General features: G+C 42.5%; 1 protein-coding gene across 1 annotated transcript; it reads left to right on the top strand.

Moving 5' to 3' along the window:
* Positions 1-38686: 38686 nt before the first annotated feature.
* LOC142185178 (uncharacterized) lies at positions 38687-52965 on the top strand. The gene is made up of 10 exons (XM_075260456.1): positions 38687-38869; positions 41342-42781; positions 44229-44321; positions 45821-45925; positions 46798-46907; positions 47726-47920; positions 49809-49971; positions 50306-50471; positions 52352-52446; positions 52842-52965. Exons 1-10 carry the CDS (start codon positions 38722-38724, stop codon positions 52934-52936), a joined length of 2610 nt encoding a protein of 869 aa, XP_075116557.1. The 5' UTR covers positions 38687-38721; the 3' UTR covers positions 52937-52965.
* The last annotated feature ends 19124 nt before the right edge of the window (positions 52966-72089 follow it).

Genomic DNA, 72089 nt, shown 5'->3' with positions numbered 1-72089 from the left:
TGGCAATATGACTGCTCTGCTGCAGTCAGCACCAAACGCCTCTGCAGTCAACATGTCACAGTGCTAGTCTACCACCCAGACGCCACCAACTGCAGGTCACCTAAAAATCACCAAGCAGCTATGAACAACACGTCAGTTGCATCACACTCTTTACTAAAGTACATGGCAATTGTACAAAGTTTGCAGTTCTTCAGAGGTAGAAGGTTCACAGATGACATGTTGACAGTAACAGGTCCAGTGTGCAAGATCTCATGTAACAGAGCCAAACTACATCCTTCTGCTGTTGCGGGGGATGCACTGCCCATCAGCAGAGAGCCTGTACTCTTCCCCATAAGTGTCAATACAACCAAAATGTGTTCTTGTGGTAAGGAGGATGCTTCACTTGTGATAAGCTCCCCCAAATTGGTCACACTCCAACCTATCCTTCACTCCAACAAGCATCCCTCCTTACAAACTATCTTCCGAGCTGATCCAATTTCTCCCATGATGCAACATACAGACTCAACTATGTTCCAATTCTAAGAAGTCACAACGTGATACATCTTCCAGAATGTTCTAGAACACCGACACTGACTAGAACACTGTGTTGACCTGCACAAATTAAGGTAACATGAGCATGTATACAAAATAACATACAACGTAGTGCAAGTACATCATAACATACTGTATGATATAATATAACACAACAAATGAAAGATACTTTGCCAAGTTGCGGCACACTTAACTTTACTGAAACGGAACTCTGTTCTCTGTGCAACTTGCTGCTTAAGGTGATGCATCCACATTACTGTACATCTCTCCGTTAAAGATTGTCCTCCCCTACATCAAGGTACAGGAGACAAGAGTCTCACAAACCTCTGCTCCTGCTATGACTGGTCACAGAAATTCCTCAACTAGCCTCTTTTTTAACCTTAAATAAATTCTTATGACAATATGGTGAAAGGATTTTGTGAACAGGTTTCCCATTGTCCTCTCTATTTGTGGGTCTGGAAGTCCACCAGAGATGGGCGGACCTCTCAAGATTTGTTATGTGTTTGGATCTAGAAGATTAGGACCCTGATTTGTTTTGGGTCAAGCAAGTTCGGTACGTCAATGGCTCAAGGTTCACCTCTAAGGCCTGTGATCAGGCTACCAGTAGTTACATGGCCACACCGAGTGTCATGATGACCCAGGCCTCAGCAGTGATTCTGACCAGGGGCATAACTTGAGGGGTTGCAGTGGGTGCAGCCACATTGGGGCCCAGGAGTCTTAGGGGTCCCATAAGCACTTGCATCAGTATTGAGATTGCAGCGTCCACCTGGCCCATAAACCAAGGAGACCCACAGATTACCCTAACCACACTAAGGTGGATTAAACTCCTTAGCACCCGTAACCATCACTACCAAGAACTCACTGTAGGGACTAGGAAGGGGACGGCAGACAAAAGATTGCACCGGGGCCCACAAGACTTTAGTTATGCCACTGAGTCTGATGTTATAGAAGAGCGTTGGGCATCACCAGGAGAGTGCTGGATGCCGAGAGGAGAGCCAAAAGAGGTAACAGAGTGTGAATTTTTTTATATTTTTTCACCTCTGAAGAGACCCCAGAATATTACGCAGTGACCATTTTAGCTTGCCCGTGAAAAATCTTCATTTGTTCAGTTTTGTAAAAACCTGAACAATTTGCAATATTCAGGTCAAACCTAGCACGGTACAAACCAATTCATGCATCTCTAGTTTCTGCATTGAATACTGCAATAAAAAATGTCTTTGTAAGCCAAAGAACTAATGGAAGTCAGGCAGCAGGAAAATCTGTATCAAACTAATGACTGTAACATGTATAAATTTTTCTACACTTTCCAAAGATGCCTTTCTTATTCTGCACTGTGGCTCCATTTTCATGAAAATCAATATTTTATTCTAATGCAAATTAGAATAAATTGGTTTCTTCTCCTACTAGGGTTTCATACTCAGTTCGATATTACATAATATACTGCAAAGTTAATTCAGTTGGGTAAAGACACAAGTTTATCCAGTTAAGACAAAAAATTATCAAGCTCAACCCAAAGTATTTTTCTACTCTGTTGTTGTGGTAAGTCACATATTTTATAGTATATACTCGAGTATAAGCCAAATTTTTCAGCCCAGTTTTGTGCTGAAGAAGCCCCCCTCGGCTTATACTCGAGTCAGCAAAAAAAAAAAAAAAAATTATTAATAGGAGCACTGCAGATACCCGATATTCAGCCAGGCTGAATTCCAAGTGGGGGGAAAAAATCCCAGTCCTCAAGCTCAGGGAAGGGGCAGACAGACAACCAAAACACCCCCTCCCCTTCCCCAGCACCCAGCATCTACTGCACCCAAAAACTCCATCCATTTTAATTTTTGAAATTTTCCAGTAGCTGCTGCATTTCCCTCACCCCTAGGCTCATGCTCGAGTCAATAAGTTTTCCCAGTTTTTTTGTGGTAAAATTAGGGGCCTCGGCTTATATTCGGGTCGGCTTATACTCGAGTATATACGGTAAGTGCTTTCGCTTACATGTTTTCTTAGAAGTCTTTCTTTTATCTGCATATGCTTCTATTTATCTGTAATATGTGTATTTTGTAGACATTTTGTTTCCATATTCCAGATTCCCTCATATTTCTGTCTACATTGTTGTTATGATCGCATTTATAGCTTTAATTGTGCAATAAAAGAAAAATCTGGCCTCTTTATTTGTATAAACTGTGTCACTCAGTTATCACATTTATTGGATGAAATGCGTTTGCAGAGCGCAATATACTGGGCCATAAAAAAAACTGCTTCCTTGAACAAACACAGACAATATTATCTAAACAGGATAACACTTATTTAAAAGAATTTCCCATGATCATGTTGCATCATAATGGGTTCATATCAGTAAGACACTGACGTTATAATCTTCATACATTGAAACAGTAGGCTCGTAACAGACTGGATTGCTATTGAGAAATGGCTTGAGGTGGAATGCTGCTGTCTTCCTCTGTTGATCAGGCCCAGATGAATGGTCCTAATTAGCAGAGACCCCTGAGCTGCGGATCTAGTGGCAAGATCGCACAGAACATGATTTTTTTGTGTCTTGCAGAAATATCTTCCTCCCATTGAAAACAACAGTTGGAAAGTTCGCAATAGGTAAAAAAGCCTCCCATTGACTTCAATGGGTAGTGAGCGTATGCCGGCACCCATAGAAGTGAATGGGATCTATTTTTACGCTGCTCACTCTGAACAAGTTTAAGTTCAGAATGAGCGGAGCGTAAACTCCTTGTGAAGGCTCCCTAAAGGTGTAAAGCAAAACGCTCTGGGCTGGCCAGCATAGTACCTTTCCTAGTAAACCTAGCAGCCCGGTTAGGGGGCATTCACACTTGCGCCTGCTGTCTGTCCGCCGTGAATCCATTGAAATTGCAGAAAAACAGATTAGAGATGGCTTGCATGCGGTCCGCTTAAAAACCTATTCATTTCAATGGGTTTTGAAAACAATCCACATGTATCCGTTTGCAGCCTCTCTACCATAAAATGTTTTTTTTTAAGATGGATATATAGTGTGCTTGTGGTTTACCTCTATTATGCTCACCTGAAAGCCTTCTTCTGCCCATGCTCTCCTCCAGTTTGTAGGCCTGAGTTGTGTTCTAGTTTCTGTTTGTGTTCCTGTGTGTTGTGAGCTCCTGTTTTTATGTTGTTTCTCCTGTATTACTGTTTGGATGCATGTTCTTCTTCCTTATTTAAAGGGGTTGTCCCATCTCAAAAATGCTCTCTATACTGGTAAATTGAAGACTTTTCCTAAACATATTGCTTTAGAAATTCTGCTTTGTTTGCCTGCTTTGTGACTTTATTCCTCCCACTGGGAGATAGGACAAGTGATGTCACTTACTCAGTACCAGCAGGACAATCATTTAACTAATTGTAGTTTGCTGATAAAGCCAAGTCTCTTATCTCTTTATGTAAACACACAGATAACATTGAGTCCCTTCTGTACAAGCATCTGCATATTATCTGATCTGCAGAAGTGCTGTGAGACTTCTCTGGCTTGTTTAGCAAGAGGGAGGGGGAGAAAGGAGAAATACAGGAAGTGAGATGAAAAGACTTTAACCAGACTGCTGATACACTGAGATGGGAAAACCCCTTTAATATGTAACTCTGCTACTTGTCCTGGCTCTTGGCTGTCTGCTACCTGTCTTGACTTTCAGGCCTTCTGTAATGGAGTTTGGTTTTAGTTGGCACATCTGCTGCCTGGCTTGGAATTGAGCCTTCTGCAATGAAATTTTTTTACTTATCTCTGTACTGATGTCCTGCTTTGGATTCATGTTCAACTTTTGACTTCTGCTATTGTCTGTATGTCCTGGTATGTTCCTAATTTTGTACCTCTGTTACCAGCATCTCTGTGTATGTATGCTGTCTGCTGTGCCAAACTCTGCATTTGCCTGATTCTGACCTGACTGGTCAGCTGTCACCAAGATCAGAACCATACCTGATGGTCTCCGTGCAGTCCTGTTCCATGGAAGGGCAATAAAAGGTGAATGCCAGGGGATCCACTTACACAACACCCTTATAAGTGACTCTAAGCCAAGCTGGTTTGTTGAACAACCAATAATGTTTTTTGAAGCTGATTTTTCCTATCCATACAGTGTGTTAGAGTAAAAAAAAAAAACACATAAAAAAGCATCAAAAATGTCATTGTGTAAAAAAACAAACAAAAAGCCCAAAAACATCAAAAACCATTTCCTAATTCCTGAAGCTGATTTTTTTAGCCTGCAAAAAGTTAAACAAACCCTTATAGTTAAATTCAACCCATAACATAACCTTATCTTGCCCTTCAATAAATTTTACTTGCATTATAATATTTGTTTTATGTGCCTGAATATGGAGCGCTCTATAATTATACAGAACACAATAATACATTTAATATATGCAGTAATAATATGTAAAGCTGTAATTAGTAATTCTGTACTTACACGGGATAATTACAGCCGGTTAGAGTTCAATTTCCTTAAACTGTTTGATTACATACAGTATTTTGGAGGAACATCATGCTAACCACTTCAGTACCACCTATGTTTGTGAAATACAGTGGCCTGCAAAAGTATTCATACCCCTTGAACTTTTTCACATCTTGTCACCTTACAACCACAAACTTAAATGTCTTTTATTGAGATTTTAAGTGATAGACGTACACAAGGTGGCAGATAATTGTGAAGTGCAACAAAAATGATACATGGTTTCCAAAATTTTAATCAATTAAAAATCTGAAAAGTGGGATGTGCAAATATTCCCTGTCCCCTGTACTCTGATACTCCTAAATAAAATCCAATGCACACAATTGCCTTCAGAAGTCACTTAATTAGTTAATAGAGTCCAGCTATGTGTAACTTAGTCTCAGTCAGTGGCGTAACTAGGAATAGTTGGGCCCCAAGTCGAACTTTTGACATGGCCTCCCCCCCCCCCGACCGACACCGATACCCGAAGACCTCGACCGACCCCCTCCTACGCATTCCTGTGCGCTCTATTATGCCCCATAGTAGCCCCTGCACGCAGTATTATGTCCCTTAGTTGCCCCTGCACACAGTATTATCCCCCATAGTGGCCTCTGCACACAGTATTATCCCCCATAGTGGCCTCTCCACACAGTATTATCCCCCATAGTGGCCCCTGCACACAGTATTATCCCTAATAGTGGCCCCTGCACACAGTATTATGTCTCACTGTGGACACCCATAAACAATTATTATAATCTGGGATCTTTTCAGACCCCAGAGTATAATAATCGTAGACCCAGGGGGAGAAAAACATAAAAAAACCTCTGTTGCTGACCTATCTCCCGATTCCTACGCTGTCGGCCTCCGAAGTAGTCCATCTTCAATGACGTCAGACGTCACATGACCCGGGACGCAGACCTGGGTCATGAGACATCAGACTACTAGGCCGAAGCCTGCCCGGATCGTGGAGAGGTAATTAACAGTGTTTTTTATGTTTCTTACCTCTCCCGGGCCGCCGATCATTATACTCGGGGGTCCGAAAAGACCCCCGAGTAAAATGTTAGCAGCGGTAGTGGCTGACACCGGGCCCCTAATGTCCCAGGCCCTGTGGCAGCTGCCTCTGCTGCTACGGTGGTAGTTACGCCACTGGTCTCAGTATAAATGCACCTATTCTGTGAAGGCCTCGGTGGAGAACACTAGTGAACAAACAGCATCATGAAGACCAAAGAACTCACCAGACAGGTCAGAGATAAAGTTATGGAGAAGTTTAGGCAGGGTTAGGGTATAAAAATATATCCCAAGCCTTAAGCATCGCAAGGAACTCAATCCATATTCCAAAAATGGAAAAAGTATTCTACAACTGCGAATCTACCAAAACATAGAGATCTATCTAAACTAACAGATCTAATAAGGCGAGCACTGGCCAGAGAAATAGCCAAGAGGCTCATCATGGTCACTCTGGAGGAGCTGCAGAAATCCACAGCTCAGGTGGGAGAAGATTTCCATTGGAAAACTATAAGGCATGCATTCCCCAAATCTGGTCTCAATCGAAGAGTGGAAAGAAGAAAACCATTGTTGAAGGAAAGACATAAGAAGTGCTGTTTGCAGTTTACCACCAGCTATACAGGGGACACAGCAATCGTGGAAGAAGGTGCTCTGGTCAGATGAGACTAAGTTTGAACATTTTGGCCTAAATGAAAAGCACTATGTGTAGTGAAAAAGTAACACTGTTCATCCCCCTGAAGACTCCATCTGTAGTGTTGTAGTGAGGCTGCAGGTCACCTGGAATAAGTCTACTATGCGATAATAACTTTTATGGATCAGAACTCTTTACTCCATCCATGCTTCCTCCATGGCTTTCTGTCTATCATCTCCTCCTCCTGGCTCAGCTCCTCCTCCCTTTCTACCTCACTGTTGCTAAGCATGGGAGGAATATGCAAATCTGTCTCCCAAGATGTAAACAGGGAGACAGTGCCTCTGTTATGCCGCCCCCTATGGGAAGCACCCTGAACATCATGCCCGACCTTCCCACAAGTCTTTACTGCATGATGCGAGGTTATAACCAAATCGATTTCTCAGCTACGGATGGCACAGTTTCTGTCTGGTTGGACTTCATCAGCGCAGCCTAGAGAGAACTGATTTGGTAGAAGTGAGAGGCTGAGAGACCAGATTATGGGGATAACGTCCATCCTTATGGAGAGAGACCACCTTTTCAGGTGTGTGGAGACTTATATGGCCATAGTTGCTGCACTGCAAGGGAACATGGGAGGAATATGTTGCTAAGCAGACAAAGCAAAATGAGTAAGCAGAAAATAACATACAGAATATACTTATATCAACATCACACCATTCACACTGTGAAACATGGCGGGGGCAGCATCATGCTGGGGGGAGGCTTTTCTTCAGCAAGGACAGGGAAGCTGGTCAGAGTTGATGGGAATATGGATGGAGGTAAATATAGGGCAACCCTGGAAGAAAACCTGAGAATGAGAAGGAGATTCAAGTTTTAGCAAGACGATAACCCTAAACATACAGCCAGAGCTACAGTGGAATGCAGTGGTGTATCTAAAGTCTTGTGGGCCCGATGCAATCTTTTGTCCAGGACCACCTATCCCCTCCCTAGAGTGAAGTCTTGATAATGAGCCCGATACTCTAATGATGGTTATAAGTGCTGCAGCTATATCTCAGATACTTCAGAGGGATAAAACACTATAGTATCCAAAACTGCAGTTATCAAGTATACGGTGAGTGAGCATGTAAACAAGACTGGGACAGTATATTATACTCTACTGTAGCCCCCAAATAGTATCATCTGCTCCACAGTGACCTTACACACTATTATATGCACTATTATATGCAGTGTAACTCCCGAACAGTAACTTCAGCATGGAGAGTCCAGCACTTATCACTCCTACAGGAATAGTTGTAAATCACAGCTGTGTTAGTTAATGTGACTGTAGCATCGGGCACCAGATAAAGTGACTTAAATAGTAAGATTAGTAACTAGTAGTTAAACACTGCTGCAGAGCGCCCTCCATAATGACTTGGTCTCTGTTGTATTGTATAGCAGAGACCTGGAGATAAAGTTCGAGATCAGGATCCAATCTCCAAAAATCTACCTTTTCCGTTGCAGGGTGGCTCCTCCTTGGCGAGATTGCAGAGCTGGCCTGATCCTATGACAGCCTGGAGCCTTATAAAGTCTATGACCAGTTTACACTATTGATGTAGCAAATGTTGCAGTCAAATTGCAGGTTGCAGGTTCAAGCCCCCTGAATGGCTAATAAAATTGTGGAAAAAAAATAAACACATATATATATATATATATATATATATATACATATATATGAACTAAATGTTCAAAATCATCCCCTTTCCCTAGAATACATATAAAATTAAGTAACTACTGTGAAACACATACACATTAGGTATCCCTGTGTCCAAAAATGGTCTACAAACTTATAAAGATATTTTTCCCAGATGGGGAAGAAAAAAATCAAAAGTGCTGAACCACCGTTTTTTCACTGTTTTTTGGCTTATAAAAATTTGAATAAAAAGTTATACTGCTTTGGGGAAAAGTAAATAAAAAGATGCCCTATACATCCTCGTTCATGGAAAAATAAAAAAGATCCAGGTGAGAGAATATGGTGACTTTAAGAAAAAAAATTCTAAGTTTAGAATTTTTGTTAGGGGAATAAAATGTAAATAGAACTATGTAAATTTGGTACTGAAACATAGAATACAGGTGAGATGTCAGGTGAAAGTCGCACAAATTCACTTTCTCTCCAATTTCACCCAATTCTGAATTTTTCCCCAGCTTCCCAGTAGATTGTACAGCATACTAGATGGCAGCATTATGAAGAACAATTTTTCCTGCAAACATTAAGCCCTCACCTAGCTCTGAGATTGGAAAAATAAAAAAAAAGTTATCACGTTTGGAAGTCAGTGAGTCAAAAATGAAAATCAAAAATTGAAAAATACCACCAGTGAGAAAGGATTAATTTTATGTTAGAGGACAATATAATTTTGATGATATCTAAAGTATATTTGTTTAGTTTCGGTTTGGTTGGCTCGAGCATAGTGTATAACATTCTCAGGGATCCGAGGAATCTATTCAATTCTCTCTAAGGTTATGTCAAATTGAAACTTACATGTATGTTTATGGCAAAATAGACAATACACTGTGCTGCCACTCACTTTTATTCAACTCAACTGTCAAATTTGGTGGCCTCTTCTCTGGAGAAGCCGACATACTTTCCTCATGAACGTACAGTGTTGGCCAAAAGTATTGGCCCCCCTGCAATTCTCTCAGATAATACTAATGTTCTTCCAGAAAATAATTGCAAGCACAAACTCTTTGGTATTAATATCTTCATTTATTTTGCTTGCAATAAAAAACCACAAAAGAGAATGAAAAAAGTCAAATCATTGATCATTTTACACAAAACTTCAAAAATGGGCCGGACAAAAGTATTGGCACCCTCAGCCTAATACTTGGTAGCAGGGGTAAACCTTCCCCTTTCGCTGCCCGAGGCGAACTACAGAAAGCCGCCCCCCCCCACCGGGAGGAGGGGTGGTGTGGGGGGCGTGGCTGAGCGGAGGGGGCGTGGTGACTCGAAGGGGCGGGGCTTAGCGCCGTTCACCGGCAGAGAGCAGGCACGGAGAGGGCCTACTCTCTGCCTGAGCGTGAGGGGAGGCTGCTGGAGCAGCACTGCTCCAGTGGCCTCCCCAAACCACCGCTCGGTGCTAAGCCAGTCCAGGACAGCTTGTCCTGGACTGGCTTAGGTTAGCAAAAATGCCGCCCTCCCTGGGGCCCTGGCATAGCGCCGCCTGAAGTGGTCGCTTCAGGTTGCCTCATGGGTGGTGCGGCGCTGCTTGGTAGCACATCCTTTAGACAAAATAACTGCGAACAACCGCTTCTGGTAACCATCAATGAGTTTCTTACAAGGCTCTGCTGGAATTTTAGACCATTCTTCTTTGGCAAACTGCTCCAGGTCCCCCCTGAGATGTGAAGGAGGCCTTCTCCAAACTGCCATCAAGAGATCTCTCCACAGGTGTTCTATGGGATTCAGGTCTGGACTCATTGCTGGCCACTTTACAAGTCTCCAGTGCTTTCTCTCAAACCATTTTCTAGTGCTTTTTGAAGTGTGTTTTGGGTCATTGTCCTGCTGGAAGACCCATGACCTCTGAGGGAGACCCAGGTTTCTCACACTGGGCCCTACATTATGCTGCAAAATTTGTTGGGGGGTCTTCAGACTTCATAATGCCATGCACACGGTCAAGCAGTCCAGTGCCAGAGGCAGCAAAGCAACCCCAAAACATCAGGGAACCTCCGCCATGTCTGACTGTAGGGACCGTGTTCTTTTCTTTGAAGGCCTCTTTTTTTTTTTCTTGTAAACTCTATGTTGATGCCTTTTCCCAAAAAGCTCTACTTTTGTCTCATCTGACCAGAGAACATTCTTCCAAAACGTTTTTGGGTTTCTCAGGTAAGTTTAGGCAAACTCCAGCCTGGCTTTTTCATGGCTCTGGGTAAGAAGTGGGGTCTTCCTGGGTCTCCTACCAAACAGTCCCTTTTCATTCAGACGCTGACGGATAGTATGGGGTGACACTGTTGTACCCTCGGACTGCAGGGCAGCTTGAATTTGTTTCGATGTTAGTCGAGGTTCTTTATCCACCATCTGCACAATCTTGCGTTGGAAATCTCTCATCAATTTTTCTTTTCCGTCCACATCTAGGGAGGATAGCCACAGTGCCATGGGCTTTAAACTTCTTGATGACACTGCGCACGGTAGACACAGGAACATTCAGGTCTTTGGTGATGGACTTGTAGCCTTGAGATTGTTCATGCTTCCTCACAATTTTGCTTCTCAAGTCCTCAGACAGTTCTTTGGTCTTCTTTCTTTTCTCCATGCTCAATGTGGTACACACAAGGACACAGGACAGAGGTTGAGTCAACTTTCATCCATTTCAACTGGCTGCAAGTGTGATTTAGTTATTGCCACCACCTGTTAGGTGCCTCAGGTAAGTAACAGGTGCTGTTAATTACACAAATTAGAGAAGCATCACATGATTTTTCAAATAGTGCCAATACTTTTGTCCACTCCCTTTTTTATGCTTGCTGTGGAATTATATCCAATTTGGCTTTTTGACAATTCTTTTTGTGGTTTTCCATTGAAGACAAATTATGTGAAGATAATAATACTAAAGAGTTTGTGATTGCAATCATTTTCTGGAAGAAAATGAGTATTATCTGACAGATTTGCAGGGGTGCCAATACTTTTGGCCAACACTGTACAATGAAGTATCTCAAAATAACCCATTATCCCAGTGGTCTGCTGCATGCTGTAATCTTTCACTGCTTTCTGCTGCTCACACAGACACTCCAGCATATTTAAGGTGGAGTTCTACTTGAAATGTCACAGATAAGGTGGTGAAAAGGTAGACCGTTTTGACGCTGAAAATCGAGCCATTCACTATACATTATACATTCGCATGTGCCACATGCATGCACACTAGACAATGTAATTTACGCATGCATTACCATTTAAAAGGAAATAGGCATGTCGGTCCCTTCACCCTACGCACAGCCACTCTTTCGAGTCCCTACAGGAAGCATACTTGACTACAACCTGTAAGGTAAGACCCATGGTTGTTAAGTTATATAGTTTTACCAAATGTAACATCTTCATTAAAAACTGCGCCTTTGAGATTGGTATATCTTTGAACCCTTTTTGCTCTATAAACCTGTTGAGCATAGGCCACTCTCAGATATCATGTATATGGATGACACCTGGATGGACATCTAATCAGTTTTACAATATATAGATCCAGTTTATAATAGTTAAAGCATGTTACAATACCCCGCTGTATATATGGGAATGTATGCTTGCCATTTGTGTATTGTCCTCCCCTTTTGCCGTGGATTTGTTTTGTTTGGATCTGATTTTGACTTTTACGTTTATGTTTGTGTTTTGTACCAATAGGATACTCGTGTGTATTTGTTAAATACTTGATAAAGGGGTATTTCCCCGAAACGCTATTCTAAGCGACGTGTTTTAGAAATTCCAATAAAGTGCGTGTTTTGTTTGAAGTCCTACGGAGTAGCACAGTAATCCTTTCATCCTCCGGTCTCCCTCTTCATTGTGTCACCCCGTTAGGGTTTTGGATGTTCCTGCTGCAGCTGAGCACCTCCGTCTGGCATATCCAGTGATCCTGGACTGACTACCACCTTTTATCAATTACCAAAAGCGGGTAAAAGTGGTTTGCTCGGTATACCTTTTCTGTATTTGTACTTCAGGGTGGAGACTCTAACCAGCAGAGTTGTGGGGAATGAGGGTGGATTGAGACTCTAACCAGCAGAGTTTGGGGGAATCAGGGTGGATTGAGACTCTAACCAGCAGAGCTGGGGGGAATGAGGTGGATTGAGACTCTAACCAGCAGAGTTGGGGGGAATCAGGGTGGATTGAGACTCTAACCAGCAAAGCTGGGGGGAATGAGGTGGATTGAGACTCTAACCAGCAGAGTTGGGGGGAATCAGGGTGGATTGAGACTCTAACCAGCAGCGCTGGGGGGAATGAGATGGATTGCGACTCTAACCAGCAGAGTTGGGGGAAATGAGGGTGGATTGAGACTCTAACCAGCAGAGTTGGGGGGAATGAGGGTGGATTGAGACTCTAACCAGCAGAGCTGGGGGGAATGAGGTGGATTGAGACACTAACCAGCAGAGTTGGGGTAATCAGGGTGGATTGAGACTCTAACCAGCAGAGTTGGGGGGAATGAGGGTGGATTGAGACTCTAACCAGCAGAGCTGGGGGGAATGAGGTGGCTTGAGACTCTAACCAGCAGAGTTGGGGGAAATCAGGGTGGATTGAGACTCTAACCAGCAGAGCTGGTGGGAATGAGGTGGATTGAGACTCTAACCAGCAGAGTTGGGGGGAATGAGGGTGGATTGAGACTCTAACCAGCAGAGCGTGAGGGAATGAGGGTGGATTGAGACTCTAACCAGCAGAGTTTGGGGGAATCAGGGTGGATTGAGACTCTAACCAGCAGAGCTTGGGGGAATGAGGGTGGATTGAGACTCTAACCAGCAGAGCTGGGGGGAATGAGGTGGATTGAGACTCTAACCAGCAGAGTTGGGGGGAATCAGGGTGGATTGAGACTCTAACCAGCAGAGTTGGGGGGAATCAGGGTGGATTGAGACTCTAACCAGCAGCGCTGGGGGGAATGAGGTGGATTGAGACTCTAACCAGCAGAGTTGGGGGAAATGAGGGGGGATTGAGACTCTAACCAGCAGAGTTGGGGGGAATGAGGGTGGATTGAGACTCTAACCAGTAGAGTTGGGGGGAATGAGGTGGATTGAGACTCTAACCAGCAGAGTTGGGGGGAATCAGGGTGGATTGAGACTCTAACCAGCAGAGTTGGGGGGAATGAGGGTGGATTGAGACTCTAACCAGTAGAGTTGGGGGGAATGAGGGTGGATTGAGACTCTAACCAGCAGAGTTGGGCGGAATGGCAGTTGTTCGCCTGTTGGAGGAACTCTCCTTTGTGTCGCCAACGAGAGTTGATGGAAACATCTCTATCATATTCTGAACCAGTTCCTTGTGGCAATAACTCATGCGACTGGCCCTCCCCTCTACCTGAATAAAATTAGAAACATTATTTTTATAATGGGGGTCGAGGATTGCAAAAATCCAGTAGTCGTTACTCTCCAGGATTTTGACAATGCATTTGTCAGTTGAACTGCTGTGGATTCCTGCTATTTTTTGGGGGGACACCCCTGAGAAAAGCTGATATTCACGTGTATAGCAAGAAGTAACTGCTGTGGATTCCTGCTATTTTTGGGGGGGACACCCCTAATAAAAGCTGGTTGGAACGTATATAGCAAGAAGTAACTGCTGTGGATTCCTGCTATTTTGTGTGGGGACACCCCTAATAAAAGCTGGTTTGCACGTACATAGCAACAAGTAACTGTTCTGTATCCCTGTTTTCCACCGTCCGTGGAAAGCTGGACTCCTATCCCTGCAGTGTATAGCTCTGAGAAGAGCTGTTGTTGTTCTTCGGTTTTTCCCTGCCTATCTGAAGCTAATGCCTATCTAGCCCTCAGCAAATATGTTTCTCTCCCTATCTCTGACCGCAAATCTGACAAATATGGTGGCCGCTGTTCTTATAAATGGGAGGTCACATGTTTTCGGCAGCCAATGGGTTTTTTCAATTTTTTTTTCGATGCCTCCGTTGTCGTAGTTCCTGTCCCACCTCCCCTGCACAGTTATTGGTGCAAAAAACGTGCCAGGGAAGGTGGGAGGGGATTCAAATTTTTACTGCGTATGCTGCGTGGTATTCGATTGGGAACGGATACCTCGAACGGCCTGATATTCGATCGAATACCTATTCGATTGAACAGTGTTCGCTCATCTCTAGTGGTGAGTCATCAAATTAAGGACATGTGACATACAAGGACAAAGCCACAATTATTTTAACTGCAGCGCAGCAACAATATTGGTGCCATATTGGTGCCAAAAATTGCTGTATTGGTGAGCACAGATATACATGTATATATGTTGGATGTGAATGACAACCAAAAAAACACACAAAAACTGTTTAATCAGTATTTGTTTGGTTTTGTTAAAAACTGAACTTGGTTGAACCTGGTTCGTGACAAATCAGTTCCCCCATCTCTAATTTCATTGCACAAAGAAACTGGTTTTGTGGGTGATAAGATCAACTTACTGGCTATTCTGTTCCCACTGCCCGCAATATCCAGAATACATAAAAACATCCATAGGTACGTACAGTGTTGGCCAAAAGTATTGGCACCCCTGCAATTCTGTCAGATAATACTAGTTTTCTTCCACAAAATGATTGCAAGCACAAACTCTTTGGTATTAATATCTTCATTTATTTTGCTTGCAATGAAAAAAAACAAAAAAGAATGAAAAAAAAGTCAAATCATTGATCATTTTACACAAAACTCCAAAAATGGGGCGGACAAAAGTATTGGCCCCTCAGCCTAATACTTGGTAGCACAACCTTTAGACACAATAACTGCGAACAACCGCTTCCGGTAACCAGCAATGAGTTTCTTACAAGGCTCTGCTGGAATTTTAGACCCTTCTTCTTTGGCAAACTGCTCCAGGTCCCTGAGATGTGAAGGGGGCCTTCTCCAAACTGCCACCAAGAGATCTCTCCCCCACAGGTGTTCTATGGGATTCAGGGCTGGACTCATTGCTGCCACTTTACAAGTCTCCAGGGCTTTCTCTCACCACCATTTTCTACTGCTTTTTGAAGTGTGTTTTGGGTCATTGTCCTGGAGTTTTGAGTAAAATGATCAATGATTTGACTTTTTTTCCATTCTCTTTTGTGTTTTTTCATTGCAAGCAAAATAAATGAAGATATTACCAAATAGTTTGTGCTTGCAATCATTTTCTGGAAGAAACTGAGTATTATCTGACAGAATTGCAGAATTAACACTGTAGCTGCCCACACCAGTATTTTTGAGCACTTATTACCTGAGGAAAAACTCAGGAGCAGCTCAAAAGTTTACAGAGGAGTATTAATTTTAATCTTATTTTTATTTTATTTTGCTTACTTATACAGCACCTACATATTCTGCAGCACTTTACAAATAATATCAACACTGTCCCAAACAGAGCCCCAATGGATACCATGCCAACACTTTTCCAGGTAGGAATAGGCCATCTGAGAATTTTCTATTTGTACATTTATACCCTTTTGATGCATCTGATTACCTTACTTGCCTTAGACATAGATTAGAGTTATTATACACGTTTACAAATGCAAATATGAAGAATGAAATATTGCCCCGGGGCACATAAAGAGAAATCCAACGTTGTGCTGAATTCAGCACAGTCAGCTTTCTAGCAGTATATAAAACCGCATGTGCCCGAGAACATGAAAGGTCCTCTTTAAGTGCGGTCTATATGCAATTCATGTTGCACGCGTATACTTTGCCTATATTAGTAACATGGACCAACTCACTTTTGCTCTAAAAATTGCTGAGTAACTTTGACCTGGCAGTTAAATTTGGATCCTTAACTAACAAGTGTCAGAAATGTAGTTTATTAAGTTAAAATTATACTTTATGATAACAAAAACAGTGAACTTAATGAGTAATGTAATCCGCTACTGCTCTTGAGAACAACACGCTTAACCCTTTAACTCCTTTCATTTTTTGTGTAGATGACAATAGCTTCATGTCGCTTTCTCATAGTAAATAGCATATCTATTTTGTTTTTAGGTATATGTGCAGCCATTTTTTGTTCTTTTATATTTATGAAATAAGACTATATGTACATTCTGTACTAACCCAATTAAATTCAGATATACAGTGGGTACGGAAAGTATTCAGACCCCTTTAAATGTTTCGCTCTTTGTTTCATTGCAGCCATTTGCTTAAATCAAAAAGTTCCTTTTATTTCTCATTACTGTGCACTCAGCACCCCATCATGACAGATAAGAAACAGAAATGTAGATATTTTTGCAAATGTATTAAAAAAGAAAAACTGAAATATCACATGGTCATAAGTTTTCAGACCCTTTGCTGTGACACTCATATTTAACTCACATGCTGTCCATTTCCTCCTGATCCTCTTTGAGATGGTTCTACGCCTTCATTGGAGTTCAGCTGTGTTTAATTAAACTGATTGGATTTCGTTAGGAAAGGCGCAGACCTGTCTATATAAGACCTTACAGCTCACAGTGCATGTCAGAGCAAATGAGAATCAGGAGGTCAAAGGAACTGCCCAAGGAGCTCAGAGACCGAATTGTGGCAAGAAACAGATCTGGCCAAGGTTACAAAAGAATTTCTGCAGCACTCAAGGTTCCTAAGAGCACAATGGCCTCTATAATGCTTAAACGGAAGAAGTATGTGATTTTCTTTCCCCAGTCCAAATGAAAAATGCAGAGAGAAAACGCTGCAAGAAGAGTTTTTTTTCTCCTCATTTTTCGGCCATTATAGGCTATGGGGTCCGTGGTTTCCTTTGGTAACCATTTTTTTTATGCGGATTAGGTTTCTGTTCCCAAACAGAAACCCAAGTGCAGATGTGAACTTAGCCTAAGACAGACAGTAGAGAAAGGACAGAGAGTGACAGAGCATCATGTTTTGTCAGCATAGACTTCTAAAGCAAAGTTTTCAGCATATATCAATTTACTGGAGGAGTAACAGAATACATGACGTTGCCAACTGCCATCATTGCTTTATAAGGGAGTCATCTATTTCATAAAGCCTCATCTGCCATTTTGCTGCCCATTTCACAGCCCCCTATCTTTTTGGACCTCTGCTTCAGTCTTCTAGAATAAGTTAGTAGTTACATCCATAGCAATGTTACACAGCATATCCGTAACAGTTTGTCTCTTTCTGAACACAAATTAAGAAAATGTAATCCTACTAATCTTACTAATATTATAAATGTGATATGTTTGTTCCTCAATCACGCAAAATTGGCTGTATGGATTAGCATGAAATTTGCCACATACATAGATAGGAACCCCGATTAAAACATAGGCTACTTTTGATCCCGGTAAATGATGTCACTACACGAACGCAGTGAAGGAATTTAGGTTCACACAACACTAAAGGACCTGTGATGACGTCATCACAGGTCCTTCAGCCTTTCTAGGATAGGATCATGCTAGGCAGTGGGCGGAGCTACACGCTATTTTGTGGGCAGAGCTATATAGGATGAAGCTGGACAGTGTGAAAGCTGAAGAAAATAGAGTCTCATGGAAGATCAGGAGACTACAGAACATGCAAGCTGTGTGTGCGCAAGAGGAGTATATCGGGTGTAGAGTTTCAGTGAGCACGACGGGGAATGTGTTGTTCTGCCTCTGATGGGGAGGGGGGAGAACTTTGTCACATTTCAGCAACATCCATTCAGCCCTTTGTAACACAGAAGCTGCTCACACAGTCACATAAAAACAAACCTGTAATCACAATTGCCCAATGTAGCAGAGCTTATGCAGCGCTGTAACACACCTCTGTAGGCTCTCCATATGCAAACATGTACATACAGCTGGGTATCCTACGCATATGCAGCGATGTAGCAGAGCCGAGACGCGGGAGCAGGCTGATTGAACTGTGGCACATTTCAGCAACATCCATTCAGCCCTTTTTCTTTTTTTTTAAATGTAGATTGTGAGCCCCATATAGGGCTCACAATGTACATTTTTTTCCCTATCAGGATGTCTTTGGAATATGGGATGGAAATCCATGCAAGCACGGGGAGAACATACAAACTCCTTGCAATGCTAACCACTGAGCCACCATTCAGCCCTTTGTAACACAGAAGCTGCTCACACACTTACATAAGAACACCCCTATAATTCAAATGGCCAGATGTAGCAGAGCTTAACCAGCGCTGTAGCACAGCTGATTACGCTCTCCATATTCAGAGATGTACATACAACTGAGTATGCTGTGCATATGCTGCGATGTAGCAGAGCGATGTAGCAGAGCCGAGACGCAGGATGATCATCCACAACAGCAATTGACTAAATATAAGTGGCTCAGCGCCAACACCAACCCGCAGACGAAGTCACGGGCAGATGCTAGTTATTACTATAGCTCTGCCTTCCTAGTGTCACCTGTGGTCCATAGAGGCTAATTCATCATGCCTTGTATGCCAGTTTACTAGATACTTCAGTCTTACAGATTTAGGTCTCAAGTAAGTGACAAAAACAAACATTAAAATAGATAAAGCTGTCACATATTTTGTATCCATTTTCGGGGCACGTGTCAGTTTTTGATGACTGTTTTTGCATAGGTTTGCCATGTGATTTAAGAGTCAGTTAAAAAAAATGGATACATTTCATCTTTTTCAAACCCATTCATCTACTTTTAACATCATGGACATTAAAAAATGGACCCACAGAGTCTTATTGGATCTCTCAGGTTGAAAAACAGACACATCGGACATGTCTTAAATTTTATGTACGTTATTCCCTGTCAGTTAAAACAACGGGTGTGTATGTAATGCCATTACACTAAAAACAAATGCGTGAATGACAGTAAAAAAAAAGTTACAAGGCCATTTTTTAACTTTCCTGTGAGTAGGGGCTTACTGAAACTTGTGCCAGAAATCTAGCTCAAATTATGAACTCTATGCCAGTCCCTGGGTGGTGTAGACTTCAATTTTAACACATGGGATCTGCCAAGATGCATCAGAGACTCTTATTCTAACATTAGCAAAGACGTGTAATAAGACCAGTGTATAAAACACCAATCTTAACCTCTTCTTGACAGGCTGATTAGAAGGGCCAGCTCTGTCCTGGGGAGCCCCCTGGACCCAGTATAGATGGTTGGTGACAGAAGGATACTGTCCATGCTGAGCTCCATGCTGGAGAACAACTCCAATCCCATGTATGAGACCGTGATAGCACTAGGCAGTACTGTCAGTGACCGACTGCTCCACCCCAAATGTAAGAAGGAGCTATCGGAGATCCTTCCTCCCAACCGCAGTCAGGCTGTATCATCAACATCAGGCCAAGTGAAGATCACTCCGCACAGAGAATTAAATGATCCTGAGTCTTTCTTTTCTTTTAATTGCTATGGCTCCTAGTATCTTTTCTATCTGCTATGAGCTTGTATGTGTCTGTTTTTAAATATATGACTGTATTATCCATGCTGCTGTAACACATGGTGGGACTATTAAAGGATTATCTTATCTTTCCGCAGTGGTATTTTTCAGTTTTTGTTTTTAACTCCCCGCTTTTCAAATCCCATATCTTTTTTTATTTTTCCATTCACAGAGCCATATGAGGGCTTTATTTTCTTCACAATGGTACCAGTTATTATGCTGTACAATATACTGGGAAGCTGTAAAAAAATCTGAATGAATGCTAGTCAAGCCTGGGAGCTCTCAATAGGCTCTGGGTTGGCAGAGGACCGCTGGCTCCAGATCTCGGTGATCCTGCCCAAAATGGTACCATATGCCACTGGGGAAATGGTGCTTTGCTCATCTTAGATTCTAATAAACCCTCTACCAAGTCATTCATAGAAATATTAAAAGAAAGATCTATCACTGTGTATGACTTCTAGACCTTACAACTTGTCTATTTTAGTAGCTGTGTCGCAATCCCTTTTGAAATGAACAGGTGATATTTTATGGTGAATTTACCTTAACCCTAGTCATGTGTGTAGTCATTGGATTTTCCAATATGATGACATTTTGGCCTCTGTCTCTCTGTTCGTAGAAATATCTGGTAAATCAGGTTTGTCCTTTCTGCTCTTGTAGGCTGATTTACATATCCCTAAAACATGATTGTCTAGGCAGTGCTTCATTGGTTTGTAGCCACATGGCGCTATTATTGGTTTGGGGGCTTTTTTGACTTGCTCCCGTTAAAGAGTTCCTATCATTAAAACTCTTAAGAAAGCCTTAAGAAGGGCTATTCTTCTCCAACCTTTCGATGTCTTGTTGTTAGCTTGAAATCCCGGTTTTCATCAGTATGCAAATGAGTTCTCTCGCAGCACTGGGGGTGGGTCCCAGCACTCAAACAGCACTGAGGGCATCCCCAATGCTGCAACAGAACTTTCTCTAGCGCCGTTTCCATCTTCTTCAGTAACGGCCTCTTTATGCGCTTTCTTCCGGCGCGAGGAGTAAAATTCAATGCATGCGCAAGTCGGCTCTGCCCGAGACCTGCTGGCAGAGCCAACTTCACATGCGGGTGCCCATTTTTTTGTGGCCACTTATGCGAGCAGGCACAGTACGCTCTTTACTCCATAGAACTACAGGAGCGTACTGCACTAGCCGTGTGGAATGTTGACAAGGCTGAAAAGGTTTCCGCAACCTTTTCCTCCATGTGAACATATCCTAATGGTGGTCTGTCTGGAATGTCCAGCGCTAGTTCACCATGTGTGTATGTCCTCACATAACCAGGGCTATCAACACTTACTACTTCCTATGGAACAGCCTAGATGGCGGGCAATTAGTTGAAACGATCATTCTCCTTCTCAAAGCTTATAAACTGGGCAAAATGTTTTTAATCGCATCATAGAGGCATGACTAGCGGTCAAAGATCTGTGACTAAGAGGTACACCACTAAAATGTGACCTCCGAGAACCCTGATTCAAGGCAGCGGGGTTAAGCACCTCCATTTCATCCTATTGTTCTGCAATTTCATTTTTTATGGTGGCCCATAATAATCTCCTAAGCTTCTAAGTTGGGTGATGGCACCAACATACTATGAACCTAGCCTTAGAATGGAAAATTTTCTCTTTTTGTTAAATTATCTTTGAAAACGAACTTGTACCATAAGCTTCATCATTCATGAGATCTTATCTCTGCCTCTCACCTACTGTCCTACTCACCTGACCACCAATGCTGAAAGGTAAGAGCATAACTTAAACTGACAAGTCAAGCAACCATGTCCAACCTGGCAATGATTTGTAACACTCTTCAGTCAAAAATCTTTCAAAAATGAGTTGCAATCTGCATTTTTTATCAAATTCCATATTTTTGTCAGATCTGTTTCATGGTGGTTGAATCTGGAAACCTAAGGGGGCATTCACACGGAATAAAGTGGCGCTGATTCTGCCACGATAATTCACGGCAGAATCGGTGCTGATAAAAAGACTCCCATTGACTTCAATGGGTTCCGTTTTACGCGCGCAACACATTGAAGTCAATGGGAGTCTTTTTATCAGCGCTGATTCTGCCGCAAGTTACCACTTTGACTCCGTGTGAATGCCGCCTAACAATTACCAGTAATATTACTATGGAAAACACAAGATTCAGTTCAGAAGTTCACAAAGAACAAGTACAAATATGGTTTCATCATTCATTATCCATTTGATGCTACACAAATTACTTTACAGACAATAATGTTGTAATAATAATAAGTAATTGTCAGAACCTTCATTCTAATACCAATGCAGTATTGTTATGCCAATAAAAGAGTGCATGACCCGGTTTAAGTTGAGGGCAATGGTGCAAAAGTTCAGTCCTCTCCACCATGTAAATGCTAAATAATAACACTGTGTATCCACGTCTCATGATTTCATGTTCATCTTAGTGGAAACCTCTCTCTTATTTCTGCACACATAGCAATGGATATTATGGCCAAACAGTTGCATCAGGAGTACTGTCTCGTTCACAACAAATGATGGGACCTGCTGCAAACCATACTGCAAATATATCAATATATTCCTCCAGAGAACATTGCACACAAACTTCCCAGTGCCCGCCATGTCTCTGTTGGCCTACCCCAAAGTGCCATTCGTCATGAATGCAACACAAGCTGCATTTCAGGAGGAGGGAGGAATGTTGTTCCTTAGTTTCTCCACTTCTAACAATGATCTCTCAAAAACTGAGAGCAGTGAGAGGGACTTGCAAAGTGCTAAGGGAGGGAGCAGAATGTCCCATACAGCACCAACAATGTGCCGCGAGCGCCTTTCTAGCTAAAAGTTAGGAATGTGTGTGCTGTACAGTTAGTGATAACCCTAGGCAGGGATTAAATAGTGACTGTCTAAGGACTTAGTCACTTGTCCTCAAAACACTATGTACAGGCCATATTTCCCAGCCTGACCACAACCATAAGAATGAAACTTGCTAACATAGTAAGGTATGAATTAAGAATAAGTAACCCCCTTGTGTACCTCATATTAACCTCAAAGTAGATCACGTAATATTATTTTTGTGGGGGGTTTTTTGATATTGAGAATCATGATACCCAATAGAGACTGTTACGTTGTTACTTCTATAACCACATCCCTGATACCACCACTGAAGAGTTCCATGTGATAATGATAATATTCACAATATATATGGTTGAATTTAAATCCAATTTCATAAAAGTACAAGGCTATTAAATAATCCCCTTGGGACATACTGTTAGTCATTCGACAAAAGTGATGCTTGACACCTCACAGCCAATTCATTTCCTCCATCTTTCTTCAACTGTGTCCATATTTTCCCTTGTACAATCAGAACCATGAGCTAAAAACTCTTCCGAGCAAAGTTTGCGTATAGGTTACAGTGTTTTTTCACCCATCATTTGACATGGAAACATATTGGAAGTTATGTTCTATATGACCCCTAGCCTGCTGGCAGACGAGAGCTTGCTTCACATAATGGTGAACACAGAGTGTGATGGCTGGTTAGTAGACCTCCTCTCCCAGCTGTAGGCTCCTCACCTACCCCCGGGCTTCAGTGAGTTATTGGAAGCTCAGGGATAGCATTTCCTCAGTGGTCTCATCCTCCCAAGTGCCTTTGATTCTCCAGTTTCTTGGTAGTATGTATGGCAGCTTGGAAATCTGTATAGCCATGACAGTTGAATAGTAAGAGACTGCAACCCCCGTTCGGAAGCTGCTAGTTCTATTGTACCCATAATTTTCCCCCAGGGGAAAAAGTCGAATTCTCCCTAAAGACTGGCCCTAAGCGCTTCTGGGCAGCTGGCGTTGACCAGATGCCTGTTTCACAGCCATTACCAAAGGTGTGAGCCTCCCCCGGACACTTGCTACCAACTGTCCACTTCCATCTGGGGTAGCCAGGGGCGGGCGAGCCGGGCAACATTTTATTCCCTCTTTCTAGTCTTCAACAGTTGGGAAGAACAGGTTACAAGTGCAAGACCCCCCCAGTAAGTAGGGCCCCGTTAAAGTCAATTGCCCAGGGCCCCGCAAACCCTGGATCCGCCACTGGGGGTAGCACCAGAGACACTGACACACACTGCTCCTGCTTCACCACCGCCTGCTGTCCTGAGAAGTATCATAATCTCAGGGGCTGACGATATCTCTACTACACCAGCAGATGTACAGAAGGCCGAACCACCATGAATCCAACAACTGTGACTGCCTTCTACCGGGTGATGGAGAGAAAGTTGGCCCAGGAGCTGCATCAGATGCCTGGAATGCTGAAGCCATCATTATCATCAACCCTAGCCTCATCTCCCAAGCCACCGAGACCACCATCTGATCAGTGAGGAGACTGCCACCAAGTATTGTGCCCTCCAGCCCACTTGGCTGAAGTGATCCTCTAAGTTTGTGCTGTCCAGGGTGACCTCTGGACTCCTATATTTTTATTTATTTTTTTATGTAGATTGTGATCACAATGTACATTTTTTTTTCATATCAGTATGTCTTTGTAGAATGGGAGGAAAGCCACACAAACACGGGGAGAACATACAAACTCCTTGCAGATGTTGTTCCTGGCGGGATTCGAACCCAGGACTCCAGCGCTGCAAGGCTGCAGTGCTAACCACTGAGGCACCGTGTTGCCCCCAGTTATCCCTCTTCCGTCACTTTTCCCCTTTGCTCCAAAATTGGACATTCATGCACCTGTGCCCTGGAATCCCCTTGTTTTTCCTATTGAGGCCATGAGAGAGACACTAACAGACCTATTCCCTTCTGTCGTCCCTTTTCCCCTTGTTTCCACCAGCCCCGATATTGAACACTAATGGACCTGTTTCTCAGGTGCTGGTTCTTTGCCCCTTTTCACCACTTCCCCTGTCTAGAAGCGATCCAGGGAACTCCCTCATTGGTGTCCGGCCTAGGATAAGAGCTGGCGAAACTGGTTGAGAGTACTTGGCCTATACAATGGCACAGCCTCTGCCACTACTATTCCCATTCTTCAGTTCTCTCCATCTGGGCTGAGGCACAAGTAGTTTTAAAGCAATGCTTGTCTTGCATGGTCAACCCATCTATATGGATTTTATAGTTTCTGGCTTATTTCCTACACAGAGGTGAAAAATATAAGCTGATTTGTTTGGGCCATTCTCAGATGCACCATCTAAATTACTATCCAGAATCATCATTTAATAAAGATTTTTATTTTTGTATATTGTGAGCTCATCTATGTTCATGCCATGTCTCTTTCGTTTGGTTTATGTTGTCTCTTTGGTGGGCGGGCATTCAGGGTGCGCCGTCTTCTTCTTCATCCACACCTCTTCCTCCGATGTGCTCCGGTCCCGTCTTCCTCCAGCGCTCGCGAACTGACATTGATATAAAAAAATGGCCTGGGCGCATGCGCAGTAGCATGCGGCTTCTACTACAGCTACTGCGCATGGGCCCAGGCCATTTTTTTTAATCAATGTCAGTTCGCGAGCGCCGGACGAAGACGGGACCGGAGGACATCGGAGGAAGAGGAGGCGTGGATGAAGAAGACGGCGCACCCTGAATGCCCGCCCAGCGTGCATGATGGGTAAGTAGATCACATTCTTTTTTAGGGTATTATTTTAAAACTGGGGGGTAGTTTAATATAACTTTAGCGGTGCCTGAATAGCCTTTTTAAAGGCTATTCACGCATATGTGGGGCTCTATCAGCATGATTTTGCCGATAGAGCCCCTTTAATGAAGGTGACTAAGGTTTATGTAAATTTATGACTTCAACTCTACACTTGCACTTGTAACTTGAAACCCTGGCAAATATATTAATGTATTCAAGATAATCTGTCAATGTTGTATAAAATGTAAAACTGCAAAAACATCTGCTTTTGTATTTACATAATAAATGTATATACTGTATGCAGCACATTGTGGTTGTTAAATTGGACCACTAGATGGCAACATAATCCTAATCACAGAATAGCGGCCTCCAGGTTCGTTTATTTATTTTCTTATAAATAGCGCTATCACATTCCACAGCGCTATGCAGAGATATTGTCAGTCACTGTCCCGTATAGGGCTCACAAGCTAAATTCCCTATTAGTATGTCTATGGAGTGAGGGAGGAAACCCAGAGAAAACATAGGGAGAACATAGAAACTTCTTACAGATGTTGTCCTTGGCTGGATTCGAACCCAGAACCCAAAAATCATCTAAAGAATTCACATATATAGTAGCAAAGAGTAAAGCTAAACACATTGGTGAAATTTTATGTGTTAAACTGGGGAGAGAACTTTAACTCAACCTTTCTAAGGCTGTTCAATAGCTTTTGCTGCAGCAAGTGTAATCTACAAAGGAAAACCAGAGATGATGCATTTCTTCTATTTTTTGGGTCCTGGTTTTGGATTACAAATACTGATGAAAGACACTGACCAAGTTACATATTGTGTCCCTAAATACACAATGTGATATACAGTGGGGCAAAAAAGTATTTAGTCAGTCACCACTAAGTTCCACCACTTAAAAAGATGAGAGGTGTCTGTAATTTACATCATAGGTAGACCTCAACTATGAGAGACAAAATGAGAAAACAAATCCAGAAAATCACATTGTCTGATTTTGTAAGAATTTTTTTGCAAATTATGGTGGAAAATAAGTATTTGGTCACCTACAAGCAATCAAGATTTCTGGCTCTCACAGACCTGTAACTTCTTCTTTAAGGGTCTCCTCTTTCCTCCACTCATTACCTGTAGTAATGGCACCTGTTTAAACTTGTTATCACTATAAAAAGACACCTGTGCACATCCTCAAACAGTCAGACTCCAAACTCCACTATGGTGAAGACCAAAGAGCTGTCAAAGGACACCAGAAACAAAATTGTAGCCTTGCACCAGGCTGGGAAGACTGAATCTGCAATAGGCAACCAGCTTGGATTGAAGAAATCAACTGTGGGAGCAATAATTAGAAAATGGAAGACATACAAGACCACTGATAATCTCCCTCGATCTGGGGCTCCACGCAAAATCTCACCCCGTGGAGTCAAAATGATCACAAGAACGGTGAGCAAAAATCCCAGAACAACGCAGGGGGACCTAGTGAATGAACTGCAGAGACCTGGGACCAATGTAACAAAGCCTACCATCAGTAACACACTACGCCACCAGGGACTCAGATCCTGCAGTGCCAGACGTGTCCCACTGCTTAAGCCAGTACATGTCCGGGCCCGTCTGAAGTTTGCTAGAGAGCATTTGGATGATCCAGAAGAGTATTGGGAGAATGTCCTATGGTCTGGTGAAACCAAACTGGAACTGTTTGGTAGAAACACAACTTTACGTGTTTGGAGGAAAAAGAATACTGAGTTGCATCCATCAAACACTATACCTACTGTAAAACATGGGGGTGGAAACATCATGCTTTGGGGCTGTTTCTCTGCAAAGGGGCCAGGACGACTGATCCGGGTACATGAAAGAATGAATGGGGCCATGTATCGTGAGATTTTGAGTGCAAACCTCCTTCCATCAGCAAGGGCACTGAAGATGAAACGTGGCTGGGTCTTTCAACATGACAATGATCCAAAGCACACCGCCAGGGCAACGAAGGAGTGGCTTTGTAAGAAGCATTTCAAGGTCCTGGAGTGGCCTAGCCAGTCTCCAGATCTCAACCCTATAGAAAACCTTTGGAGGGAGTTGAAAGTCCGTGTTGCCAAGCGACAGCCCCAAAACATCACTGCTCTAGAGGAGATCTGCATGGAGGAATGGGCCAACATACCAACAACAGTGTGTGCCAACCTGGTGAAGACTTACAGAAAACGTTTGACCTCTGTCATTGCCAACAAAGGATATATAACAAAGTATTGAGATGAAATTTTGTTACTGACCAAATACTTATTTTCCACCATAATTTGCAAATAAATTCTTGCAAAATCAGACAATGTGATTTTCTGGATTTGTTTTCTCATTTTGTCTCTCATAGTTGAGGTCTACCTATGATGTAAATTACAGACGCCTCTCATCTTTTTAAGTGGTGGAACTTGCACTATTGGTGACTGACTAAATACTTTTTTGCCCCACTGTATAGTGACATGAACTGTGACATAAACTGACACATGGAATTCCTTAATGGAGCTCATCGGTCAGAGTTCCCCTTTAACCCAAAAATTAGCTAAAATTTGCAATGTGGTCAGTTTTCTACTTTTAGTTTTGTATAACGTCCCATTAAGTTGTAGTTCTGTGATGGACATAAAGTGTCAGTATGAAATTTACTGTATAAGAATAATGCAGAAAACATAAGTTTACCCTCAACTAAGCCAAATACTGTATACTGAAAGTGAATCAAAGGTAAAGTGTTAAAGGGAGTCTGTCAGCATGAGATTACATTAGACACTATGCATGGTACCATGCTGGTCATCGTATACAGTTTCCGAAGCTGTCTTTATCGTCTTGGTCTGCGCATGCGCAGTACATGCACATTGTGCATGAGAAAATTTACCGGAATCCAGACAGAGGGTTAGGTTTCAGCTTCCTGATGGGCTTTAGGTGCATGTAATAAACACGCCACCAAAGCCCATATTGAAAATTATATGCCCCTAAAGCCCATCATAGCTAACTTGCATATCTATAAAAATTCTTTTTTCAGACTAACACAGCTACAAACAAAAGAAGATATAAACAGCTTTGGAAACTGAATGCAAGGGCCAAAAATGTCCACAAAAGATACTTAAAGAATCTCCCTTAGAAATAAACATCATAACAGCTGTGGGGAAGTTAGTAGAAGCAGTGGTGCGGACACAGACAGTCAAGACAGGGACACAAAATGTGCAGCAAACTGGTTTACTTAGAAAAATAGGAACATAAATAAACCTTGACTTCAGGCCCAAAATTAGCAAAACAAAATACAGCCTTAACTTCAGGAAAAAACAAAATGAAACAAACCTGCTCGTCTGAGCAACTAACTAAACAGAACTGATAACCTAACTATACATGTGGCTTATTTCCAGTCACACGAACAAAACAGGAGCAATATAGTCTCACAGGATTCAGGGTTAGAGGACAGAACCAAACGCCTCCTTTCACCTCATGGAACTGCATTGGAATGCAGGATCTGCTGCCTTTTATGGGTCAGTAATGAGCCCAGGATCTACATCTGGGCTGAGGCCTACTCCAGATCTGCCCTGGACCACACATATGTCAGAAACCTGGGTTGCTATATCTGGACTCCAGCACTCTGCCTGTCACCTTCTCACAAAGCATTTATAGTTGGTGATCCTCGGAGTGCCCAACACAGAAGTACACTGTTCCTTGTTGAAAAGTGGGAATTAAGTAAAAAGATAAGAACACACCACTCAGTAAAAATGAACTGCAGTAGTTTACAAAATAAAACCAGGGAAAATATATTATTTGATAGATTTGATAGATAAAGCAGATAAAACTGTAAATAAATAAATAAACATAACAAGTAAAAATAGCCCAAAGTAGTCTATAGCTATACAGTGTAGAATTTTTTTGATGTAGTATAAAGCTATTGTTGCTATAAAGATAAAAATATCTAGGACAATATGGCCCACAGTGGCCCTCAAGCATAAAAACTGTTCTAGCAAAAAATGGCCATGACTCCTATAGCAACAATATCACTTTCCGTGGTTTTAGAAGAGGGTTGTAAGTGCACCGATCGACCCTTTTCATGAACGAGGCCCCATGTCATGCAGGAGGTTCACAAATACTTATCAGGGCTCGTTCACATCTGCGCCCGGTCTCCGTACTGCAGGTTTCCGTTTCCTGACATGCAGAAGACCGAAACCACAGAACGGAGACCCTGAACGCAGGTGTGAACCTAGCGTCAATCCCTGTGCCCATCTTGTAATTCACTTCAATAACAATTATACTGGATAATCAGGTTTGGGACAAAAAGGTCTGTTTTTTTCCAGGTACAGCACCACTATGGTATTGCAGTGAATGAGGATGAACTTGGGATTGTTCAGAAGAGTTCCCAGTTTTTGTAAAAAAAAATAAAAAAAAAAAAATCTGTAATAATACATTATATTATTCCGCAGCACTGTACAATTTGTAGGGTTCAAGAACAGATAAAAAGATACATTACAAAGAAATAGTCACTCCACACAATGGGACTGAGGGCCCTGCTCACAAGAGCTTACAATCTATCAGGTAGAGGGGGTGACACAAGAGGTAGCAGGGATCCTTTATAAAATAAAGGACAGTAGTGACATTTCTAGCCAAAGAAGATGAATCACATGCTACATTTTTACTATTACAGCTTTCAACTCATTAGATGTCCGGTGATAAGGTGGACTGGGGCTGAAAGTTCCTCTTAGGCTTCCTTCTGAATCCAGCTTGTTTGATTCTTCTATGGGAGTGCAAGTGTTGCCGGAGCTTACCGTGCGCTCCATTCACAAGGAGGTTTTAGGAAGACTTTCGGATTATCGGAGCTGAGCTTCAATCAGAAACTTTTAACCCCTTAGATGCTATGGTCGAACATAACTGCAGCATATAAGGGCTTTCACTATATTAATACCCCCAACCCCCCTCCCCCCACGGCAAATTCAGGAGGTCCCAATACATACCTGGTTCATCCTGTTGCGATGGGAGGACTTCCTCTATACACTGCAATACTCGTGTATTGCAGTGTATAGTACTGAAGCAGTGAAGAAAGCATCAGGGTACAAACCACATTTAGAGCTTACAATGCAGTGCAGTTTTCAAAATGGTGTCACTTCCTAGGGGATTGCACTTTACTGGTACCTTAGAGGCTTGGCAAACATGACATGACATCCAGATACCAAGCATCGAAATCTGCACTTTAAAAGCCACATAGAGCTCTTTCTTTTCTGTGCCCTGCTGTGTGCCCAATCTGCAGTTTATACCCACATGTATAACACTGGGGTACCCAGTATAACGTACCTAATAGAGATGAGCGAACACTGTTCGGATCAGCCGATCCGAACAGCACGCACCCATAGAAATGAATGGAAGCACCTGTGACGCTGACTTTGCCGGCGGCCGGCCGGCATCACAGGTGCTTCCATTCATTTCTATGGGTTCGTGCTGTTCGGATCGGCTGATCCGAACAGTGTTTGCTCATCTCTAGTACCTAATGTTTATGTCACATATAAGACCAAATAGCGCTCTTTCAATTCCAAGCCCCACCATGTACCCATACAGCAGATTTAGACCACATATGGGGTATTACCATGTTCATGAGCAATTGATTAAAAAAAAAACAGTGGGGGGCTCTTTCTCCTTTAACCCCTTGTGAAAATGAAAACTTTGGGGATAAAGTGACATTTTAGTAATTGTTCATTTACATATCCCAATGTTAATAAAATCTGTGAAACAGCTGTGCAGTCAAAATGCTCACTATACCCCTTGATGAATTCTGGCAGGGGTGTAGTTTCCAAAATGGCATCACTTTGGAAGGTTTCCATTGTATTGGTACTCTATGGACTCTGCAAATGAGACATGGCACCTAAAAACTGTTCCAGCAAAATCTGCTTTTCGTACCCCCAGTGTCGCTCCTTCCCTTCTGTGCACTGCCGTGTGCCCAAACATCAGTTTATACCCACATGTCGAGTATCTCTGTGCTCGAGAGAATTTGTGAAACAAACTATGAGATACATTTTCTCCTTTAACCCTTTGTGAATGTATTCATTTTAGAGTTAAATTAATGTATCGTTGAAAAAAAACATGAAATGTCTAAATTTCATCTCCATATTGTTTTAATTCCCATAAAATGCTTAAAGGGTTCACAAACTTCCAAATTGTTTTTTTGATTTATTTAAGGGGTGCAGTTTTTAAAATTGGTTGATTTATGGGGGGGATTTCTAATATGTAGGTCTTTATAATTCCCTTCAGAACTGAAGTGGTCCCTAATGTCTAAAAAAATTAAAAGATAATTAAAAGATGATGCCAATATAAAGCATACAGTGCCTACAAGTAGTATTCAACCCCCTGCAGATTTAGCAGGTTTACACATTCTGAATTAACTTGGCATTGTGACATTTGGACTGTAGATCAGCCTGGAAGTGTGAAATGCACTGCAGCAAAAAAGAATGTTATTTCTTTGTTTATTTTTTTTTAAAATTGTGAAAAGTTTATTCAGAGGGTCATTTATTATTCAACCCCTCAAACCACCAGAATTCTGTTTGGTTCCCCTAAAGTATTAAGAAGTAGTTCAGGCACAAAGAACAATGAGCTTCACATGTTTGGATTAAGTATCTCTTTTTCCAGCCTTTTCTGACTATTTAAGACCCTCCCCAAACTTGTGAACAGCACTCATACATGGTCAACATGGGAAAGACAAAGGAGCATTCCAAGGCCATCAGAGACAAGATCGTGGAGGGTCACAAGGCTGGCAAGGGGTACAAAACCCTTTCCAAGGAGTTGGGCCTACCTGTCTCCACTGTTGGGAGCATCATCCGGAAGTGGAAGGCTTATGGAACTACTGTTAGCCTTCCACGGCCTGGACAGCCTTTGAAAGTTTCCTCCCATGCCGAGGCCAGGCTTGTCCAAAGAGTCAAGGCTAACCCAAGGACAAAAAGGAAGGAGCTCCGGGAAGATCTCATGGCAGTGGGGACATTGGTTTTAGTCAATACCATAAGTAACGTACTCCACCGCAATGGTCTCCGTTCCAGACGAGCCCGTAAGGTACCTTTACTTTCAAAGCGTCATGTCAAGGCTCGTCTACAGTTTGCTCATGATCACTTGGAGGACTCTGAGACAGACTGGTTCAAGGTTTTCTGGTCTGATGAGACCAAGATCGAGATCTTTGGTGCCAACCACACACGTGACGTTTGGAGACTGGATGGCACTGCATACGACCCCAAGAATACCATCCCTACAGTCAAGCATGGTGGTGGCAGCATCATGCTGTGGGGCTGCTTCTCAGCCAAGGGGCCTGGCCATCTGGTCCGCATCCATGGGAAGATGGATAGCATGGCCTACCTGGAGATTTTGGCGAAGAACCTCCGCTACTCCATCAAGGATCTTAAGATGGGTCGTCATTTCATCTTCCAACAAGACAACGACCCAAAGCACACAGCCAAGAAAACCAAGGCCTGGTTCAAGAGGGAAAAAATCAAGGTGTTGCAGTGGCCTAGTCAGTCTCCTGACCTTAACCCAATTGAAAACTTGTGGAAGGAGCTCAAGATTAAAGTCCACATGAGACACCCAAAGAACCTAGATAACTTGGAGAAGATCTGCATGGAGGAGTGGGCCAAGATAACTCCAGAGACCTGTGCCGGCCTGATCAGGTCTTATAAAAGACGATTATTAGGTGTAATTACAAACAAGGGTTATTCCACAAAATATTAAACCTAGGGGTTGAATAATAATTGACCCACCCTTTTATGTTTAAAATTTATTAAAATTTAACTGAGCAACATAACTTTTTGGTTTGTAAGATTTATGCATCTGTTAATAAATCCTGCTCTTGTTTGAAGTTTGAAGGCTCTAACTTATTTGCATCTTATCAAACCTGCTAAATCGGCAGGGGGTTGAATACTACTTTATAGTAGACCTGGGCAATGTGCGGTCCGTGGGCCACATCCGGCCCTCTGACTGCTTCTCACCGGCCCGCATAGCTAGTGGAAGGTTTTTGAAGGACCTGTGAAGATGTCATCACAGTCTATCACCAGGATAGGCTATGACTCGTTAGTGGGCGGAGCCACACAGGACTGTGTGCTTCCTGCAAGCTGCCGGCAATGGGGGCTGCTGGATGATAAAGAGAGAAGAGACAGCATGTGTGAGCAAGAGGGGGGAACTAGGGGCAGATATAGGGGGCAGTTTAACTTGATGCACATGTAGGGGGAACATTAAACTAGGGGGCAGATGGAGGGTGACATTAAACTGGGGCAGCTGGAGGAGGATATTAAACCATGGGGGTAGCTGGAGGTGGATATGTCTGCTTCTAGTTGCCCCCAGTTTAATGTCCCCCTCCAGCTGCCCCAGTTTAACGTCCCCTCTAGTTTCTGCTGGTTTATAGGAGAGGGACTTAATACTGTGGGATTTGGAGGAAAACATTATAATGTGGGGGTGTATAATGTTCGGGTGACTGTAGGAGGATTTTACTTTGTGGGGCACATGGAAAAATGATTGAGAATGGGCGGAGTCAGCAAAGAAGTGGGTGGAGCTAAATTTGCTGCGACTCACATGGCCCTCTAGAACCGTTACAATTTCTCATGTGGCCCCATGGGAAAATTAATTGTTCACCCCTGCCTTATAAGGTCTCAGAGTTATTGCCATATAAAGTGACACAGGGCAGTTTTGCACAAATGAGGACTGATCCTTAAGGGGTTAAAGAGATAACCAGATATTTCAACATTCTGCCTAAAACACAGCATAATATAAGAGAACAGGACATGCTTGTAGCCACAAATGCTAGTGGAAACACAGGAAGGTTATCTGGTAAGGTCAGATCAGTAACACATGGTAGGTTACACCGATATACCGGATGTTGGATGTTTGCCAAACAATAAACAGTTTGACAATCTTTTTGCTTTAACATGTAACTATAAAACGCCTTTTGGTAAGCTTTACTATAAACAGAGAAGATTGCACACACTAAATAACTAAAAGAGCATTTACTTCCAATGCCGCAGGCGGTGTCGTCATCACACAGGTCAAAAGTGAACAGATATGTTCTGCCTAAGGCAGCGAAAGCCAAAAGGTCACCATGTTCTTTCTTTAATAAAATGATTTTGTCCCTTGTGTTCCTTATAAACACAATGGAGGTGGTGACGTAAAGTATCAGTCTAAAGTTCATTGCTTATCTTTAATCTGGGACTACTTGATAATCCTTTATATAAAGGGCACAAGTCAGAACGGAAAGCTTATTGTTATAGGTCTCCCGAGACCTGGTGGGTCGGAAATGAAATATATACAAAAACTGAAATTTGGTCCTATGAAAATTCTCCATTGGTTCCCCCATTTGTAATTTACTATCATCTGTTGTAAATCTGTAAGAGTGGGGAGTCACAAAACAATGTCATCCAAAAGTCAAAAAATTTTAACCAGTGACTTCAAATTTACATAAGGCAAAGTAAGGGCAAGGCGCCCCCATAGCGGCCACAGCAAAAAAAAAAGCGCTGCGAGAAAAACCACAGCGGAAACACATTGTGATTTTTTTCCCACATACGAAGCCCGCAGAGTTTTTCTTTGCAGACTTTGTTTCAATTATACCAACAGGGAAACCTCCACCGATTCTGTAGGTATAATTGACATGCTGCGATTTCCAAGCTTTGAAAATCACAGCATGTCCGCTGCGTGTATTTTTCCGCAAGGCGTGGATGGAATTCACTAGAAGCCCATCCACATTGCAGTGACTGTCACATGTGTTTTAGCCACTTGGGGACCCGGCCTAAAAGTGCAAGGTCATTGGGTGGAGATTTTCTGAGTGACAGGAACAAGTTTTCGCTATCATTGTTTCACAACCTGAGGTTAGTTCTAGGTACTAGGTGAGAAATAAAAACACATCACAAGTTTTATGCAAATTCAGAGTTCTGTTTCATATCTGCATTGTCATGGCCATGAGTCTTCTCTTTTTAGAGGTTCTAAAAACGTATCTTTAAGAGTCTGATTTAGTTTTGGACCACTTTTTTCTAACTGGGTTATTAAAGGGGTTTTCCAATGAGATCAATCCCCGTGACCAGGTTTAACCAAGGGAGCGGGCAACATTTAGTAAGGGGATGGCTCAGGTCATGAATATGGAGGACACACTTTCATGTTACACACATAAGTACTATCACCTCCTCTATGGGAAAGTTCACTCCTCGGTACGTGAATGTTTGTCTCCCAGGGCAGTGCTGCTAGTAAGACAGGAAGGACAGACTTCTGTAACCTGCCCAGTAGCATGCCTGTATTTCTTGGCTGGCAGGGGTGTAACTAGGATAGGCTGGGCCCCATAGAAACTTTGTGGATGGTCCCTTCTCCCCTGGAGCATGGACAGCACAAATACACATTGTTAGCTACATGTTCTAGAACAAGGTGGGTACTAGCATGGCCGCCTTAACCATAGGGCCAATGGTGCACTACAGGGCCTATAGTAGCGGGGGACCCCTTTGGACATCGGGAAAGCCCTACATTTGCAGTTCCGCCATCCAGGGCAGTGGGTCCGAGCTACCGCAACTCTAGAGGACGCCAATTAATTGAAGCCAGTGATGAATTAGGATGCCGTCCAATCAAAGGCCGCTGTCTGTGTCAGGGGTGTACCTTCCACAGTACAATACTTCTAAAGAAGGCAGAAATTAACACGGAGGGAAATATTTATATATATATATATATATATATATATATATATATATATATATAGGACTGCTTTAACCATAGAGCCAACAGTGTACTTGCGGGGTAGCAAGTGCCTCCAGCGGGTCAGAGCTACCCCAACTCATTTGAAGCCAGTGATGAATTAGAGTGTCGTCCGCTCCCTGCTTCACCACCCGGCCGCTGTCTTTGCTCCCGGTGTCCTGGCGCCATGTAGGCCCTGGGTACTAGCAGTGGAAAGGGTAAGGGTATTACCACTAATAGCTGTGCTTCATCTATACCTGCTATTTATACACTATGTAAGTATAGGTGCTGCCTGACAATAAGCGGTAATTCACACCTATTTACCTTCCTCCGAATGCACCATGTACAGCCACCCTGAAAGTGTTAATATGTTCTCTTCTTGGCCGACACACCAAATGATGGGAGATGTAGTAGTAAGATCGGCAGCACTTGTGACAAGGTAACTATACCATGTCCTAGTAGGAAAACAAGGGGATTCAGAACCCCTTGTGATCAATTCCTGCAGATTTAGCAGTTAGCTCCTCTCCTATGAGATACCGCATTATAATAGTAATACCCCTGGGAAATCTCATACAGTTTTGTGGTGTGATCTTACGTGATTTGTATTAACTACAATAAGATTTTTACCTTCATGCTGACTGTATAATAACATAACATAAGATCCAGAAGGATTCTATGGGCTGAATGAAAAAATTTGGTCTCTCCAAAAGTGCATAAGTGTCTCCATAGACTATTTCAGTGCTTTGTAGGGTTCTAGTTGTTGCTTTTGGGTGTATACAGTATACACACACAGTTCCTGGGGTTGCCAAGATACTACCTTAATGATCAGTTTGTGCTAAATATAAGTACAATTAATACTGGATTATTCATTTCTTGAGAAACACTGGAGACAGTAAGAGATATAAATAGCACCGGAACTTTACAGCTTCTACGGGAGAATACCTGAGAATCGGTCACTTTGTAACAATTATGTCAGAGATTGTCACAGAAAAAAGGTATGAGGAAGTTCTAAGATTACAATACCTCAAAGTAACATTTTTGCTCAGGAGGAAACAAAAATTACCTTGGAAATTCTACTAAGAAAGCTCTCCGCCCTTACAGGTAATAGACTGTATATAAGCTGTCACTCATAGACAGAGGAATACAAGACGTTCTGGATGTTGTAGCAGAGCAGAGGACGGCTGCAGTCTGGCAGGTAGGTCACAGGATCTCTTAGCTTATAGTTACAAACATATGTTCGAATACTTGGAAAATTACATTGCATGAAAGGGACGGAACCTACCAGCATAGCTGAGAAATATACGTGACACGCGTAACCATGTGACTGACATCTAAACTTACAGTGTAAGGTATAGCCTGGGAGAACAAAGTGGAAATTTACTAGTAGATGTTTATCAATATTGAAGATTTTCTTACTTAGATAGATAGCAGATAGATAGGAGATAGATAGATAGCAGATAGATAGGAGATAGATAGATAGATAGATAGATAGATAGATAGATAGATAGATAGGAGATAGATAGATAGATAGATAAATAAATAGATAGATAGATAGATAGATAGATAGGAGATAGATAGATAGATAGATAGATAGATAGATAGATAAATAGATAGATAGATAGATAGATAGATAGATAGATAGATAGATAGATAGATAGTTTCACCTTGCAGGTGCTAAATCAAGTTTAGTCCACAATAGCTACAATAGTTGTGAGACCATATATGCCATTATATGTCAAACACTTGCCAGGTGTATTGGGTTCCTGATATGTATGATGGTCTGACTCTTTGCCCTTCTTACATTTTTGGACATTTTTCTAATGGTCTTTGCGTCCTGCTAACTTTAGCCAATGATTTTTTTTAATCCAATTTTACATCAGCATTTTGAACAACATTATCATCCTTGTGCCTATATACTTTATATACTGTTTCCTCCAGGTTTCCTATTGTCTTTGTCTTTTCTTTGTTTTATTAATGATTTAATAACATCTCGATTTTTCTTGGATATGTTTGTTGAATGCATATCATGTAGACCAGCGTATAGCAATATTTATGATGGTTTCCTGCAGCAATACATTTGGATTTACAGTCTCCATTAAGGCAGAACATAAATGAAGAACATATTGATGTCTCTTGAATAAGAGTAGTACATTAGTAGTGTTTTATATTGTAGTATGTTACAATGTATTATGGGATTAAAACAGTGTAGCAATCTACTATTCCCGACATGGTTATTGGTTGAAGAAATCACATTTACTGGAAGTCACAAAATAACAGGTTGATTGGTTAATGTGTCCTAAGAATGTCTGTGGTATCTGTGGTGGATTAACTTGTATAATTTATAACATTTCTTTTGGCCAGGAGCCCTTTCAGGTCCTATGACATGTGACCCGAATTATATGCAGTTAGGATATGGATGGCAGTCTCTAAATGGTAACACAGGCTATATGCAGGCTGCAGAATGTCTTGCAGAGAATCAGATCTCCTTGAATTACAAAGGTTGCAAAAGTCACACTGGAAACCTGCAGCATTGGTTGATATGCTATGGGTTATGCTGAAGTATTTAGTTTAAATTTTATCCACTCTTGCTCCTGGCAATCATTTTGCATGTGGCCGCAATTTTTCCATCCCATGGGGCCCCGGCCTTATGCTGGGGTTCCCAGTGATCATGGGAATGGGGACCTGTAAGTGCTTGACATGAATGGAGCAGTGGTGTGCATGCTCAGCTGCTAGTCCCTTCTATAAGATAAAATCCTATAGAGCTTTCCAATGTTTCTGGTTTAGAGGAATAAACACTATATGTTCTTTTTATCTTTAGGCTGCTTCTTTTGAAAAATTGTACACTTACTTGAGGAATAGAAATCTTGAACAGGCACGCAGACTTTTTCACTGAGAAGTTCCCATAAAGGATACCAGGAATGGAGGGCTTTCCTGCGGTGTTCTACAGCGAGCCGGCAGTTCTGGGGCTCCTCGCCAATGCTATTAGTGCATTCCTTGTTTGCATGCAAAACTTTTCCTTGTTTAACACTTCTATTAGTCCAGGAGGAGTGGAAAACATTCTTGCAGGTAAGAATATCACTCTGTATACATGGTTCGCTGAAGAACCTTTTGTCTGTTATTTACTTAAGTTGTTACATTGTAAATAGTCTCTTTACATTATATGCCCTATGAATCATGGTATTACCTTTACCATCTATTATAACTCAGCCAGTAGCTACAGGTCTGATTTACTCATATCGAGGGCCATTTCCAGAAAATAGCTATTTACAAACTTTAGATTGAATCACAAAAATCTACCAGTCATTATGGTATTGCCTTATCACAGGCACAGGAGGTATATGTAAGGATATGACTACTAGAACCACCACAAATCACTGGTACAGACTAGTAGTAGTGCAATGCCACTTCATCTACCATTGATGTCACTTCATCTACCATTGATGTCACTTCATCTACCATTGATGTCACTTCATCTACCATTGATGCCACTCATCTACCATTCATGCCACTCATCTACCATTCATGCCACTCATTGATTCTCAAGTCATTGATTGTAATAGTCACTCAAATCTTAGACTCCTATGGACTGGACATTGATGGCATACCCAGGATTTTCCAGAGAGGGTCCGCAAGTGCACCCATCCTCATACATATTGAACCCCCCTTTCCCATCTCCACCTTTGCTTTCCTGAAATCCCAGTGCATAAGAGTGGCAATGCTTGTGGGAGATCAGCGCTGCTGTGGCCCTGTATACAGATTTCATGAGAGTGGCAGCAGAGATCAGGAAGGGAAGGAGCAATGGTGGTGGTGGAGGGATTAAAAGTGGAACCTCCCTTTATCCTATCAGTAGTTCTAATTCCCTGATGATCCTGCAGTGTCCAGTCATTGTCCAGTACTATGATCAGAAAACCATTGTGATCAGATTAAGCAGCCATGTTAGATTTTGTTACTGCCAACATATCATTGTAAATGAAGCTTTATTGAAATACCTGCCCACCAATGACCAATAACATGTACTAGCACAGGAGAGTGGCTGTGTGTACATTGTACATTATAAGTGTATACATTAGTAAACACGTTTCTGCTCCATTCAATGGATATCGTGCTGTCACTCCATCCACTCTTATAGTGGCAATGTCATGTGCAGGGTGCTTGAAACTTCCATTTCAGTAACTGTGAGGATCTCCAAAATGATAGATTTATGGGTTGTCCTGTGGGAAGGTGACAGATGTCAAAGTGGGAAACACCTTTAATTATTGCTGACTTCTTATTAGTGAAGGGAGTTGTCTGTAGTGTACTGAGCACAACAGGAAAAACAACTTTTAAAACACGTAGTATATCAAGACAGTCATTTTATTATAAGGAATGATAAGATATGGTAGTGTGATACATTCTAGACTACAAAGTAGGAAGACCTTCATGTATGTAGCAGGATACTGGACCTGCAATACAATATGCAGTAAAGCAGCATGGTAAGCACATGTACATGTACAATATAAGAGTTGGCCACTGTCAAAAAATGCTACTATCGTACATACAAAACTGGCTTGAGGTGCTCTGCAAAATGTTCTAAATTGTAATGTATAGTGAGTAGAGATGAGCGAACAGTAGAATGTTCGAGGTTCGATATTCGTTTCGAGTAGCCCATATTATAGTCTATGGGGGGAAAAATGCTCGTTTCAGGGGTAGGCAACATTCGATCAAATTATACTTACCAAGTCCACGAGTGAGGGTCAGGCTGGATCCTCCGAGAAGTCTTCTCCGTGCAGCGTCCCCGCGGCGTCTTCCGGCTCTTTATTCACTCTGCCAGGCATCGGGCCTGGGCAGAGCCAACTGCGCATGCCCGCACTACAAGCGGGTGTGCGCGGTCGGCTCTACGCAGGCCCGATGCCTGGCAGAGTAAATTCAGAGCCGGAAGACGCTGCGGGGAAGCTGCACGGAGAAGACTTCTAAAGGTAGGAGAAGAACCAGCGTTGATTGGTCGACTGTATAGCATTCAGCCAATCAATGCTGGTTCTGCATCGAACTTTTCCATTCGAATAGCGAGTGGTACTCGATCGAGTACGAGTATTTTGATTACCGTAGTATTCGATCGAATACCTACTCAATTGAATACTACTCGCTCATCTCTAATAGTGAGTATTAAAGGGGTTGCCCAGTTTCAGACAGACTTGGTAAACACTTGACACTCAATATGTATGTCGGTCAACTAGGCAGTGTTCGGCATGAGCAGGAAACAGGCCGTGATTCAGAGATTCAATCAGAGGCAGTCGGTGTCAAAGATCAGAATCGCACACCTTACCAGGGCCTGCCTCATATTCCCACATGACAGTACAGAACCTAAATAGCATATCAGTCACCAATAGTAACTGAACTCATTGCTCAGGTATGGTGGGATCTAGAGACAAAACGCCAGCTGTGCCGGAATCAGTGGCATGATTTAGTGCCCATTGACATCACAAACTACATTTAGACTATAGTATGAACATAGTGTCCAGTGTAATATCAAATGTAATTTTTGTGAATTAAACATTACAGGTATCCATCTGATTCTGATTGGAGGTATAAGTCAACTCATTGCTGGATTCTTGGCTTTTCGGAAGTACGATCATCTAGGTGGCACCGCTTTCATTGCCTTTTCGTCCTTGTGGAGCAGCTATGGTGCCACGCGAATCATTGTGGGCTCAGATACAGGACTCCAAAACAGTTCATCATCAGCATTCAATCTCACCCACATTCCCATCAATGAAGGGGCAGTGGCTGGACTGGTCGCCTACATTTCCATTGCCTTCATCCTAGCATTCTGCTCCGCAACAGTCAACTACATTATGCCCTTTGTATTTGGGGCTATATTTATAACATTAATATTTGAGGCAGTGGGGCTATTTGGTCGTTGGGCCTTAGTGGTATCTGGGGTTATGGAGCTGGTAATAGTGTTATGTGGACTATATGGAGCCGGGGCCTTACTACTGAAAGGTATTACCCAGAGATATGTACTTCCGGGATTTGGAAATTCTCTGTTCAATGTTCTACTTCTCGGTTCTGCCAATCGCAACTCTTCTAAAACTGTTGGGGAAGAAAAGAAAAAAAATACCAAATATGCAGAGCCCATGGCACTAGGCTACCTGTGTGACACCATCTCTGCTTTCATCATGGCCTTCTACTGCTTTGGATACATTAAGAACTTTTATGTAGGTTGTATCTGGATCAGCATCAATGTTCTGTCCCAAGTATGCTCCAGTTATTACAGTTACCTACGAGATGATGTCTTTCATGCAACTAAATTTGCTCTTCACGGGACTTTCTGGTTGGTTAAGGCTTGGGAAGAGTTCACAATTTCAGTCGTTCTCAAATCTGAGAATATCTCCAATAACAGAGAGTCCATGGTCGGTGACTGGTTCTTTTTGGCTGTTGCGTGCTTGTTTTGCTTTTTCTCATTACATAAGGACCTATTAGAATTGATACATAATATGGCATTCGTTCTCTTAACTGTGTCAACAATCCAGCAGATCCCAAGCAAAGCCGGATACATCTTTTTTGGAGTGACTTGCAGCATATATACCGCAGTTTCCCTTTACACTACATTTGCCAGCCTTGTTAACTCCATTGCAGAGAAAGTGTTAATACCCATTGGTAACATAGTGATCTCCAAGGCCAAGTTTCAAGATGTCCTTCTTTGGGGTAGGAAATGCCTTAAGAAGCAAGGAGAAGAACTGGACATTAAGGAGAATCTCAGCTCTCGTCCTTCAGACCCCCTGTTTTATATCTGCAATGGATTGGCCGCTCTTGCCGCTATTCAGAGCTCATTAGACAATACAACAGAGGCACATCTGTCCATTCCTTGGGTGCTCATACCTGGTGCTATTATGCAGCTCTATGTCTGTAGAATTGATATTCAAGCAGGACGAAGATTTGGTTCAGTTCTGCCATTTTGCTTCTCTGCTGTCTGGGCTACTTGGGTATGGCTACGTTTTGCAGGTATGTAATATACACTGTTGCTTTTAGTCTATATAGTACTGTATTGATATGTATATACATACGGGCCTATCCTTAATTTGAGTTTGGTTAAACACTCCAATTTCTCATTATATCAATTTAATACAAGATCATAACATCCTAGCTAAGCCCTTCACAGGCCAAAAGTCTCTGCACAAACACTGGGTACACACATTGGATATTACTCTATAACAGATTATTGTGAAATGGGGGTCTTCATAAGCTGATCAACGTTTGTAATGGATGTTGGGATAGAACACATCTGTAATACATTACATAACCTTAATGTAATTGAAACTTCTAGTGATGAGTCAACCACCCAAATTTGACCAGAAAAAATGGTATTTTATAGGGCCGGTCCTTTCACAGAAAAAATTATACAGAAGGTAGGCTAAGGTGTTACAAGGAGTCATTATGCATCTACAAGACTCCAAAATCATGTCTTTTAGGCTTGGTATCACATCAGCATATTACATAAGAACCAAGCCTAGACTAGGCGTAGTAAAAGAGCCCACACACATAACCAAAGTATAATGGGTGGAAGAAAATTGTCATGGAAAAAAATCTGGTCTTTAGTAGAGATGAGCGAACAGTAAAATGTTCGAGATTCGATATTTGTTTCGAGTAGCCCCTCAATATTCGACTACTCGAATCGAATATCAAACCCTATTATAGTCTATGGGGGTAAAATGCTTGTTTCAGGGGTAGGCAACATTTGATCAAATTACACTTACCAAGTCCACGAGTGAGGGTTGGGCTGGATCCTCCGAGAAGTCTTCTCCGTACAGTGTCCCCGCGGCATCTTCCGGCTCTGAATTCACTCTGCCAGGCACTACAAGCGGACATGCGCAGTCAGCTCTGCCCAGGCCCGATGCCTGGCAGAGTGAATTCAGAGCTGGAAGACGCCGCGGGGAAGCTGCACAGAGAAGACTTCTAGAGGTAGGAAAAGAACCAGCGTTGATTGGCCAACTGTATAGCATTCGGCCAATCAATGCTGGTTCTGCATCAAACTTTTACATTCGAATAGCGAGTGGTACGCGATCGAGTACGAGTATTTCGAATACCGTAGTATTCGATTGAATACCTACTCGATCGAATACTACTCGCTCATCTCTAGTCTTTAGGAGGCCAGGTCTTTTTAAATGATGGGTCTTCTGGAGAGGTTTCACTATATATAGATACAATTGTCAGTAGATATTTCATACAGTATTGTAGAATATACAAGTGATTTATTGGGGGAAAGGGGCAGTATGCTGAACATCTTTCTTGTTTATTAGTCTTATAATTTATTAACGTTATAAAATTGTTAAATTGTGTAAAATGTTTCCTTTTTTATTTTCTGTGTAAAGAATATAGAACGTGTAAAGATCTCCTAAACAACAATGTTCTGTAGGGATGTGTAAATCTAATAAATGATGTTTCTCCTTAGGTTTTTTGCTGGGAATCTCTGCAGATGATGACGGCGGCTTCACAGCTGGTGCAGTAGCATTTATGGTAATCAACGTATTTCTTATAGCCTTCGGTGAGTAGAATTTGTATTTATTACTTACAAGCAAATTGGGAACTTGTGTAGAGATTAGCAGAAGTAAGGATGGTCTTGTACAGTGTTTGCAGCGTAACAGGAGAGCTCAGAAATAGCTATAGTGTATATCATATTAATGGCCAAAGGTGGCAAAGCACAATTCAGAGTGATTCAACAGGTTATGATAATTTTAGACTTTAAATGTAAACATAGACTGCATTTAAAGGGAACCTGCCATAAGATAAGATAAGACCTTTGGAGTGAATCTTGCAAATGCTATTTTACATAAACAGACAGAAATTCTCATAGCCACATTTGTATAAAGACTTCCCTAGGAGAGTATGAATGCCTCCTCTATATGAATGCCTATGGATATAGAATGGGATATCCCGTGGGTGTAATATATGTTACAGGATAATGATTTTATTTAATTTTCTATTCTTTCTGTGATAGATTGTCAAGTCAGCAGCTCTAATAGTGATTTACATCCTTCCTTGTGTATGTCTGCATATAGAGATGGCTGATAGATACTCATAGGACCACCCTCTTGACAACTACACTGAGAAAGAATAGAGACTTACATTAGTAAAATAGAGGTTATACTAAATCTTTTCCCATATTGATCTGCTCACATCGGACTATATTTTTAGGGTGATAAAAGTATTGGCATTCAATTAATTGGGGAAGTATTTAAAAGAATTGTACTGTCTTTTCATGTCGATGATCTATCTTTGGAGACGTCATCCATATCAGATTGGTTGGGGCCCCACATATAGTGTACAGAGCCAGAAGCAGCTGGATCCATCTACTATACAGTGGTTGTGCAGATGAACTCTAGTAACCCAGAATGACCAGTAGACATTGGATAGAAGTATCTGCCTCTGCTTCCATTTATTATCAAAATGCCAAAAACCCTTTTTAATTGATCCAATGTAATTATTTGCCCATAATCATTGTGAAGTATGAGTTAATTCTTATATTACATACTATAGAAGTATTGTTGGATGAACATGCAATGCATACTGAATATATAGGAGACCATGTGGGTGTGAGAACATCCGTGTTGCTTTATCCAATGTATCTCTATAATTATTCAATAAATGCAGAATATCTATCTATCTATCATATTCACTGGAAGAAACCATCATTTTTTTTTTTCTTTTTATGTAGATTGTGAGCCCTACATAGAGCTCACAATGTACATTTTTCCCTATCAGTATGTCTTTTTTTGGAATATGGGATGGAAATCCATGCAAACACGGGGAAAACATACAAACTACTTGCAGAAGGTTTTTTGCCCTTGGCAGGATTTGAACACCAGGACCCAGTGCTGCAAGGCTGCAGTGCTAACCACTGAGCCACCGTGTGGCCCCAAAGAAACCATCATTTGATGGCTCCAATTACTAAAGAACCGCAGTAACCTTGGTTTGACAGCACACAATGATGATGATAGATTGTACACCACATTCTTATAATATCTATTGTTGTCTTTCTTCCAGCTACACACGCTAACGCTGTTCTTCTACTTATCACTCTCGGAATGGAGGTCGTGATTGTCAGCTTCCTTCTCTTCACGTTGGAAAAGCTTCCGCTGCAATTTGAAAGTAAGTCTTATAAATCTAAGTACTGATGAAGGACATCAATGAGTATAATAAATATTGCATAGCGAACATAAATCATTTCATATAGCATATTACTTACAAAGATCATTATATTAAGCATACATAAAAATAACAATATAACCTATATGCATCTAATAAATCCCTTTCAGTTCTAGCATTAATGCTTGAATGATTCTCACTGGTCTTTGATGATATTCCTTCGGAGGTGATCATTACAATCTCTAGTCCCGACAGTGTTTTGGAAACATATTGCAGTGCTTTTCACTGAAAGGTTTTTTTTTTGTAGATTGTGAGCCCCATATACGTCTCACAATCTACATTTTTTCCCTATCAATGTCTTTGGAGTATGGGAGGAAATCCACACAAACACGGAGAGAACATACAAGCTTGTTGCAGATGTTGTCCTTGGTGGGATTCAAACCCAGGACTCCAGTTCTGCAAGGCTTCAGTGCTAACCCCTGAGCCACTGTGTTGCCCCCTTTTCAACGAAAGTCTGTAGAGTTTTCCTCTGCGGACTTTCTGCTTCAGTTATACCTATAGGAAACCCCCCGCCGTTTCTGTAGGTATAATTGAATTGCTGCAATTTCCAAATATGCAATGGTAAATTGCAGCATTTCCGCTTTGCGTATTTTTCTGTAATGTGTGGATGTGCTAGAGCCTGATCCACTTTGCAGAGACTGTAAAAAACCGCATGGGGCCCTGGGCCTTAATCTATTTATTTTAATTTATTTAATATATAATTTATTTATACTGACTCTTAGACTTCCATTTTTGAAATGCTAATGTTAAGATACTATAGTGAAATATTAATCCACACAACTAAATGCCTTTCTTTTGCACTTCTTCCCCTATAGTAACCGTGTTATCCATCTTTAGCATCGTTTGCCTCTATGGTTTTTTGGCTTCTATGATAAACTGCTTGTTCAACAAAGAACTGATCCCACTGGGACCTCCAATGTTCAAGGTAAACCCTGACCATTATTAACGTGATCAAGTTCTGATGTAAAATACTGTATGTTCATCAATATGTGCCACCAGACCTCTCAGGCCAGTCCTATGGAATGGATAGCCCCTGACGTCTTATCCACACCGAATGTTGTATCAAGAGGGTTAAAAGAATTCACAATTGGTTTCTAGATCAGAAATGTATACATCAAAATCCTAATGTATGTAACCATAGCTTTGTGATAAAGATACATAATACAATATCCATAGAATTCCATGTACCCATACTGTACATAAGTCACCATGCAGATACATACACCTGTAATGTATTACAGCGCCATAATAGGTACTAGTGTTATTCTTGTACTACACATAGGATTAAAGGGGTATTTTGGCATTCAAATGAGAAATCTAAAGTAGGGTCATCACACACATATCAACAGTCTAACACTAATACTACAAACTTGTCTAACTACCAATTGTGCTATACTGTAGTCCTCAGGGCAACAAGTGTGGGTTTGGCCTCAGCAGTAGCCCCTGTAGGTACTGTAGCAGGTTGCAGTTCCAACCTACTTAAGATAAATATAATATTAATATAATATAAGGGTTGGTTTCGCACCTTACATAGACATGTAAACAAATCCCTGCACTAAAATCCAAACCTTAGTAGGTGGATGGAAGGGAGCCCAGCTGAGTATGGATTGTTTTGTTCTTATTGCTCTTTACTAGTATACGAGAACTTATTTTTCAGACCTTATTAACAGATCATTGTATATGGACAATATGTAACATTTATATCAGAACCATTTTTAGCTTTGTAAATTAATGTTGTCACAGAAACTAGAACCAGAGAAGAAGGAAGACGTTTCCAGCTCCTGCCTCCTCACTCAGTCTCGTCGTACAAGTAGCCTGAGAACTATAGCAAAGATATTGGAGGGTGGTGGAGTATGTGGCATCCCAACAGACACGGTGTACGCACTCGCTGCTTCATGCAAACATCCAGATGCCATAAAGAGGATTTACGCTATAAAGGTAAGAGCAATATAGGCCTATAGGATTACTAGAGCTGTATCTAGGTAATGTTTCTTCACCAAAGACATAGACTCAGAGCTCCCGCCCATGTTTGTACCAGGGGTCCTCAAACTTTTTACACAGAGGGCCAGTTCACTGTCCCTCAGACCATTGGAGGGTCAAAATATAGTTTCAAAAAAATTTAAGATTATACAGTAGCTCCCCCCACAGTATTATATGCTCCACAGTAGCTCCCCCACAGTATAATATGCTCCACAGTACAGCTGGATCAAGTTACAGCAGCCCGTAAGAAGTTCTTGCTGCTGTAACTTTTAAAGGAGCACAGGCAGTGGAGGAAAAAAGGCTGCATTTACAAGCACCCTTATCTTGTACCCCCTCCACATCTCTAACTGGTCCAAAATTTTCTCTTGAGCCCATAGGACTCTAGTTAAAAACCACTACAAATGGCTCCCTGAAGAGCATGTTATAGTCCCAACAGAGCACAATATCAAGTTCCACAGTACACCACGTTAGTTCCTGACTGGCGTAGATTTCAATTCTAGTGCATCAAATTACATCTGAAATATTAGGAGACTAGAATAGGATGGGTTAAGACTGGTATACAGAGCACCAGTCTACAGTGTAGATATTTGAGGTTGCCATCAGTGTATCTGATATCTGATAAGAAACAGAAGCAGGGCGGTTCTGAACAGACCGAAGCTGAGTAATAACACGATGAACAATATTTTACAAGGGTAGCAAGCAAATAAAACTGATTGCGGTGCTATAAATAGTGCAATACTATCACTCTGAGAACAGGTGGGGACATGCATGAGGCGCGTGGGGAAGAACCTTGCTTGGTTTGTCTCTATTTTGTTATCTTAAGAGGAGACACCTTATTTGAGGAGTGACGGATTCATGAGATCAGATTATGGTTCCAGCAGTAATACAAAATCTAAATCTGTGTTAGCTGTTACGTACAATGCTGCAAAAAGTATTAGAATTATACTTTACTAGCTATAACTCGCGACTTTGTCCGCTGTCCCCTCACCCATGCGTGAATAACCTACAGCGCCGCCCGTGGCCCTCCACGGCCCTTTCCTTGCGGCCGGCAGGGGGCCCCTCCCACAGCATCGTGGGCCGTGACCCCACGGCCCCGCTGCTGCACCTCCAGCCCTCCCTTTTTCCTCACCCGCGCCCCCGGCTCTCCCCTTACCCCCCACCGGCATGGGTAGTTTACACTTTGGGGGGAAGGGGCCACCAATACAGACCCGGCATCCGCTGTAATAGAAAGGTGGATGGCGGGGAGGGTTAGATGGCGGCACAGGTACCGGGGCCTGCGACGTGGCTATGCTCCTGCCCCGCAGGAAGCCAGCAGCGGCAGGAGCGATGCTGCTATTCCGGGAAGGGGGGGGTGGAGGAGTGGAATAACAGCATCACTCCTGCATCTAACCCTCCCCGGCATCCGCCTTTCTATTACAGCGGACGCGAGGTCTGTATTGGCGGCCACATTCGTATGTGAAAAACGTATGTGCGCTATTGTGACAAAAAGCAACCTATTGCGCAATCCAGTGTAGTAACTATGTTTGTGGAAACTTTGAGCCAAATCGGTGGAGCGGGTTTTGCGTGATTGAGGAACAAATATCCAAACACACAAACCCACAAACATCCAAACTCACAAACTTTCACCTTTATAATATTAATAGGATTCTCAGTTTTGGATGATTTATCCAAGGCATTTCCACTATGCCATACAGATACTCTGCAAGCAATATCTGCAAACAATATACAAGTCGATAAGACAAGGGTTTTTCCATAAGTGTCAACTCTTTCATAATGTAACATATTGATATGGCCTCATACATAACGTTTCTTTCACTGTTAATGATATATGATGTGTCTACTACAGGAACGACCTTCAGAGAAACCCATCTGTATATGTATTTCTAACCTGGAACAGTTGAGGGTAGTAAATCCTCCATTCAGTCCACTGTTATGGAGATTCATGGGCTTAGTATATCCTGGAGGAATAAGCTGCATTGTAAAGAAAGGTGAATGGCTAAAACGACTGGGTAAGTGATATATATATAGTACGTGTATTTTGTTCATACAAGCTCTAAATAAAAATTCCTGCAGTGAACTCTAAGCCGACATCTTCCCTGTGTTGCCTCCATGTGCCGAGCATTGTCTTATATTTACCCTATTTACCTCACCCTACGTTGCTTTATATTTGCTTAGCATACTATGTGCCTTTTTATATTCCTGTCTAAACTGTAAAATTCTGCATTAATAATTGAACAGTCTCATTTTCCATTAATATGTGAGTTTAAAGGAACAACCTGAACTTGTGAAATCTATTGAGTAAAACTTTTACAGAGCCTTTTCTTGGCTTTCTGTCTGTTCCAGGTGTGGGCCTTGCTTATGACTATGTTGGAACTGCAGACTCCATAATGATCAGAGTTCCAGATCATTCAGTCACAGCTCATCTTACTGACATGACAGGACCCTTAGCAATTACATCCGCCAACCCCAGTGGAGAAAGTGACAGCACTCACCACGATCATGTCACAAGGTAAGTACTAGGTGCAGTAGCCTATGGACATAGCTATAGAGCAGTGCCGGGCAATTAATTTTCCCATGGGGTCACATGAGAAATTGAAATGGTTCTAGAGGGCTATGCATGCCGTGGAAAATTTAACTCCACCCACTTCTATGTTGACTCCGCCCCTTGTCATCTATTTTGCCATGTGCCGCCACACAGTATAATGCTCCTACAGTCACTCTAATTTTATATACCCTCACATTATAATATTCCCCTACATTTGCCCCACAGTAGTAAGTCCCTCTCCTGGCAGAAAATAGAGGGGACATTAAATCAGGGCAGCTGGAAGGGGGACAATAAATTATGGGGCATATAAAACATGAAACTTTGGGGGTAGTTAGAGGAGGACATTAAACTGGGGGCAACTAGAGGCCGACATGTCCCTCTCTTTAGCTACCCCCCACGATTTAATGTCCTCCTCCAGTTGCCCCCCCCTTTAATATCACCCTCCATCTGCCTTCCTCAGTTTAATGTCCACGATCTGTCCCCAGTTTAATTTCCCCCTCCATCTGTTCCCATTTTAATGTCCCTTTTATCTGCCACCAAATTAATGTCCCCTCCATCTGTCCCCAGATTAATGTCCCCCTCCATCAGCCACGATCTAAATGCACCCCCTTCATCTGCTACCCACCAATTTAATGTCCCCTTTCATCTGTTACCAATTTAATGCCCCCTTCATCTGCCCCCAGTTTAATTGCCTCCCCTCCATCTACCACTGGTGTAATGTTCCCCTTTATCTGCCACCGGGTTAATGTCCCCCTTTATCTGCCCCGAATATAATTGCCCCTTCCTCTGCCTTCAGTTTAATTGCCCCCTTCATCTGCCTTCAGTTTAACTGCCCCTGACATCTGCCCCCAGTTCTCCCCTCTTGCTCACACATACTGTCTCTTCTCTCCTCCTTACCTTCCATCAGTCTCCGTTCTCGGCAGCTTGCTATTTCTGTGTACAGCCCACTAAAGAGTCTGATCAAATGGTTATGACGTCATCAAAGGTCCTTTAGCTCACTAGGATTTAGCATTTACCTTTAACCTACCATTTAGCCTTTACCCTATGTGGGCCGGTCAGAGATAGTTAGAGGACTGGATGTGGCTTGCAGGCCATACAATGTCCAGGCCTGCTATAGAGGGTGCAGAGTTAGCAATCACTACTAGACCTAGAGCCTCAGGGGCCCAAAGGCCTCTCTACAACATAAGAAGACACCGGTATGATAGACAGTATGTGATAAGTGTGGACCCCAGAACATATTTTGCAGTGTAAGGCTGCATTCACACTGAGTTACGTTGGCGTTTTTTGTGCTGTTTTTGTGCTGATTTTGCACATAACGCCGCGTATACGCCGCGTTTGCGCCGGTCAACGCGACCGCAAAATAGCGCGGCGCAAACACGGCGTATACGCGGCGTTATGTGCAAAATCAGCACAAAAACAGCACAAAAAACGCCAACGTAACTCAGTGTGAATGCAGCCTAAATGTGAATGGAGAGCAGTGTTTACTTCTATGAGATTCAGGGAAATCACCATTACAGAAGATCCATAGACGTGAATAGGGCAGCGGCTGAGCATGTGTACCACTGCTATATCACTGGGGGTCCCTGCAGCCATGTTCTGTGCTCTCTACATAGTGGAAAACACAACCCCTTGTGCATCTGTTCTATATCCAGAGTCAAACAGAAAAGCATTGCATGCAGTTTTTAGAATATACTTGCCATGATTTTTGGCTTATTTTATTGTTTTATCAGTAGAAATATATTCTCATACTTATTGTGCATCATATTTCAATTTCAATGTAGAGAACTGTCTGTTTCCTATTCACATGACGTTACAACATTGCCATGTATTTGACTCTTCCACAGCCGTCTGAGCCACAAGTTGGATGCTGTTCTGTGTGATGGTTACTCCAATGAGCTGGTGGGATCAACTGTTGTAATCTGCACCAAGATAGATGAAGGTATTTTACAAAATATATAAAAGCACTTGTGTTTCATTACTAGATGAAACGTAACTAGGACAAGGAGTGGAAATTTCGAGTATTTTGTACCAATACTTGTGAAGCCTTTGGAGGATCTGACATTATACTAGAACATAATTATAAAAATGGCTTCTCAAGGAAGTAGGGAATCTATTGGACTATGTGAAGGTGTGATGGTACTCAGGATCATCTTCCCTACAATGTATTGTGCCTGGTTTGACTCTAAGCTTCTGAGTGACAAACCCATCTAGATTCCCCGGCATATATTGAATTCTCCTTCCCCAACCCTCACATACCTTCCCCCATAGCTTTCTACAGTGTGCTTATATTTCTTGAGCATTATTACTTACTACTTAATATTGCTCTCTTTTCAGGCTCCATTACAATTTTACGGGAGGGCTGTGTGCCGGCTACTAAAATCATGCAATTGTTTGAGCATGCTAAGAACATGGAACAAGAAGTGTTATAAGAACAAGAAGACATGTTTAGCCCACTATGATTGGAAAGTAGTCCTGCCGGTGGGACTCGTTCAAATATATATTTAATATAGTGTATACATGTATTTTCTGTACTTACTGTATTTATAGCTGTACAAATGTATAAGAACTATTATTTTTATATAACTTATTGTCAAGTATGAACAAATACAAAACTAATTCCAAAAGTTGAAATAGAGACTCATTCAACCCATATTATTTCAGCAGCAGGTGAATTCAGGATATGAAAAGCTTATGAATATTTCTTTTTATTTCCAGTCTGCTTTGCATCCTTTTCTTGTTTCCCAGAAGTTCTTCTTCAGTTTTCTACTCGCTCTTCATGTCTCACCTTCCACCAACCAGCAGCATCGCAGCTGTCTTGTCTGTTGCATTTTCTCTGCAATTCACAGTCTCTGCAATTCCTGCAAAAAACACAGTCTCTGCAATTCCTGTAGACAGATAAAAGGCAGAATAGGTGACCTGGTGCCCGTCTGGTGAATAATAGACTCCAAAGGAGTCCACCAGTTCCCGTTGCAGCTCTTACCCAGACCCCGTCCCACAAAGTGGATGGTAGCGCAGAACGTGAAAAGCAAATTAAAAAAACTGGAAATTGTAGCGCACTACTGGTAAAATGTATACCAATGATGACTGGTACCAAGAGAGGTTAAATAAACAATTTTAGGACATAAAAGGCAAAAGGCTACGCGTTTTATCACTGGGCGGGTGTCTTCATCAGGTCCATGTTGGACATTCACCATTGGCCTGATAAAGATACCCGCCCAGTGATATATGGTTCCCAGGTCCATGTTGGACATTCACCAATGGCCTGATGAAGACACCCATCCAGTGTTGAAACGCGTAGCCTTTTGCCTTTTATGTCCTTTGAAACCAATAAATTGAATTGTTTATTTAACCTCTCTTGGTACCAGTCATCTTTGGAGTATGTTTTACCAGTGGCGCTCTACAATTTCACATTTTTTTCATTTGCTTTTCACAATACCTGTAGACTTCAATTAAGTAAGCCAAGCATAAGAGTGGCTAGTTATCCCCGGCTTCTAGCAGTCACTGCAAACCATTCATTGCAAGATAGAGGTCACCGGACCTCAATCTCCCCAGACCCTCACCACTCTTACATTCTTCTAGCAGAAGATGGCTTTATGTGAAAGCTTGCACATTTTTCTGATCTATTACAGGAATTGCCAGGATATAAAGCATTTCATCACATCAGTAAAGTAAACCTAGTTATAAATCTAATAAAGATCTGATAAAGATACATTGTACCCGCTATCATAGACCTGCAGATATCCCCCAGGCCTGTGCCCTACATCACATGCATGAGGCTCCTAAATATTTGCATTCTGGATAATTATTTTTTCATTTCATTTGTATCTGTTATTTATTTGTGGAATCTTAGTGTTATTTATTTGTTTATTCAATCGAAATGGTTAATTTTCTTGTCATTTTTTACACTGATGCCTGGACTGATGGACAAAGCGACAACCATGCCATTCTTATGTGAATACTTGGCATTTCTGTGACATTATGATTTCAATAAAAGTGTGAGGAAATCTGAAAATGAATGTGTGAAATAATTTTTTAATTAATTATGTTAGGATTTTTCTTATAAATGGTAAAGAAATGGAAATGCATGTAGTATTTTCAGTTTGGCAAAGTGGCATCTTCTTCATCTTCCAGCTGTTCATTTTCCCTTTCCCCACCTGTAGTATCGCCCCCATAGTACAGTACAGACCAAAAGTTTGGACACACCTTCTCATTCAAAGAGTTTTCTGTATTTTCATGACTATGAAAATTGTAGATTCACACTGAAGGCATCAAAACTATGAATTACCACATGTGGAATTATATACTTAAGAAAAAGTGTGAAACAACTGATCATATGTCTTATATTCTCGGTTCTCCAAAGTAGCCACCTTTTGCTTTGATTACTGCTTTGCACACTCTTGGCATTCTCTTGAGCTTCAAGAGGTAGTCACCTGAAATGGTTTTCACTTAACATGTGTGCCCTGTCAGGTTTAATAAGTGGGATTTCTTGCCTTATAAATGGGGTTGAGACCATCAGTTGTGTTGTGCAGAAGTCAGGTGGATACACAGCTGATAGTCCTACTGAATAGATTGTTATAATTTGTATTATGGCAAGAAAAAAGTAAAGAAAAAGGAGTGGCCATCACTACTTAAAGAAATTAAGGTCAGTCAGTCCAAAAACTTGGGAAAACTTTGAAAGTGTCCCCAAGTGCAGTTGCAAGAACCATCAAGCGCTACAAAGAAACTGGCTCACATGAGGACCGCCCCAGGAAAGGAAGACCAAGAGTCACCTCTGCTGCTGAGGATAAGTTCATCCATGTCACCAGCCTCTGAAATCGCAGGTTAACAGCAGCTCAGATCAGAGAACAGGTCAATGCCATACAGAGTTCTAGCAGCAGAGACATCTCTACAACAACTGGTAAGAGGAGACTTTGTGCAGCAGCCGGCCTTCATGGTAAAATAGCTGCTAGAAAACCACTGCTAAGGACAGGCAACAAGCAGAAGAGACTTGTTTGGGCTAAAGAACACAAGGAATGGACATTAGACCAGTGGAAATCTGTGCTTTGGTCTGATGAATCCAAATTTGAGATCTTTGGTTCCAACCACCGTGTCTTTGTGCGACGTAGAATAGGTGAACGGATGGACTCTACATGCCTGGTTCCCACCGTGAAGCATGGAGGAGGAGGTGTGATGGTGTGATGGTGTGGGGGTGCTTTGCTGGTGATACTGTTGGGGATTTATTCAAAATTGAAGGCATACTGAACCAGCATGGCTACCACAGCATCTTGCTATTCCATCCGGTTTGCGTTTAGTTGGACCATAATTTATTTTTCAACAGGACAATGACCCCAAACACCTCCAGGCTGTGTAAGGGCTATTTGACCAAGAAGGTGAGTGATGGGGTGCTACGCCAGATGACCTGGCCTCCACAGTCACCAGACCTGAACCCAATCGAGCTGGTTTGTGGTGAGCTGGACTGCAGAATGAAGGCAAAAGAGCCAACAAGTGCTAAGCATCTCTAGGAACTCCTTCAAAACTGTTGGAAGACGATTTCAGGTGACTACCTCTTGAAGCTCATCAAGAAAATGCCAAGAGTGTGCAAAAGCAGTAATCAAAGCAAAAGGTGGCTACTTTGAAGAACCTAGAATATAAGACAGATTTTAATTTGTTTCACACTTTTTTGTTAAGTATATAATTCCGCATGTGGTAATTCATAGCTTTGATGCCTTCAGGGTGAATCTACAATTTTCATAGTCATGAAAATACAGAAAACTCTTTGAATGAGAAGGTGTGGCCAAACTTTTTTTTTTTTTTTATGTAGATTGTGAGCCCCATATAGGGCTCGCAATGTACAGTTTCCCCTGTCAGTATGTCTTTGTAGTATGGGAGGAAATCCATGCAAACACGGGGAGAACATACAAACTCATTGCAGATGTTGTTCCTGGCAGGATTTGAACCCAGGACTCCAGCACTGCAAGGCTGCAGTGCTGACCACTGAGCCACTGTGTTGCCACCGTGTGTCCAAACTTTTAGTCTGTACTGTATATGCCCTGAGAGACATCCGATTGGTGCAGAGCATATAGTGTAGCACAGTTGTAGGACATACCGGGAAGTTGCCTGGGTTTCCAGGGTAGCCAACACTTTATAGCAAACGGATCAGCATGGCACAGGTCTATACTCTCTTCCTTTACTGCAACCACACAAGAAAGGACAAAATCTTCATAGGAATGATTTAGGCCATAGATTGGTTTTACTTGTTATTCTATACTGGAAAAAAACTGTCAAAACTTTCTTCCTTTCTTGTCCATTATATGCAATGTGTCTTAGAATGATATTCATCAACGTTTTGTCTAGGGCAATTAATTTGGGAAGTACGACTAAGATTACTTTCCGAGATCTATACTGTTGAGAAGTAAGCTGAGATTTATATATTCTCAGAAAATAGGGATCATAATGTAAGGTATGTTAGGGAAATGCATGAAACTCCAAAGACTTCAGATACAGAACTGGATTAGCTTGCCAGCAATAACTGAAAAATATTATAGGAAGTGAATCTTCTCCTGAATGCAATAAGTGTCAGACAGGTATATAAATAGAGTTACATATTCCTTGTGTGTTGTTAAAGTTACTTATTAACTCTGGATACATAAAAGTGACATCATTCGTAAGTGACTGCAACGTAAACAAAGATTTGGTGAGGCGAGTGCTGTGTCACAAGGGAATGACTCAAACTAATAACACATTCCCATGTTTCCTAACCAACACTATAGGGGACAATATACTGTGTGCAGGGGCCACTGTGGAACAATATACCTCTGTGCAGGGGCCACTATGGAACAATATACTGTGTGCAGGGGCCATTATGGAATAATATACTGTGTGCAGGGGCCACTATGGAGCAATATACTGTGTGCAGGGGCCACTATGTGACATTATACTGTGTGCAGGGGCCACTATGGAACAATACACTGTGTGCAGGAGCCACTACGGAACAATATACTGTGTGCAGGGGCCATTATGGAACAATACACTGTGTGCAGGGGCCACTATGGAACAATATATTGTGTGCAGGGGCCACTATGGAACAATATACTGTGTGCAGGGGCCACTATGGAACAATACACTGTGTGCAGGAGCCACTACGGAACAATATACTGTGTGCAGGGGCCATTATGGAATAATATACTGTGTGCAGGGGGCACTATGGAACAATATACTGTGTGCAGGGGCCACTATGTGACATTATACTGTGTGCAGGGGCCACTATGGAACAATACACTGTGTGCAGGAGCCACTACGGAACAATATACTGTGTGCAGGGGCCACTGTGTAACAATATACTGTGTGCAGGGGCCACTGTGGAACAATATACTGTGTGCAGGGGCCACTACAGAACAATATACTGTGTGCAGGGGCCACTATGTGACATTATACTGTGTGCAGGGGCCACTGTGGAGCATTGTACTGTTTAGAAGGGACCATATGTCATATTATACTGTCTGGAGGCCACTTTGAGACATTATAGTGTGTGTAAATTGGATGATATACCATGGGGGGGGGGGGGCAAGGAAAGGGGGCAGTATGTTGTGTGGGGGAGCCCAAAAAAATTTTGGGCTATAAAAAATTTGCTATGGTACCCGGTCTTTGCTTGTTACACTCCTGCCATGATGTCATAATGTGCATTATCCTGTACACTGACATCACTATTAGAGATGAGCGAACACTAAAATGTTCGAGGTTCGAAATTCGATTCGAACAGCCGCTCACTGTTCGTGTGTTCGAACGGGTTTCGAACCCCATTATAGTCTATGGGGAACAGATACTCGTTAAGGGGGAAACCCAAATCCGTGTCTGGAGGGTCACCAAGTCCACTATGACACCCCAGGAAATGATACCAACACCCTGGAATGACACTGGGACAGCAGGGGAAGCATGTCTGGGGGCATAAAAGTCACTTTATTTCATGGAAATCCCTGTCAGCTTGCGATTTTCGCAAGCTAACTTTTCCCCATAGAAATGCATTGGCCAGCGCTGATTGGCCAGAGTACGGAATTCGACCAATCAGCGCTGGCTCTGCTGGAGGAGGCGGAGTCTAAGATCGCTCCACACCAGTCTCCATACAGGTCCGACCTTAGACTCCGCCTCCTCCGGCAGAGCCAGCGCTGATTGGCCGAAGGCTGGCCAATGCATTCCTATGCGAATGCAGAGACTTAGCAGTGCTGAGCCAGTTCTGCTCAACTACACATCTGATGTAGCAGAGCCGAGTGTGCATCAGATGTGTAGTTGAGCAGAACTGGCTCAGCACTGCTAAGTCTCTGCATTCGCATAGGAATGCATTGGCCAGCCTTCGGCCAATCAGCGCTGGCTCTGCCGGAGGAGGCGGAGTCTAAGGTCGGACCTGAATGGAGACTGGTGTGGAGCGATCTTAGACTCCGCCTCCTCCAGCAGAGCCAGCGCTGATTGGTCGAGTTCCGTACTCTGGCCAATCAGCGCTGTCCAATGCATTCCTATTGGAAAAAGTTTATGTCACAAAAATCACAATTACACACCCGATAGAGCCCCAAAAAGTTATTTTTAATAACATTCCTACCTAAATAAAGGTTATCCCTAGCTATCCCTGCCTGTACATCTATCCCTGTCTCTTAGTCACAAAGTTCACATTCTCATATGACCCGGATTTGAAATCCACTATTCGTCTAAAATGGAGGTCACCTGATTTCGGCAGCCAATGACTTTTTCCGATTTTTTTCGATGCCTCCGGTGTCGTAGTTCCTGTCCCACCTCCCCTGCGCTGTTATTGGTGCAAAAAAAGCGCCAGGGAAGGTGGGAGGGGAATCGAATTTTTTTGGAGTTTGCCACGTGATGTTCGATTCGAATCGAACACATCGAACAGCCTGATATCCGATCGAACATGTGTTCGATAGAACACTGTTCGCTCATCTCTAATCACTATGTTTGTTATCCCTGTACTGGTTGTATTATTTTGGTACTGACATCACTATATACATTATTCTTGTACTGACTGAGATTGCCTGACACCCATAGTCAGAATGAGTGGCAGGTAAATTGGCTAAACCTCAAGTCATGTTATATCAATGCTCCATGTTTTCATGTTCTTGCCATTTTTTCATACAAGACCCTTTTCCTGCATAGCACTTATTATATCCATTAAATAGCCCCTAACTTGCTGTTAAAATGGTTTTCCAGGCTAAGGAAAATAATTACCTATATTTCAATACAAAATTTGTTGGGGTGACATTGGGCATCCCCACCTATTAGTTGTTCATAACCATTGCTGATGCAAAAACATACACAGGGAAGGAAGCAGATGACTCTATTCTTTATACAGTAACCAGCTCCCATTCCAATGGTCATGTGTCTGCTCATAGACAATAAGCTGCTCATAGGTGTGATTGTGGTTAACCCATTCCTGCTCTAACTCCCACATCTAGAGGCATTCTCCTATCTGAGGGTCCATTCACACGAAGTAAACGTGCACTTATTTTGGGAAAAAAACACGTGTAAAAATAAGACCCCCATTGACTTCATGTCAAAATACACGTCAATAAACACGTCAAAATAGATGTGTAAAATGTCATTGAAGTCAATGGGAGTCTTATTTTTACACGTGTATTCTCTACACATGTATTTTGCCAAAATGAGCGCACGTTTACTCCGTGTGAATGGACCCTAATATCTATAGTGCTGGAAAAAGCCTAGCTCACTGCAAGCTTCAAAGGAGGTTGTCACACACTGTATATGATATGTATCACCTAACTGATAGGTTACACATGTTTCACTGCTTGGGATCCTACAGTTCAGACCTCACTATCACTAGAATGAGGGTCCCAAATCCCCCATTACTCCTCAATACAAAATCTCAGTGTGAAAAAGTGGGGAGAGGTCGTCCAACATGTCCACTGCTGCTTCATTCAATGACATTGTTTCAGTGATGGAGTGATGGACATCAAGTAGAGAATAAAATGGCAAAGCAAATGGTAGACGAATACTCCATTCAAGCTCTTCCTCATTGCAGTCACTCACTAAAAGGGAATGGGGGCTCTGGACCCCTATTCTCATTATCAACTGGGATCCTATCTGATCAGATTTGTGGATAGGTAATAAATGTCTATTGCTCGGCAATGCTTATAAACAAAGGCCATATCTCAGTATGACATAGTTGTAATGAGTAATTGGGTTAATTGTGCTGAAACCTTGACATAGAGCTGTATGTCCGGATGACTTGCGGCCTACCTAGACTCAAAGCAGGAAACCTGCGGCAGGGAAATTCCAAGCTAGTTTTTCCTCATAGCTGTAAGGCACAGGTATCTGACATGTACGTGTATTTCACAACTTAAGAAGATTATGCACAATGATACTGTGTGAAAGGTATCTGGCAGTTTCTTCATACCAATTTGTCATGTTGAATGTCAAGGAACAAACCTACCTAAATATCAGTATAGTATACTATTGGAACCAGTGTTAATAAGTATAATAATAATATAATATAATAATAATAAACAATAAGTGTATCTTATGAGTTCATTTGCGCAACTCGTAGACAAAGATTAGCCTCATCAAGAGAATAAATAGAGGGGGCTTTCCTTAATATAGGCCAGTAATATCAGAATGGCAGGGAATGAGGGGGTGGGAGGTGCAACACCTGCCACCCCTCGCTGACCAGCTGTTTGAATCGGTAGCACCTTCGTTCATCACATGACATGCTTTCCGTTTAGTCCTATCGAAGAGAAGGGGCTGAGCTGCACTTTCAAGTACAACCTTATATAGTGTATGATACAACAAAATGCTACATGTGAAGCTATACAGCAGAAAGCTACACCATGTAAACAAATGCAGAGGATACCAGGAGCTCCCAGAGACACACAGAAATCACTCCAAACACTGCTAAAGGTATATGGGTGGACTTATTGACTTATTACTAGCACTAACAGGCATTTTTTTTATTTTTTTTTTTTTAAAAGAGCTATATTTTTTGTCTGGAAAACCCCTTTTAGCTACGTTTTGGCCTTCTTATGGATTTTCAGGAGAATTATATTTAAAGGGGTTGTCCCATCACAAGGATCCTATCTATACTTCTAGTTTATGTGGATTTAAGACTTTTCCTAAATGCATTTCTTTATCAAAACTGCTTTGTTTGGCCGCTATCTTAATTTATTCACTTCATTGTTTACACTCCGTTTCTATGGCCCTTGGGATTATCTGCTCATTTGTCAAGTGATGTAGCTGCCTGCTCTCAGAGGGAGAGGGAGGGGCTGGAAGCAGCTCTGAGCTGTTTGTGTCTGAAGTAGCAGAGCTTCTCAGAGCTCTTATCAGTTGGTTTAATTGAATTTGGCTGATAAGAGCTGAGATAGGGAGTCTGTTACCTCTGTATGTAATGCAAACTGACTCAAATCCAGCTCTGCTACATCAGCTTCACACTGTGGTAATTCATTTACAACCAATCCCGTGCAAGTGAAACCCCGCCCACCAATGTGCCGAGAAAAGCAGGAAGTGAAGAGAGCACAACAGCCTGCAGGTTAGTGAACAAGAGTCATGGGAATACCCCTTTAACTTTTAAACATTCCACCCAGCAATACAGATTCCCAAATATTTTGAGATGTTTTCTCAAATTAAAAATACCCCTCCACGGCTACATAGTGTATTAAGGAGAAACAATATTGACTTATTTTTATTCATCATAACCCCTGAAAATGTGCACAATATCTGCTGAATTTGTGTTCCCAAAACAACTATTCCGTCACTGGCATTAATTATTATTTTTCACATTAATTCCCATATTAAAATCCCTTTACCATCCCTATGAAATATCCTGCCAAGTCCTCAATCACCAATGCATAGAGTAGGGGGGCAGAGGGCCTGTTTTGTTTCTTGTAATGTAGACCAGATTCTTCAATACTGACCCTACAGGTGTGAATTGAAATTCACCTCAAAATCAACTTCTAATTTATCTTGAAATCTTCCTCTCATTTATTTCAACGCGGGGCAGTAGATGAAATAGATGAAATCAGGTTGCAGAAAAAACAAGGGTTCGTTCACACAACAGAATCAGATTCTTTCCTGATTCTGCCTCCCATTGTTTTGATGAGATAGAGATCAGAGCAGGAAAAAAAAAGTTACTGTATATACTCGAGTATAAGCCGAGTTTTTCAGCACAGTTTTTGTTATATACACTCCAGACACTGTATTCTTTGCACTGTGTAGGTTGCACTCCCCGCGGGTCCAGACCGGCGGCAGCTGAAGGCGCAGCTGCACCTGAACGATCACCAGCCTGGAGCTGCCGCAGGAGCCGGACAGTGAGGGCATTCTGCTGCACTCCCCGTGGACCTTGCTGCCAAAACTGCTAACTCTGCGCAGTTAAGTGACAATGCTGGTGGGGTCCACAGGAAGATGGCGCTCCGCACGGGTCCGGACCGTGCCACCAAAACTGCTGACGCTCTACGCAGTTAAGGGACGATGTTGCCGGGTCCACAGGAAGATGGCACTCCCCGCAGGTCCAGGCCGGCGGGAGCTGAAGGCAGAGAGCGACGAGCAGCTGCACTTGAACCATCACCTGGAGCTGTCGCAGGAGACAGACAGTGAGGGCATCCTGCTGCACTTACCATGGACCTTCTGGCTGGACAACCTTTCTCCCTAGAACAACTGCAGCAGAATGTGAGTACAACCTACACCGTGCAAACAATACAGTGTCTGGAGTGTATATAACAATATCCCCTTCCACCCCCACTCCCCTTTGAAATGAATAAGTAAGAGTGATCTTTCAACTATTTATCCCCTATCCATAGGATAGGGGATAAATACTAGATTGATGTTGATGGAGGGTCGGGGTTTGGGGTGCAGTAGGTGCTGGGGAAGGGGAGGGGGGTGTTTTGGTTGTCTGTCTGCCCCTTCCCTGAGCTTAAAGGGGCAGACCCACACACACACACACACACACACACACACACACACACACACACACTTGGAATTCAGTCTGACTACAGCCAGGCTGAATATACAGTATCTGCAGTGCTCCTATTCTGTCAGAAATGGGTTAATAGGAGCACTGCAGATCCCCTATATTCAGCCAGGCTGAATTCCAAGTGGGGAAAAAAAAAACAGTCCTCAAGCTCAGGGAAGGGGCAGACAGACAACCAAAACACCCCCTCCCCTTTCCCAGCATCTACTGCTACCAAAAACTCCGACCATTTTAATTTTTGAAATTTTCCAGTAGCTGCTTCATTTCCCCCCCTAGGCTTATACTGGAGTCAATAAGATTTTCCTTTTTTTTTTTGTGGTAAAATTAGGGGGGTCGGCTTATATTCGGGTCGACTTATACTCGAGTATATACGGTATGTTCACAAATTGGGAGCTTAAAATTTTTATCTCTCTGGGGCACCAAAATACGTTGTCGTAGCCGTGACATCAGATACATTCTAGTGTCTTATACATGAAGTCCCAGTCTGAAGTTATAAATTGGCTAAGCAAATCCTGCTATCCCTGTCTCATTGTGTTCACTTCTATTCTATTTATATCCTGTTGACCTTTGTGTGCTAGCGTTCCTGATAAGGATATTACAAGAAGTCGCTACAGGTGTACAGACCTTATATTAAAGAAGCACTCCCTGATTTTTTTTCAGCTCCTCCATTTCTGCACCATCTAGTGTACCGTGTGCAGAAAAACGTACAACTTTACTTATCCTTAAAATTTTGGGGACTGCCACTGTCCATGCGATCGCCATTCTCACCCATTGATTCACACTGTGCGCATAGGAATGAATTGACAGTCCTGACTTTCAGTTCAGAGAATTATTTTTCAGTAATGGCTTCAAAAGAGGAGATCATATGGACAGTCAGAAGGATAAATGAAACGGTACATTTTTCTACACATAGCAGACCACAGCACCACCAATGTAGAGTAGCAAAAAAAAAGAAACGGAGTTCTACCTTAAGTTTAACTTCACTTATTGGAAGCATTCAGACATCTATACAAAGCATAGTTAATAGGAATGAACACAGTTACTATTGAACTCAATGAAAGCTGTGAAATATTCTTTAGGGTATGTTCACACAGTTTTTTGGCAGCAGATTTTGACGCGGAATCCGCCTCAAAATCCGCCTGCCAAAACGGCTCCCATTGACTTCAGTGGAAGCTGCTTGCTTCTTTTTTCTGCTAGCTAGTAGAGGAAAAAATAAGCGAGATGACCTATCTTGCCGTGGATTCCGTGGCTGGCTCAACCACATCATCGATTTTTTTTTTTTTAACATTCTGCTTCCCTTTTCGTGCCTCTACCAACTGTTTGTCAGTACATCCATTAGAGCACATTATGGACTGTGCCCCACCCATACTGGCAGCTTATTGTCTCAAGGGCTGGCCAGTAATTTTTTTATTTATTTATTTTTTTTGCTTTTCAACACACAATTTACAAACAACCGTCGGGACTCACTATGGGGCAGCGGCCTTTTGGGAAGTCAGGTTATAACGACCCTACATATGGCAACAACCCTATGTATGGGTGCGACCAATTATTAAGGTGAGTTCGACTTCTATTGATTCGGGCGGTCCGACGGCCCGATCTGTCCACTCCCTTAATACAACCGTATTGTCACCTTCAGGCTTGCCTATCCTCGGACCAATAGGCAATCGAAATTTCTATGACAATACCCTCCTGTTCAGCCACCACTACCTCAAACAGACAGACACAAACAGTAAGACCAACGGACCCTGGACAGTGCCCGTAGGACCTTGGGAGACGACCTCCGGATGGTGCGTCCTATTAATTAGTAGGTAAAAGTTTCTATTGACACGGGCGGTCCAACGGCCCGGTCTACCTACCCACTTTCCACACCCGTGTTTCACTCTCTGAGCCAACCTATTCTCGGACCAATAGATTCTCAGGCTATATGACAACACGCTACTAATGAACTACCAAACAACCAACCGATTTGACAGGTTCTGAATTATCCAGCTAGCAGAAAGTGAATTACCTGCCACTGGAGGTCACCAACAGCCGACTGAGACAGCCAACAACGGAGGTGGATATTCGGGTAAGATAATCAGTTTTCTTACCGTACTTTTGGAGGTGCACTCTCCTTCCTCTTCCGCTTTGACTGTCTCCTTACGTCCAGACCTGTGGCTGTAAAATGGCCTACTCTGCTAGCCCACCCAGGAAAGACGCCACTGTTTTGGATTGATACTTAAATAGTATCTCGGGTTAGTTGCTGGTTTCCTAATTCTGCAGGGATAAGGAGCGCGCTCAAAGAAATGACACTCTGCACTCAGTCAGGGTGGACACAACTTCTCTTTATTTACTACAAACATCATCTTATATAGCATCTCATGGAGGAGTTGACATATATGTGTTGACTTGCTGTTGGCTGAAGTGTCTGAGGTTCCTCTTTCTCTCATCCTACTTTTGCACATGACTACGGGTGTAGTTAAAGATGTAAGCACCATCTTGCTGAGCTGACATATAGTAACGCGTCACAAAGGTCACAAGACAATTACATCAAACACTTGTTAAGGAAAACAGACACTTGGTTAATAACAGCACTAGACCATACAAAATAGAACTGTAAATATCGAAAATAGACATTTTATCCACAACATAAACAAATGCAGAGGATACCAGGAGCTCCCAGAGACACACAGAAATCACTCCAAACACTGCTAAAGGTATATGGGTGGACTTATTGACTTATTACTAGCACTAACAGGCATTTTTTTTAAAAAAAAAAGAGCTATATTTTTTGTCTGGAAAACCCCTTTTAGCTACGTTTTGGCCTTCTTATGGATTTTCAGGAGAATTATATTTAAAGGGGTTGTCCCATCACAAGGATCCTATCTATACTTCTAGTTTATTATGGGTAAAAAATATGCAAATCTATTCTCCTGGATGGAATTAGGAGAACAGAGTGCACTCTGTACACCACCCTATAGAGGGCAGCATCTTTAACATCATGAACGACTTAGTTATAAAGTCTTTTAATCATGATGTGGATTTAATTGCCAAATCAGTATTTCTCCTAGTGATTAATTGCCAAATCAGTACGCTCCTAGTGAAGTTCGAGCATCCGGCCGGCTGTGATGTATAGCTATACATCACAGCCGGCCGGACGCTCGAACTTCACTAGGAGCGTACCTGCTATCGCAGTGTTAACCCATGAGTTGGGTGACACTGCATTAGGTCATTTAGGGAATCTAGTAGCCTCTGAAGAACCGTGAAGAACCGGTGAAACGCGTCAGACAGTTTCCAATAGACCGTACATGCTAGTACATTATGTGTGAAGGGATGTGTGTGTGTGTTATCTTAACCAGTTAATTACCATCTCTGGCTTAATTGCTTTAGTGCTGGATCAGGCAGCTGCTGTTCCAGTATAGGAGTGCTTTGTCTTTTCTGTGTGAATCCTATTAAGGAGGTGTAGAGGTTCCCCTCAGTGTAGGTTCTGGCAATAGAATTATTACTGAGGTAGAAGTTCGGAGGGACCCAACCTTATCAATTAGGGATTTGCACTAGATTGTTTTGAGCAATTCAGGCAGCATTCACACACAGATCCCCAATTGCCCTATATATATATGACCATTTTATCGTGTGGTTATTTGGCTTTTAAGTTTACCAATAAAAGTTACATTTTAGTGCACCTTTTTCAACCTTTATTTTGTTCCAAATCAGTAATTCTGTCCCAAAAGGAACAGATTCACAGCTATGGACAGCGCTGTTTCGGCCTATTGGGCCTCCTCAGCATAGCGTAGGGATACTGATTTGGCAGAGTGAGAGACTATAGACCAGGGTTGGGGGACACTCGTCCACATCAGGGAGAGTGTGTGCCTACATAGGCAGTACGGAGACTTACAAGTCATTCGCTAGGGATTATGACTTTATAAAGACTTTATAACTGAGTCGTTCATGATGTTAAGGATGCTGCCCTCTATAGGGTGGTGTACAGAGTGCACTCTGTTCTCCTAATTCCATCCAGGAGAATAGATTTGCATATTTTTTACCCATAATCCCTAGCAGAGCAGGAATGACTTGTAAGTCTCCGTACTGCCTATGTAGGCAAACACTCTATCTGATGTGGACGAGTGCCCCCTGACCCTGGTCTATAGTCTCTCACTCTGCCAAATCAGTATCCCTACGCTATGCTGAGGATGGCCCAATAGGCTGAAACAGCGCTGTCCATAGCTGGGAATCTGTTCCTTTTGGGACAGAAATACTGATTTGGCAATTAAATCCACATCATGATTAAAAGACTTTATAACTGAGTCGTTCATGATGTTAAGGATGCTGCCCTCTATAGGGTGGTGTACAGAGTGCACTCTGTTCTCCTAATTCCATCCAGGAGAATAGCTTTGCATATTTTTTACTAAAAATAAATAATAATACTAATAATAACTCAATAGGGAAAGTGAAACCACGTAAAATAAAGTGTAAGATAAGTCTGTGAATAAATTACCTTACCCAGGAAACCACAGAGATTCATGGAAATTCCTATGACATCACAGAACATTATTGTAAATGCAATAAATGTAGTGCGAAGGCTCCCCGTCCTGTCATTCTATTGCTTCTATTGCATGTTATGCTAGGTAGCCTGGAATAGAAGCGCCGGTATTTTGCAATGCATGGCAATGCATTAGCATTGTAATGCATTGCATTAGTGATCAGACCCCTAGGGGGTCTAACAAATGCAAAAAAAAAAAAAAGTTTTAAAAAAAAGTTTAAAAAAATTAAAATATTCAAAGTTCAAATCATCCCCCTTTCCCTAGAACACATATAAAAGTAAGTATATACTGTGAAACACATACATGTTAGGTATCCCTGTGTCCAAAATCACCCGCTCTATAAATCTATAAAAATATTTTTCCTGTATAATAAACACTGTAGCAGGAAAAAGAGTCAAAAGTGCCAAACCGCTGCTTTTTCACTGTTTTGCTTCTCCAAAATGGTAGAATTGAAAAGTACACCAGGCCCTGCAAAAAAAGACGCCCTAGACATCCCCATACACTGAATATGATGACTTTTAGAAAAAAAAAAAAATTAACACAGTTTTGGATTTTTGTTAAGGGGTTAAAATTAGAGATGAGCGAACACTGTTCGGATCAGCCGATCCGAACATCACGCTCCCATAGAAATGAATGGAAGCACCTGTGACGCTGACTTTGCCGGCGGCCGGCGTCACAGGTGCTTCCATTCATTTCTATGGGAGCGTGCTGTTCGGATCGGCTGATCCGAACAGTGTTCGCTCACCTCTAGTTAAAATGTAAATAAAACGGTATACATTTGGTATCTTCGGAATCATACCGATACATAGAATACAGGTGACATGTTATTTTGACTGCACATTGAATGCTGTAAAACCGAAGCCCGTAAGAAAGTCGCAAAAATGCACCCCATTCTGATTTTTTTTTTCCCAGCTTCCCAGCATCATGAAGAATAAAGATGAGCGAACAGTGTTCTATCGAACTCATGTTCGATCGGATATTAGACTGTTCGGCATGTTCGAATCGAATCGAACACCGCGTGGTAAAGTGCGCCATTACTCGATTCCTCTCCCACCTTCCCTGGCGCCTTTTTTGCTCCAATAACAGCGCAGGGTAGGTGGGACAGGAACTACGACACCGGTGACGTTGAGAAAAGTAGGCAAAACCCATTGGCTGCCGAAAACATGTGACCTCTAATTTAAAAGAACAGCGACGCCCAGCTTCGCGTCATTCTGAGCTTGCAATTCACCGGGGACGGAGGTTTCCGTCCAGTTAGCTAGGGGTTAGATTCTGGGTAGGCAGGGACAGGCTAGGATAGGAAGGAGAAGACAACCAACAGCTCTTATAAGAGCTAAATTCCAGGGAGAAGCTTGTCAGTGTAACGTGGCACTGACGGGCTCAATCGCCGCAACCCAGCTTTCCCAGGATCCTGAATGGAATACACTTACAGTGTATTCCCGCATACCCTATATATACCCCCGATACCCGTTCCAACGGTGTGCCCCCCCACCTTCACCCCAGAAATACACTGCAAGTCCCCTAGCAATAGAATTGGGGCTATATACACCCACTATTTTTGCTACTGCCATATAGTGCCATTGTCTGACTGGGAATTCAAAGAATATATTGGGGTTATAAATACCCTCATTTCTTGCTACTGCCATATAGTGCCAGTTTCTGACTGGTAATTCAAAGAATATATTGGGGTTACGTGCACCCACAATTTTTGCTACTGGTATATAGTGCCATTGTCTGACTGGGAATTCAAAGAATATATTGGGGTTACAAATACCCTCATTTCTTGCTACTGCCATATAGTGCCAGTTTCTGACTGGTAATTCAAAGAATATATTGGGGTTACGTGCACCCACAATTTTTGCTACTGGTATATAGTGCCATTGTCTGACTGGGAATTCAAAGAATATATTGGGGTTACAAATACCCTCATTTCTTGCTACTGCCATATAGTGCCAGTTTCTGACTGGTAATTCAAAGAATATATTGGGGTTATGTGCACCCACAATTTTTGCTACTGGTATATAGTGCCATTGTCTGACTGGGAATTCAAAGAATATATTGGGGTTATAAATACCCTCATTTCTTGCTACTGCCATATAGTGCCAGTTTCTGACTGGTAATTCAAAGAATATATTGGGGTTACGTGCACCCACAATTTTTGCTACTGGTATATAGTGCCATTGTCTGACTGGGAATTCAAAGAATATATTGGGGTTACAAATACCCTCATTTCTTGCTACTGCCATATAGTGCCAGTTTCTGACTGGTAATTCAAAGAATATATTGGGGTTACGTGCACCCACAATTTTTGCTACTGGTATATAGTGCCATTGTCTGACTGGGAATTCAAAGAATATATTGGGGTTACAAATACCCTCATTTCTTGCTACTGCCATATAGTGCCAGTTTCTGACTGGTAATTCAAAGAATATATTGGGGTTACGTGCACCCACAATTTTTGCTACTGGTATATAGTGCCATTGTCTGACTGGGAATTCAAAGAATATATTGGGGTTACAAATACCCTCATTTCTTGCTACTGCCATATAGTGCCAGTTTCTGACTGGTAATTCAAAGAATATATTGGGGTTACGTGCACCCACAATTTTTGCTACTGGTATATAGTGCCATTGTCTGACTGGGAATTCAAAGAATATATTGGGGTTACAAATACCCTCATTTCTTGCTACTGCCATATAGTGCCAGTTTCTGCCTGGTAATTCAAAGAATATATTGGGGTTACGTGCACCCACAATTTTTGCTACTGGTATATAGTGCCAGTTTCTAACTGGGAATTCAAAATGCGCAAGGCTCCCGGAAAGGGACGTGGACGAGGCCGTGGGCGAGGTCAGGGAAATGGTTCTGGGGAGCAAGGTAGCAGTGAAGCCACAGGGCGTCCCGTGCCTACTCCTGTGGGGCAGCAAGCATTGCGCCACTCCATAGTGCCAGGGTTGCTTGCCACATTAACTAAACTGCAGGGTACAAACCTTAGTAGGCCCGAGAACCAGGAACAGGTCTTGCAATGGCTGTCAGAGAACGCTTACAGCACATTGTCCAGCAGCCAGTCAGACTCTGCCGCCTCTCCTCCTATTACCCAACAGTCTTGTCCTCCTTCCTCCCAAAATTCCCAAGCTTCACAGAACAATAACCCCAACTGTCCCTGCTCCCCAGAGCTGTTCTCCGTTCCTTTCATTGTCCCTCAACCTGCCCCTCCACGTCACGATTCCACGAACCTAACAGAGGAGCATCTGTGTCCAGATGCTCAAACACTAGAGTCTCCTCCATCTCCGTTCGATTTGGTGGTGGATGACCAGCAACCCACCCTCATCGACGATGATGTGACGCAGTTGCCGTCAGGGCATCCAGTTGACCGGCGCATTGTGTGGGAGGAGGAGATGAGACAGGAGTTGGAAGAGGAAGTGGTGGATGATGAGGACACTGACCCAACCTGGACAGGGGGGATGTCAAGCGGGGAAAGTAGTGTGGCTGTTGAGGCAGGTGCAGCACCAAAAAGGGTAGCTAGAGGCAGAGGCAGAGGTCAGCAGCTTAGGCGAAGCCAGGCCACACCCGGAATCTCCCAAGATGTTCCAGTTCGTACCCAGCCCCGAAAAACTCCCACCTCGAGGGCACGTTTCTCGAAGGTGTGGAGTTTTTTCAAGGAATGCGCCAAGGACAGATATAGTGTTGTCTGCACAATTTGCCTCTCGAAATTGATTAGGGGCTCTGAGAAGAGCAACCTGTCCACCACTTCAATGCGCCGTCATTTGGAATCCAAGCACTGGAATCAGTGGCAGGCAGCAATGGCAGGACAAAGGCCGCCTGCCGTTCACGCCACTGCCACTGCCTCTGCCTCTGCCACTGCCACTGCTGACTGTGCTGGCGATGCACTCCAGAGGACGAGCCAGGACACCACTTCATCTGCCTCCGCCACTTTGTTGACTTCTTCCTCATCCTCCCCTGTTCCTGTCTTATCTCCTTCTCCTGCACCATCAAAGGCACCATCAGGCGCTTCTTTACAACAACCCACCATCTCTCAGACATTGGAGCGGTGGCAGAAATACACTGCTAACCACCCACACGCGCAAGCCTTGAACGCCAACATCGCTAAACTGC

The sequence above is a fragment of the Leptodactylus fuscus genome, chromosome 11 (genome assembly GCF_031893055.1).
Source record: "Leptodactylus fuscus isolate aLepFus1 chromosome 11, aLepFus1.hap2, whole genome shotgun sequence".
In the NCBI taxonomy this organism is placed as follows: domain Eukaryota; kingdom Metazoa; phylum Chordata; class Amphibia; order Anura; family Leptodactylidae; genus Leptodactylus; species Leptodactylus fuscus.
Note: the sequence above shows the minus strand (reverse complement) of the source record. Positions and strands in the feature narration are given on the sequence as shown.

What these genes read in the sequence shown, in the direction of transcription:
- LOC142185178 (XM_075260456.1), top strand. Translation starts at nt 38,722, where the DNA reads ATGGAGGGCTTTCCTGCGGTGTTCTACAGCGAGCCGGCAGTTCTGGGG. An exon ending in CGTATTTCTTATAGCCTTCG is followed by an intron (nt 44,322 to 45,820) that starts GTGAGTAGAATT and finishes TCTTTCTTCCAG; the next exon opens with CTACACACGCTAACGCTGTT. An exon ending in CTGCACCAAGATAGATGAAG is followed by an intron (nt 52,447 to 52,841) that starts GTATTTTACAAA and finishes CTCTCTTTTCAG; the next exon opens with GCTCCATTACAATTTTACGG.